General features: G+C 39.6%; 5 protein-coding genes across 8 annotated transcripts; 3 read left to right on the forward strand and 2 right to left on the reverse strand.

Moving 5' to 3' along the window:
• Window positions 1–4,102: 4,102 nt before the first annotated feature.
• LOC129776373 (cell division cycle protein 23 homolog) lies at window positions 4,103–6,286 on the reverse strand. The gene is made up of 2 exons (XM_055781968.1): window positions 5,050–6,286; window positions 4,103–4,992 (listed from the first exon to the last, which is right to left on the reverse strand). Exons 1-2 carry the CDS (start codon window positions 6,161–6,163, stop codon window positions 4,232–4,234), a joined length of 1,875 nt encoding a protein of 624 aa, XP_055637943.1. The 5' UTR covers window positions 6,164–6,286; the 3' UTR covers window positions 4,103–4,231.
• Window positions 6,287–14,257: 7,971 nt separating this feature from the next.
• Window positions 14,258–16,909, forward strand: LOC129776542 (phospholipase A2 group XV-like). The gene is made up of 5 exons (XM_055782251.1): window positions 14,258–14,604; window positions 15,384–15,758; window positions 15,816–16,215; window positions 16,275–16,397; window positions 16,464–16,909. The coding sequence occupies exons 1-5, from the start codon at window positions 14,448–14,450 to the stop codon at window positions 16,684–16,686; spliced, it is 1,278 nt and encodes a 425-aa protein (XP_055638226.1). The 5' UTR covers window positions 14,258–14,447; the 3' UTR covers window positions 16,687–16,909.
• Window positions 16,910–40,705: 23,796 nt separating this feature from the next.
• On the forward strand, window positions 40,706–43,026 carry LOC129777221 (CBY1-interacting BAR domain-containing protein 1-A). 2 transcript variants are annotated; one of them, XM_055783368.1, is made up of 4 exons: window positions 40,706–41,444; window positions 41,739–41,771; window positions 41,842–42,114; window positions 42,180–43,026. In XM_055783368.1, exons 1-4 carry the CDS (start codon window positions 40,779–40,781, stop codon window positions 42,351–42,353), a joined length of 1,146 nt encoding a protein of 381 aa, XP_055639343.1. In that variant the 5' UTR covers window positions 40,706–40,778; the 3' UTR covers window positions 42,354–43,026. The 2 variants fall into 2 exon arrangements, with proteins under 2 accessions (XP_055639343.1, XP_055639344.1); XM_055783369.1 differs by lacking the exon at window positions 41,739–41,771.
• LOC129777222 (heat shock factor-binding protein 1) lies at window positions 42,505–43,461 on the reverse strand. 3 transcript variants are annotated; one of them, XM_055783371.1, is made up of 3 exons: window positions 43,319–43,461; window positions 43,095–43,255; window positions 42,505–43,032 (listed from the first exon to the last, which is right to left on the reverse strand). In XM_055783371.1, exons 2-3 carry the CDS (start codon window positions 43,191–43,193, stop codon window positions 42,877–42,879), a joined length of 255 nt encoding a protein of 84 aa, XP_055639346.1. In that variant the 5' UTR covers window positions 43,194–43,255; window positions 43,319–43,461; the 3' UTR covers window positions 42,505–42,876. The 3 variants fall into 3 exon arrangements, with proteins under 3 accessions (XP_055639346.1, XP_055639345.1, XP_055639347.1); XM_055783370.1 differs by having other exon boundaries at window positions 43,095–43,261; XM_055783372.1 differs by having other exon boundaries at window positions 43,315–43,438.
• A 4,413-nt stretch (window positions 43,462–47,874) lies between these two features.
• Window positions 47,875–49,138, forward strand: LOC129777689 (secretion-regulating guanine nucleotide exchange factor). Its single transcript, XM_055784114.1, has 3 exons — window positions 47,875–47,955; window positions 48,021–48,967; window positions 49,033–49,138. The coding sequence occupies exons 1-3, from the start codon at window positions 47,944–47,946 to the stop codon at window positions 49,118–49,120; spliced, it is 1,047 nt and encodes a 348-aa protein (XP_055640089.1). The 5' UTR covers window positions 47,875–47,943; the 3' UTR covers window positions 49,121–49,138.
• Window positions 49,139–72,089: the final 22,951 nt, after the last annotated feature.

The raw sequence follows: 72,089 nt of genomic DNA on the forward strand, positions 1-72,089 counted from the left end.
AAGTTGTTTAATAGTTTTTATTTTACTGTCTAAAATTTTCAAAAGGATCGGTCTACTGGGCGAATTTCTACAGCGTTTTTTCCGTGATGCAATTTGATGTGACACACCCTTTAGATGCCAATACACAAAGTCGGTTGATACGAAGGAATCAACCTTGCGAATCTGGATTGGCACTTTACAGGGGTGAAGTAAGAAAAAGTGTCGAGTGAATTACCCTTGTTCCTGGAGCAAACTGAATTGACTGCCTTCACACTAATTCCCTACGAAACGAGCCACGAACGGAAGTTAACCAGTGTTATTCCTTTTAACAAATTGAACTGACTGCCTTAGCACTAATTCCGTACGGAACGAGCAACGAACGGGAGTTGATCAATCTATTAAATATCAACTAAGCGGAGGATCAACGAGTACAAGATCTTCACGAACTCCGAGCGCAAATTATACAACTATTGCTGCGGACGTTGGAAAACTTGAATCTGAAGAACTCTCGTCAGTCGAATCAATAGGAGGTTTCGGATTTAATCGTACGACACGATTCCAAAGACTACTTACTATATTCAGAGAACCTTGGGCTTTTATACAATTTTTATCCTATCCTAGCCAAAATTCAAATCTAATGTATGAAGGAAGAAGAAAACTATAAACTTTCTTGCTCCTTTGCATATAAGTCCTTTACCTATCGCTTATCTGTGATTCACCATATGCAACCTGGTTAGAGCTTATCTTTGACTCATAACTGCATTCTAAGGGCAACGAACTTAGCACGATGAGAAATGTGTGCGATCTATTTGGTCCCTTTCCTTTCCATTATTCTATTGCATTGGGTTTTATTGCACCCGCTACCGATAGGTCGTACAAACGGTTCGCTCTTATCGTATAATGTTTTCCTTCTCTCGATCGTTTTACGAAATTAAAATTGAAATGCCTAATTCTTTCGAAATGTGCATATAAAATTGAATAAATGTTCATCTGCATATGAAAGTGAATCGACACGAACTTTCCGGACAACCCAATATGAGCTATCCTGATTTTTATTTATAATCTTCCTGATTTTTTAAAATTATAGTTGGCAACCCTGGTTGTACCAGGTATACAAAGGAGTTGATGTAGTGAAGGTAATACAGCGTGGCAGGCTGCAGTGTTCGCGCGTTTTTGGGGTGTTTGTTAGCGTGTGTGTGCGTGTTTTTTTTGCTGGTGTGCGCGATTTTCTTGTTCGCGGGCATTTAAGGGCGTGTGTGCGCACAACTGCACGTGTTTGTACACGCATGTGCGCGTTTTTTGCGTGCGCGTGTTTGTGAACATGTGTGCGCGTGTGTTCGTACATGTGTGCGAGTGAGCACGCTGAAAATTTCCAGACCTAGTCGAAAATCGCGTAATTTCGTACACAGATCAATTTATTAGCGCAAACGTCAAATGGACTAAAAACGCTTATTACGATGTAATTGTGGAACATTTGGGAGTTCAACTTTTCGATTTTTCTTATTTCCCTTCAGAGATGATTGGTCGAACTGTAGGGTTGGGGAAAAAGAAATGTCGTATTTCTGATCGAAATTTGACGCTTTATTTAACACACTTAAAATTATCCAATTTAAGTCAAATATGCGCCGTTTTGTTTGCAAACTTGTTGCCATTTAGAAGGCAATTCATTACCTTCTTAGGCAATTCATTAGTATGGGTTAGTATGGCTACCTCCTTCAGAGGAGGTAAGTATGTCAAACCACCAAAAAACATTTCTCGTTCTCAAAAACCCTCACATACCAAGTTTGGCTCCATTTGCTCGATAGCTATGCAGAAATTTGTGTCTCCCTTAGAAAGAGGGTGAGGAGTGTCGAACCATCATAGAAATATTTCTTACCCCCTAAAATCCGAGAAATGAATAGTCCGATTTGAGCTGTCCTTCGTTTTATTATATTATATGCATCAAACATGTGATTGAACAATGTTGAATACGGGCCGCGACGATCCGTTTGGGTAAAATAAAACTTACAATTGGAAGCAGCAAGCGTCCTTTAACATGCGAAATGAAAGTAAATATAACCCGTTCAAGAAGGAAGGAAGGTCTTGTATTATAGAGACTTTAAACTTTTGCAGTTCATTCGTCTCTAGCCGTCTTGAGAAAGGTCCTTTGAAAACTCTACTCTACTCTACTTCAGCGCTACCACCTCCGCCCTTTTGACTTGAGATAAGCACTCGATCCCTCGCCGTCCAGCTCGTCCAGCAACGATGTTGTCCAGTCGGTGTCCACCCAAAGAATGTGCCGTTCAAGACGGAAGGAAGGTATTGTATTACAGAGACTTTAAACTTTTGCAGTTCATTCGTCTCTAGCCTTGAGAAAGGCCCTTTGAAAACTCTACTCTACTCTACTTCAGCGCTACCACCTCCGCCCTCTTGCCTTGAGAAAGGCACTCGATCCTTCGCCGTCCAGCCCGTCCAGCAACGATGTTGTCCAGTCGGTGTCCACACAAAGAATGAGTGCCGTTCAAGAATGGTGGTAATGGTAATGAATTAGAGAGACTTTAAACTCTGAGAGTTCATTCGTCTCTAACACCGTTCAAGAAGGAAGGAAGGAAGGTATTGAATTAGAGAGACTTTAAACTCTGAGAGTTCATTCGTCTCTGGAACCGTTCAAGAAGTAAAATCTTCTGCTTTTATACTTGTAAGATAACGAAAGAGGAAAGAAACGAAACAGAAGAATCAATGTTTCAGTATGTGTAGAGAATATTTCGTTTCCACTTCACCCCGATACACTGAAAATAATCCACCGAAAATGACTGTAGTGGAAGTGAGAGGTGTATGTATGAAATTCAGTCTCATTTATTAGCTTCGAAAATAACTAGCCCTGGAAGTGGATATTGATATCAGAGATCGAAATGCTCGCCGATTTGAGACGAAAAACATCCGTTTTCACCCACAGGGAAAAATAGCTGAGAATATAGGAGGCGAGAGAATGTTATACGCTCACTTCGATTCTCGCGAGAAACGCAAAGCCGATTTTTATTTTTCGGTGAGTTATGATTGCCGAAAAATGGTTTCGTTTTCAGTGACTCCTTGATGCCGATAATGGTTTTTCACTTCTTCAGTACAGCTGAAAACATTGCATGAAAATATGCGGCAATATTGGGTTTCATCGTGAAGTGAACATGAGATGGATTAATATTTGTACAATTTAGACGCTGTCCAAATGCAGATCGTTTGGACGCTGTCCTAACAGACTAACGTTGGTAAAGTTAGCTATGATTTTTCGCTCCATATTTTCAGTACCAAATGAGAGACGAAAAACCATTCTCGTTGAACTTCCGAGAACGAGATTTTCCACATCTCTTTCTCTCTGAAAAAGAATTTTCGGTGAAAACGAAGAGACGAAAATATCAACAATACACGGTTCATCGAAAACTAGATTGATTGATTGAATATTTATCGTGCATCCGAGCGAGGATTTCGATCTCTGATTGATATTGTGAAAGTAGCGTTATAAAATTATTTGTTTAAGAATGCCACAAGCGATCGTCGTTTCTAATTGTTGGGTAGGGGTTCTTATTTTTGCTTTTCAATTCCGGGAGGAATCCATTTATTCTCGAGCGTTAATAATCCTGCTCCGGATCAACGATGATTCCAATTGTCGGGGCCCTGGAGATGGGGTATTATTTGCGCTGGGTGTTTCCGAGGAGTAATCGATTCCTCCTTTGAGCGTTAATAATTCTTTCCCGACTTAACGAAGTTGTGTGATAATCATTTTATTCAAAAGATGAAATGTCCAAGAGTTATATGCTTGCTACTTATTGATTGCTAAGCCAACTTTAGTCCTACGTCCACCTTGCGGTTATATCACAGATATAACCCACTTCTAGTTTTTTTTCCTTTGCATTCGCCTTCCAGGTAAGAGTGACCAATAAGGGCCACGCTGAATAATGGGGAGTTTTGACGATTTTAAGAAACTGTATCTATAACGTTTGGTTATGAATATAATTGGTATTGTCAAACTAATTTTACGAATGAGCGGTCAAGTTGTCACTCGAAACATTGAGCGTTCTCTCGTTATCTCTGTTGAAAATAGACGTTCCGCTCTACCACATGATTTCTAATAACTCTTCGTTACTCAACATTATCAACATTATCAACAAGAAAAGCATTTATTCAAATTTTCATTGTGTTTCAGTAACTTTTCGATCGTACATCAACTTATGCTTCATTGAATACGATAATAGTTTAACCAATTATCACCCGCCCCTCTTCATTCATTTGCTTCCGATCCATCCTCTATAATGATGGAAAGGGATGAATTCTCGAGTTCGGCGGCTTGTTCCAGATGGAATTCCGGTTCCTCGTTCTCCACCGGTATTTCGCCCTGCGCCATCATCACCATATCAACTATTCGTCCTATGCTACTCTCGTCCATATCTGTTTCCTCCAGGTCCATGTCGGTTGCTCTGTCCTTGCCAGGCTCAGCCCCAGTTGAAGCGGTACCAACGGCATCACCACCAGCAGCTTTAGCGGCTGCTTGTTGCGCTCGCTTATTTGCTATGGTCTTAAGCAATGCTTCCGCCTCCCGTTTGCTTTCCTCATGATCCAGACATTTATACGCAAAGTGAGATGCCTTGTCGTACTGTTCGTTCTTCTCGTAGAAATTACCCAAGGTCATATAGGCGTAGCAGAGGGAGCTCTTGTCCGCAACTGCTTTCTCATCCGAGCAGTACCTCAGCAACGCTGGAATGGCTTTTTCAATTTCGTCCTGTTTCTCGTACAATCGTGCTAGATTGTACAGCGCGACACCCTCGATATCGCCAACATTGTACGCCTTGAGGTAACATTTAAGAGCACTGGCCGTCTTGTCGAGTTTTTCGTACGTTTCTCCCAATGCGACGAGCATTCGACTGTCATATGGGCGAAGTTGTTGAGCAGCTTTATAATAGTGCAAACTGTAGAATGGCATTTTCAGAATTTCATACGCCTGTCCTAGACCATACCAGGCGCGGAAGTCCCGGCGGTTCACTTCTAGAAAGTAAAATTATAATCAAATTTCATGAAAATTCATTCCACCGAATTTCTTACCAACGGCCTGACGATAGCTTTGGATGGCTGCGTTCGTGTTCTTCATCTCCATAAACTCATGGCCCATCAAGGTCCATGCGGAGAGATACCTTGGATTCAATTTCAGAGCCCGTTGAAAGTAAATCACTGCCTTGTGATGATCCGCTCGAATACTGTAGTAATTGCCCACAACGCAACACGTTTCCGGACTGTACTTATTTATGTCCACAGCTTTGTGTGCTAAATGAGCCATTTCTGTCTTCATGTCTCTCACAAAGAGTAGATTGGAATAGGCGTCCAAATTGTCCAACCGGTAGGGATCAGCTTCGTGTAAATGTTGAAACACTTCGATGGCTTTGTCAACGTCGCGCTTATTGGAAAATGCGACTGCCAGCTGTGTGGGCACAAAAATACATTTCCCCAGACCAGCTGCTTGTAGTCCCTCGAATATTTTGATCCCCTCATCGTTCAGGAACAGTTCAATGTACGTGTAACCGATGAAGATTTGCTTCATCCAGTGATTCGGCAAATCAAGACTCTGTAACATATTTTTATCCGTCACCATAGTGCCCAGTTCGAGCCACGATCCCCACAAAGTGGGCTCGGCGTTAATTGCGGCAACGAAAATCTTTACAGCTGTTTCGTTCAAATCAAGTTTCTTCAGGATGACTCCATACAGATACAAACAATATCCATCTAATTTCTGCTGCCCGTGGTCTGCTTTCATGGAGGTTAGCAAATCGGAGAAATCTTTAACATGACTGGTCGAGTTAACAATCGAGTTATCGCTCATGTTATCGAGCCGTTTCTTTTCTTTCGACATATAGGTTGCATACATATGTAAAAACTTCGGTACCGGCGAGGTGCAGTCCCGTGTGAAATACGCCGATCGGTCGTATTCCCGCATATCGAAATAACTTTTGGACAGTACGTAATCATCGTACTCCTCCTCAGCAATGCCACTATTGAGATTGTCGAATCTACCGTCCACCTTAACGTTGATATCCTTCAAACCGTGATTCAATTCCGAAAGCCATTTTGCATTCTGTACCAGGCCACGTTTGTTGCACTCGATTATTCCCAGTATGATATCTTGTTTTACCTCTTTCAAGTTCATTGAAAACGTTTCGTCCATGATGTCTTTTTATTTATTATTCAAGATTTTTATGGAGTCAATTTAATTGTTAGCATTTCCAACCGAACAAATATGTTTATAAACAAAGACTGTTTGAAATAAGCGACAGTTTCACAACAAAATCGAGGGCGTTACGTTCGCTGCTTCATTCATTGATGCGCAGGGATGCCAGGCAATCTTCACATGGTACGAAATTCTTCGCATATTTTTTTTTTTTTTTTTATCTGTATTATAGTGATTTTCAACTCATTTGGCTGGTTCGTCACTTTTTACTTCCATTTTTGGAAGAATGTCGGGAGTGAGAATTGAACTCGTGACCTTTAGCGTGAGAGGCATGGATGTTACCACTACGCCAGATCGCCTCCACGATTCTTCGCATACCTTTTGGAATGGACTTATCTGTTTTAATCGATTCTCTTAATTGATTTTCTCTTTTTAGGCTAAGCGCAAATTGAGAAGCGTATAGCGCTTGTGAGCTAGCACAAAACGAACAACAAGACTCATGTGTACCACAAACGTAGCGTGGCGGTGCGCATATTGAGTCGCAGTTTGCTGTGGATTACGTGCCACTCGCATACAATTTCTGATTCACACAGAGTTGCGCGATATATTTATTTACTAACACAACTACCCGACCGGCACAACCATACAGTTCCAGACTCACGGCGCTATATGATTGTTCACCACCACAACCATCACAGCCGGCACGACAAGCACGAAAAACTGTGGTTCAGCCACAACGTCACGCGAGTCGTCTCTCACGAGCGCTGCGCCATCTCGGGTCTCCTCGCCAATTTGCGCCGTTCTATCTGTTTTCATTAGCCACAGAAACAAGCACTATATCGCGCCAAATTACTCGCGCTATACGCTTCTCAATTTGCGCCTGGCCTAATGGCCACACATTTTGAACGAGGCTCTCACTCTTGAGGCTACACTCTTGATATACACATATAAGGAAATAATCTTAATGCTGAGTTGAACTGTAAAGTTAAAGCCTCTTAAAACCAAAGAACGAAACAAAACGCAGAGTTATGAAAGAAAGAGAATGGTGATGAAGATAATCGATCTACGCAGATAGAATTGTCACCGTAGATTTCCGCTCCCGACAACCAGACAGATTTTGCGCAATTTTTGCTAGAAAGTTTTGTATGCAAGATTTCTAAATCAAACGAACACATCAAGAAAATACTTTTCTACTGAGTTATTAACGAAAGAAAATGTCGATGGAGAGTATTGATCAAGCCAGATATGTAATATGTAGATATATTGAAAGATATTATAAAAAACAAATTTTATTTGCATGACCTTAACCTTCAGACTTTCAAATTGATTTCTAAAAAAGATAGCCATGCTGTGAAACTCAAACGTTTGCTGAAAAAAAAAATCAGGTTATTAAAATTTTTTCATTATTTTTTTTACGCTATTAGAGATTTAGATGAACTTGAGATTATTTAGATGAATTGAGAAAACAGCCTTGACGATGTAGTCGAAATTGATAAACAGCGGAATAAATAAAGAATTAAAATAATAAAAATGTCTATACAAAAGTATGTTTCTTCACAAAAATTTAAGTCATACTTTCACATCTGGCACATCTGATGATATGCTATATGTTGAACTGACAATTATCCCTACACTCAAAGTATTTTTTTGTTGTTGCGAATATTACGTGTTTTGCTACTTTTTTTTAAAATTCTTCGACAATACGTGAGAGTGAGGCTTTCCAGAATTAGTACTCTGGATGTGTTGTTTCTGTGCTGCTTTTTGAAACTGGTCTTATACGGCGGCTCGACTGCGAAGGAATATATATATATAAAATATTTCCATTTTCAGACAACTCTATGGCTCGATATGTGGCACCCGGATTTGTTAGTGTTCGGTCATTGATGTCCGGGCTCGAGTCCAACTCGAATTATGAAAACATATCCCACAAATGATCATTTCATCGATTCCCGAGGGATGTGACCATTCGGATGAAATGGTTTTGATTCTTCGGACAGGACCTCAACAGAAAACTAAAAACATGTACATTTGCTCGCTTCACTTCAGTCCAGATTGTTTCGTGCATACCGATGGCTTGGAAAAACAATATCGTCGAAAACTGATTATACAAACAAGATTATACAATTAATACACAAAACAGTTTATTTTTAGCTGCTCCTACTGTCAGAAAGGACAACGATTCTCATGCCTCGGGAAATCAAAACCGGGCGGCTCGCTGAAAGATCTTGATTTACATCAAGCAAGAGTTGAATGCAGCAAAAGCATCCGTAAAATTCGCGGAATCAATCCAGCTTTCTAATGGGACTAAACAAGACTATCCCGAGAGGGATATTCCGTCAAAAGAAATCGGGAGCAGCATAAAAATCTCTAATAAAAAAAACCTAGCGATTCGGCCGGTTCTGATGGCTTAATTCAAGCACTGCGGCAGGAGGTATCGAAGAGCTACAGAGAGCTTCAGGAAGCTAAAATCCGAATTACCGAGCCACAATTTTCCCCTATGTTTTGATCAGGTTTTAAATCTAAATAGATTATCTTTACGCTGCAATGAATAAACAAATACATTAAGCTGAAATACAATAGATATAAACTAATTTAGACAAATTTATTATACCGCTCCATGATACTTGCAAAGCTAACACGTCACAGGCTCACTACTATTGATGCACTAGTCAGTCCGGACTACCTTTCCATATACGTGCCCTGAGGTAAACCTATTTTTGTGCGATCGTTTTTTGTGCAATCTGTCATTGGTGTGACCTTTTTTGTAAGATTTTACTATTAACTTGGAACATGAATCACACCAACTAATCGCATAAATAATAAAAGTGGACGACAAATGAGGAATGGTTCGAAAATGGATCGCACAAAAACAGGTTTGCCTGTAATGAGTCGAAAACTCTAACTGCTTCTCGAATAACACTGTTTAATAACATGACACATGTTTTGACGTTGGACTACGTCTTTCATTTCTATACCGGGGTGTGAAATCGAAGTTTCGAAAACGAAAGCGTTACGCCGGAGATCGAGATTTTGAGCGTTAAGAGCTCCTAAACAACCGAACGAAATGGTATGATAAACACTTCATTCGAAAAATAAAATGTCTACGCGTTATTGGCTGAAACTTCGGAGCACTTAGAGCCCTTGCAGACTGCAGACTTTTTATGGGCCGAAAGTTTAGTCGGGTTGGAATGCTATTGCGCACACCGAGCCAACTAAATAGTCGAGATGCCTTAGTTTAAGGACAATCGGGAAGTTATTTCCCAGCAAACATTAAATCGCATAACAAGTGTATATATAACATCATATGCCCTAAAATTTGGTTGGCATATAATGCGCCTAATTGGCATATGCATGCAAAAGTGGAGGCCATATACATACATGACAAATGCTTACCGAATTAGTTTGGATGAATATGCAACTTTGACCGGCTATAATAGCGATTATGTTGAAATTGAATTGCGATCTAAAATGAATATATTCATGAATTGCCAAAGCACCAAATACGACTTTTGCCATACTCATACACGATTTATTACAGACATAGAAAAAAACAAATGGCGCAAAATATTTTCGTGAAATGTTTATTATAGCCTCACGGATCGCCATTTTTATATATGAGTATTTATGTTTGTGGAAATAATAATTGTTTGATTGACTTGTGTTGGGAGTGGAATATGAATGTTTAAAATGGCACAGATTGATGTTTGGTGAAAACTGCTCCGATGTGGGTTCGAACTCCGGACGTCTGGATTATCATCCACCAGCTATCTCGCGCGGCTATCTGAAATTTAATTCAACAGCGGTTAAAACTTTTGAGTGCATCAGCATTTCATTGACATTTCAATATGATGTAATATGTTCTTTATTAGGATCTAATATGATTTACTGTTTCATGATTTTCTGCAGCATGCAATACGATTTACTACAGTACTGAATCGATTTAAATTATACGCTTATATGACACACAAACTGCATCAGCGTAATATACGCATATGATGCGGATTAAATATATTTTACGACAATGTACATCATAAAATTGATGTTTATTATACCGAATTGCGACTTGATTTGATAATGGTATATAAAATTTTTACATTTAATGCGATTTCAAATATACACGATACATACTTTGATTGATATTATATGCGATTATGATTTATTCGGATTTCTTGTAAGACTTGGCATGTGCAAAATTATACGATTTAATGTTTGCTGGGTTACTGTATCAATGCAGAGTATTGATTCAGTGAGTGATGCGGGTTCTTGGAAAGACTGTTCTGATGCCTAGGAGGTATAGTCTGCAGAACCAAAAAAAATAGAAGGGTCTGAGCCTAGGGCACGGACGGAAGTTTGACGTAGAATTGTGATTGTTCAGAACATTTGGTTATTTTAAATGTATTTCTTTTCATTATTCAGAAATCTGTTAGTTTAACTTTTTTGAAACTCTAAATAGTAGCCCTGAAATGGGCCGTTTGTTGTGTGTACTTATAACCCTTAAACGGTTTGTAACGAACAAAGAATGACAATAAGCTTCTGGTAGGATGTTAAATTGTCTAACTGAAAATGATTAATGGATATCAGTGGGACACATAACACGGTGGAATGGTAGATGAAGTATATGTGAATCGGTAAACAAATAGTGGGTTATATCTATGATATAACCGCAAGGTTCACGTGGAACTACCTTAGCTTAGCAATCATTCGTTTGTATTGATTAAATTCTTGATTGAATGAAACAGTTTCCAAATTCAATTGAGTTCAATATATTTGCTCTGTGAGTGAAAAAAATGAACAAATGCCGTGTAAAGTCAATTCATTTATTGTGATTGATTGTTCTTCGTTACAAGTAAATTTAATGACGGACCTTTTACGTTTGGTATGATGACTAGAACAAAATATATGTACGGAAGAATTATCAAACGTTTGATGAACCAGCCTAAGGCTGAAAATCTTTCCAATAAAGACAAAAAAAAAATTATCAAACGATTATTTTATTTTACATTTCCCTCTGAAGTTTACATCCCAAAAGTGTACATACTTCTCGAATCTCGAATTTGCTTGAAACTGGGAAGTTCATTCGCTTCTAGTGTCTGCACGATTTTCCCAGGTTCCTAAGTTTAGAAGATCATGTTAGGACAGACATATTCCACTCTGCACAAAGGCAAGCGAGGACAAAAGTACTCGCAGTTTGCATTTATTTGCAGAGCCGATTTCCCCAGAAACCTCGGTTTTGAAGTCTGTGTTAGGGAAACACATTCCAATCGGAACAAAAATACCCCCGATTTGTATGAATTTGCAATGCCGATTTCCCCTAGGCTGCTTGGTTTTGATGGCTGTGTTAGGGAAACCGTAAATCGGGCCAATCAAAACGATGCAGTTAGGGCGTTTAGATAACGCCTAATATTTTACAGTTATTCAATTGTTTATCTAATGAAAAACAACATTTTGTTAGTTGCGATAGATGCGTAGAAATAATCCCTATCAAGTGATGCAAACATCTCTCCTATCCAGTACGAAATGTTCGAGCTATAATCATTCGAAATCTTTCATTTTTTCTTGCATGTTCTGTGTTTAGGTTTTCATTTTACCCTCCATATATTCCGGTTAGACGTAGTCCCACGTCAAAAAATATATCGTCATTGATTACATTGAATATGAAATTTATGGGGAAGAAATGAAAAAACATGTTGAAAGTACTCACGATTTCATGCTATTTTGAGGTAAAATACACTGAAATCATCAAGTTGCTTTATTTTTAATGGAAAGCTATGCCATTGTGATTTCCATTGTCTTATTCTTATAATTTTTTTTCGGTGAAATAATGTTCGTTTGCAGCTATCACAATCATGCCGTATTGGTTCTACTGCTTAATCTACCATAGAAGGAATTGAGTCGTTGAGAATTATGAATATGAGTCATGAAGAATATTAATATTTCATTTCGTTTAATTTTTATGATGCGATATAATGCCGATCTCAATAAGTCTTCGCATGATAATCGCTGCCTCCTCCTAATTAATGAACGATCACTGTATGGGTGACACTTTCCTCGTTGCTTTGATGAAATCTTGCATGAATTTCGAGTGATTCATGTAATCTTGCATCTAATTACTTTAAGATCTTGCTAATTTGTTAAATAGAACGAATTACGCACGCAATTTTGTGTTACATACAACACTCATGGGAACGAAGTTGGAAGAAAGAATGCATAATACATTCTTTACCTTCGCATCCGCTCGCAAAACATATTTGTTTGTTGTTGATGTCTCAGGTGAAAAAAATGTTCGATAAATTTGCCGTCTAATGGTATATATTATAACATATATCGTAAGAACGATTCTGCGTAATATGCATTTGAAAACTCTTAATAAACGTTACATTTTCCGTGGAGTGAACCCCCTATATAGAAATCAAAGTCGTAGTCCTACGTCAAAAGGTAAGGAACCTCATGAAGAATATATCTACTTTTGAGGTATAATATTAAAAGAATAATGAAGATTTTGAAGACGGCCTACTCACAGTGGACAGTTGTGAACGTGGCTGAATGGTTAATGCTGAATACTACGTACAACAAATAATTAACTTGAATTGAGTTTTGCGTGAGAAATAACCAGAGCATTCCAACAGATGAATTTTACGCGTTAGCTTTATTTAGCTATCATGGAAATCAAGCGAATCATTCCGTATCCATCACATCGAATAATTCATTAATAATTTTCACTCTAAAATTCGTTTTTCCTTCTCAAAAAACGTCGTAATACATGCTTCACAAATACAAGCTGTTTCTTCAGTTTCAGAGATGCCAGTTCTTTTTTGGTTTTCGAAAATATATGAAAATTATATATAATTTATAGCTTATATTCTCCCTATACTTGAATTAACGCATGATGTTTTTCCGCCTGTTATTTTCCCATTCTCCAAATTTATGCACAGAGCGAAATATGAAGAAACACACAACTTAGTCTAATGTGGCCAGTGCAAAAGAAATGACCGAATTCAGAACGTTAGAAAACTCATAAAACGCTATTCTGTTTCATTAAATCTTTCAAAATCACATTTCCGGTTCACTTTGAGGTGATTTGTGTAGCGAAAGTACCATATTTTGCTGTTTAAAGTTTTTATTTCAGCTTCCAAAACCTAATGCTTTCAATTATGCCTAGAATTTCAGAAGTTTAATAAGTTGCAATCGCAAAAAAAGACTAACAAAAATGAAATGTTCGCAAATTTACAGACACGCTTGCAAATCTGGCAATTTAGTTTCGAAGTTTATGCGGTAAAACGTCAACATCGTGCATTCATATGAATTGTCAAGATGTTGATGCACTAAAATCAGAAAATTCGGATTTCTTTACCAATATCGGGCGTCGGCTGTGTTCAGTTGTCATTTGGTCTCAAATTTAATCACATTGACAATAATATTGACTGTGTAAGGTGCGCTTTATGGATTGCTTGCTGCATCTCTCATTTCAAAAGCATTCTAATTATTCGACATTCGAGCATCAGCATCGGTTAGATCAGAATCAATCGATTAGTGATCGATATTGGGATCGCTCGATGGGAATTGCATAATACATATCAGGACACGACCTCAAATCTCATCTCACGACAATCTTTAGTCACGTCATCCACCTTCGGAGATACTGTGACATAAGCCATCTCACGTCACTCGCCGCGAAGAATCGAGGGGATTGCGTCTCGATAATGCTTTATCACACAAAACGGCTAAGAAAACTGTTGGGGTGTTTTGTTAGGAAATACTTTTGCATTTCTTAGTGCAAAATAAAAACCAATGGCTAATTGGCAATGAAATGTCTGTATTTTCTACGCCATTTTTTTATATTTGTGGAAAATATTGTTTCTTTCAACTTGTTATAAATTTGAACTTTAAATGGTTGAGAATCGATCTGTGTTAATTCGAAATTGTATAAATTTTCACCATCGAGCAATTTTCCCTTACAATGTCTCACAGCCTTATTCTTATTATATCGATCGATGAACAACAATCGTTGTAAATCAATCAAGATGACAGTTCGAAGCAGCTGTTTGTTCTGCAAACGTCAATAATGCCGATTGTTGTTGTTTGTCGGCAGATCCCCTTGCTTATGTTCTGTTTTTTTTTCATTCACCGCTCAGCTGATAAAGCGAATTGTACTAGAGACTGAATTCTTACGACACTCAATCAATAATCAGTTTGCGTTTGTCTTGTTCTCGATTTGGACGTGAATGTTCTATTTACATTAGTTCTTTCGATTTGGCTTTCGTTCGGATCCGGGCAGATTAAAATGAGATACGTTTTCGTGTTTTTGTTATTTATGTTATTTTACTCCGTTCATGGAACACTTTTTGGACAAGGACTCAAATTTATCAAGGACCTCAAGAGTAAACTGGGACGAAATCGCGACTCAACGTATGAACGAAAGATTTCGCCCGTTATCTTTGGTGGGTTGATTTTTGTTGATTTTTTAAAATTTAGAGCATGGTAAAAAGCGAAGTAATCAATAGCAATTGAATATAATTACCGTAGTCTATGATTCATCGGATGTTTAGTATATGTATTGTCTTTTCTCATTAACTTGCTTATTTAATGCGCACAAATAATTTAAACTGAGCTAATCAAAAATTATTCGAGAACGAGAACATACGAGACAAACCAAAATGATAAGTGCTGTTTATTGTAGATTAAGGAAATGCTGACGATATTTCATTCAGGGCAATATTTACGTTAATCGTTGTGCTCCCGTGGCCGAGTGGTTAGCGTAATAACTAACATGCCGGGTGTTCGGGTTCGATTCCCGTTCTGGTCGGGGGAATTTTTCGTCAAAGAAATTTCCTCCGACTTGCACTGTGATCACGCGTATTCTAGAGCTTGCCACTCAGAATGCATTCAAGGCATGTTATTTGGCATAGAAATCTCAACTAAGTACTAATAAAAATGACGCAAGTAATACTACGTTGAGACAGTGAAGTTCCTCTAGGAACGTTAATGCCATTGAAGAAGAAGAAGAAGATTTACGTTAATCGCTGTAGTATAAGTACGCTTGAATGTTTGCGATTGACCTCCTTATTATTATGCCTGCATGATTCATCTTTGTCCAATATTTGATATGCGAGTTTATTTATTCAAAAAATGTGCTATATGTTAAACAGCGTTACTGTATTGTTTGACCTTTTGTATGTAACGAATGCTAAATTCTATATCATATACGCTATTGTTTCAGTTCCTGGAGATGGCGGAAGCCAAATGGATGCGATTATCAACAAGCCTGATACAGTTCACTTTTATTGTCAGAAAACAACTAGTACATACTTCAATCTGTGGCTCAACAAGGAGTTACTTGTGCCATTCGTTATCGATTGCTGGATAGACAACATACGATTGGTGTACAACAATGTTACACGTAAGACGCAAAATGCACCCGGCGTTGAGACCCGAATTCCCGGTTTCGGCTCGTCTGAGACAGTGGAGTGGATCGACCCATCTCACGCCAGTGTTGGGGCATATTTTGTAAACATCGCCAACTCGCTCGTCCTGAACGGATACAAGCGGGACGTTTCGATTCGAGGAGCCCCTTATGATTTCCGAAAAGCGCCGAGTAAGATTTTCCGCTTCGATAAACGTTTCTGACTAATCAACGATATTTATCTCGTAGATGAAAACAAGGACTGGTTTATCAAAGTTAAACATTTAGTCGAGGAGACATACACTTTGAATGGTGACGTTCCAATAACGTTCATTGTGCATAGCATGGGAGCTCCTATGACGCTTCTCTTCCTGCAAATGCAAAGTCAGCAATGGAAAGACAAACACATCCGACGAGTTATTTCCCTGGCCGGTGCATGGGGTGGAAGCGTTAAAGCCATAAAATGTTATGCTATTGGAGATGATCTAGGAGCGTTCGCACTTAGCGGGAAAGTACTTCGAACAGAGCAGATTACCAACCCTTCCTTGGCTTGGCTCATGCCAAATCCTCTGCTGTGGAAACCCAATGAAGTGATGGTTCAAACACTGTCCAGATCTTACACTTTGGAACAGATGGAGGATTTCTTCAAGTAAGATGATCGATAACTAGTTTTCATGAGCTGAATTTTGAACAAACTTTCTACCACAGAGACATCAATTTTATGGATGGTTGGGAAATGAGAAAAGATACCATTCCGTATTCGCTCAATTTTACGGCTCCTGGAGTCGAGTTGCACTGTTTGTATGGAGTCGGAACTCCCACAGTCGAGATGTAAGTCAAGCTTCGTTCCGTTCACTGAAAATAAAATTATTGTCAAAACCATTTCTTTTCTATCAGGCTCAACTACGAAAAATCGTACGATTTGACGGGGAAACCAACATTGGTGAATGGTGACGGTGACGGTACGGTTAACAAGCGTTCACTGGAGGCTTGCAAACACTGGAGTGCAAAGCAGAAGCAACCGATTTTTGTGCAAGAGTTCCAGGGTACAGATCACATGGCTATTTTGGCGAATTTGAATGTGTTGGATAGTATTGTTAAGGTACTGGTGCATGATTAGGCTGATGTTTGAGCAGAGATATGAAATTAGTTGTGAAGCATGCATCACCTGCGTTACCTGACGAGAGTATGAGACTAATGATCGGTAGAACGTTGATTGGCTCTATGAGACTATCTTATTTTTTCCGTAGAAAGTTTTCAATTATAGAAACATCTAGCAACGTAAAAAATTGTTCGCGGTAAATGATAGTTAAATGATAATAAATGAAATCCTCTCTTGCAAATTGTGGTTCAAATTGAGTCGGATTGGAGACACGAATGTTCCATCCAATGCTGAAAAATATCGGAAAGGTGTTTAAACGATGACAATTTGGTAGTGGCATTATTTCTGCTTCCTTCATTCCTTCACGTCTTTATTGCTCGAAGTTTAGATACAGAGTGAAAATAAAATGGATGCCATGAGAGGCACGAGAGAATATGCAGGAGAAATACACGTTACACTACTGAATGATATTATGCAAATTATACCTTAATCGTGTTTTCATTGCTTCAACTCTTTATAAGCTCGTTACAACTATATTGGCACTTGCGAAACATATTTTTTTCGCTGCACTTGGAATATTATTTCAATATTTTTATGCTTAACTAAAAACTTCTAAAGGTATCTGGTCATACTCTAATTTTTTTGGGCTGCTAAAAATGTCCGACATTAATTTGGGAGTCATTTTTATGTAACAAACCCGCATTTCAGAGCACCGGCAGACTTTTCTGTTTAAATTCGTTGGAATGCAACAAGTTAAAACAATTTTGCTCGTTAGCCCTATTTTACTATTATATATATACAGGGGAATTCGGTATAACGTATCCTCGATAGAACGTACACATTTTCAAAGTCCAAAGGAAAAAATTTTAAACTATTTATGACGTAGGACTTCGTCTTTTATTTCTATACCGGGGTGTAAAATCAAAGTTTCGAAAACGAAAGCGTTACGCCGGAGACCGAGATTTTGAGTGTTAATAGCCCCTAAACAACTGAACGAAATGGTATAATAAACACTTCATTCGAAAGATAAAATGTCTACGCTTTATATACTTGTTACTTTTACATCCAAAAACTTGCTTCAATAGCCTTAAAATTGCTTTCAAAACAGGCTATTGAAATCGCCAATCGGTATATAAGCGAGCGCCGCTCGGAAATCCACTCAGTTATAATTGAACAACGATTGGAGCATGTTGTCGCTGTTGTGGTGAAGCTCTCCGTTTATCATGAAAGCGCGGATGAACGCTGTCACCAAGAGCCTGTTTGTGCACCTTAGGCCAGAAGGGAATCCATCAGGAGGAGAGTGATGTCACAAACGGTTCCCCGGGAAGACATCGGAGCAGCCGCCACACACACACACACATACACGCGCGGAACTCTTCGTTTGGATGCCATTCAGCATCGAGAAAATTTCGGAAAGATCTAATCGTTGCTGAAAAATAATCTGCCAGTTCCCCTGGAAATTGAAAAATACATTCATGCGAAAGGGTTTATTTTAATGTTTTTTAACCATATAACACAGCGACCAAATACATTTGATTTTGTAATTTTTCAATCAGCAACTCTTTTCGTTTGCTGGTCAACAGGTGGTTATCGAGTTAGCATTAACATTAAGTGCACTTCGAGAAGAATCGAGAAGTATTCGGAAAGATGTTATCGTTGCTGAAAAATAATCTGCCAGTTCCCCTGGAAATTGAAAAACACATTCATGCGAAAGGGTTTATTTTAATGTTTTCTATCCATGTAACACTGTGACCAAACATTTTTCAATCAAGTGCTATTAACAGGTGGTTATCGAGATAGCATTAACCACTGGTAGGCTTCGAGTATCGAGGAAAATCTGGAAAAATCTTCTCGTTGCTGAAAAATAATCTGCCAGTTCCCCTGGGAATTGAAAAATACATTCATGCGAAAGGGTTTATTTTAATGTTTTCTAACCATATAACACAGCGACCAAATACATTTGATTTTGTATTTTTTCAATCAAGTATAATAAGCGCAACTCTTTTCGTTTGCTGGTTATCGAGAAGAAACTTGGAAAGAAGTGATCGTTACTGAAAAATAATCTGCCAGTTCCCCTTGGAATTGAAAACTACATTCAAGCGAAAGAGTTTATTTTAATGTTTTCTATTCATATAATGCTGCGACCAAATACAATTGGTTTTGTGATTTTTCAATCAAGTGCAATCAACAGGTGGTTATCGAATTAGCATTAACATTAAGTGCACTTCGAGAAGAATCGAGAAGTATTCGGAAAGATGTCATCGTTGCTGCAAAATAATCTGCCAGTTCACCTTGGAATTGAAAATTACATTCAAGCGAAAGAGTTTATTTTAATGTTTTGTTTTCTATCCATATAATACTGCGACCACATACATTAGGTTTTGTGATTTGTCACTCAAGTGCAGTTAGCAAGAAAAGCTTCTGAAGATTATTCTTCAGAACAAGGTTTTTTGTATCCAATATTGGATGCATAAAACCTTGTGCCTCCAACGTAACGCTCTCGTTTTCGAAGTCCCCCAAATATTCATTTATTCATTCATTCAGAATGGATTTAGATTCAACTTCAAACAAATGATCTCTAAATCAACGATAGTCCTACGTCACCCTTGCGGTTATGCCATAGATATAACCTACATCCTGTTTTTTGACGTGGGATCAAATTGATAAGAAAAATATCTACGCGTCTATCACAATAGATAAAATATTATTTTCCATGAGATAAACAGTTGAATAACTGTAAAATGTCAAGCGTTATCTAAACGCCCTAACTGTCAAGTTTTGATTGGCCCGCCTTACCGTTTCCCCAACACAGACTCCAAAATCAATGTACCTGTGGGAATCCGCTTTGCAAATATACGTGCAAGTAGGGGGTATTTTTATTTCCACCGAGCTGTGTTTCCCTAACACGGACTTCAAAATCAATGTGCCTGGAATATAAGCTGCATTGAGAGAAATAGATGTATACATTGTCCGTTCTGTGGTTCAAATTGTTAGTATCAATAACAACTCCACAGCCAGTCCGCTTGCAACTAGTTGCTGGTGGCGGCTATGGTGCCTATCATCATTAGCATCGAGATATTTCCGTCGAATGAAAAGTGGAGGAAAGGAATGAGAATGTCCCACGTCTCTCCGGGTATGTCAACGACATAACCCACTCGCCTTTTTCTAAAAGAAAAATGAATTAACTGTTTTTTTTATATCAAAGCTTGTTTTGTACCTTTAACCAAACCCGAAGTACAACTGTTTTATGATTCCGGATTCTGAATGAAATCATGGGAAAGGTTGGCTTCGTGTTCTAGTTGAATTTATTCATTAACCATACTCAAAGAGCAACACAATAAAGTAATATGCTGCCCTTGTTTGTATAGGAGACGTAAGCGACAAAATGAACAAAATTGGCTTTTCGTCGTTATGTATTCTACGCAATGTAATACGTTTGCTTAACATGCAAACAAACATTTTTTGTTCGAAAACATTTGAGCAATTTTGGAAAAACCTTGCCGAAAAATCACTGTTTGTCCGCATAACAGACGTAGTTCCATACAGCTTTCATACATCGTTCGAAAATCAACAGTTATCAGTATTATGTGCTATAAGCTAAATCTACATTTGAATCACATTATTTGTAGAGTCCAAACCTGCCTGTCACGATAGTGTCTTATAACGTATTATAATACACTGCACTGCGACGAACACAAGTAATTGTGTTTTTTAATGTTATAATTACCTATATTTCTGTATTTGAATCTTCAAGTAGATAATGAAACAACAAGATCAGTAGTAAAATTAAAATAATATTGGTTCTTAGCATTATAACTCCTCGAATTATTCCACATACTCAGTATTTACTCATACCGTTGGTGTAAGTCACTCTACCATCTTTATGCGATTGATCGTGATATCGGTAAATCATGTTGCTAAAACTACCAACCTTGCAGATTGCCTTTACAAATTCAATTGATTGAAAAAGTCACAGGAGGGTTGTGTCCGAGACACGACCGCATAGTTGACGTAGGATTCCGTTAGGTTATCTGTTGATTTTGGATATGTTTGAAGCATTACATCGTTGAACTCTTTGATAATGATTTGGTGACCAAACGACCCGTTCTCGAGCGGGAACACACCTTGGTTTTTATTAATGAAAATTGAAATAAATCGTTTCATATATCAAGTAATTTTCAACACAACTGCTATCATTTATTTTACACTTACACTTGTGATAAATTTTTCACAATACACGATCAGTCATTGATATGCAATTCCACGAAGCAACATTTCGGTTGGAGCAAAAGCTCCCCCTACTATCATGTATTTGCAAAGCCGATTTCCCCCAGGCAGCTTGGTTTTGATGTCTCTGTTAGGGACCCGCCACACGTGTCGTAAATTTCGACCAATCAGATGTGGTTATTTCCGTTAGGATAAGGGTTGAAATTTTTCAATAGTTCGATGGTTAGTTTCATGACATATATTATTATCTTCAATATAAAAAATTGTTTTGGAGTGGCGAAATCGATTGACGCAAAAATTTCATCAATCCATCATGAAATGACTGAGCAATATGCGTTTAAAATTGGACAATTTTCACGATGTGCTCGATTTTCGATTTTCAATTTATATCCCAACATGTTCCCGAAAGACGTAATCCTGTTTTATAGAATTCCTTCATGCATTTGTCTGATACGGACTGTGTATCGTTCGTTCTTGTTTTTGAAGGGACTTTAACCCAAAGGTCATTCGTCCCTAACGGGCTGTGTATGACTGGAGCGTTCCGTTATATACATGCATGCATATGTCCTACGCTTCTTTTGCCAAATCCAGTAAAAGGTGGTTGATGAAACGTATGTTTTTGACGTGATACGTCCCATGTTAGTTGTTAGTAGAAAATGTAAAAATAAACAGTATTTTTGATCGGTTTTATGTAGTTTTTGTGGTAAGTGGAAAACAGTAAAATAAACTCTTTTGTTTCAAAACAAATTGATAGTCCTGAGAAGGACTGGAATGGTTTAATGGGTTGTACGGAATCTGCTGCGTTTCAGTCGGATGTAGCAGTTTAGTTTTGGGAGCGGTAGCTTTTACGGATTCGCTGATGCTTGCCTTGACTTTGGCGCCATCGGCTTCTGTGCGTCGATTTGCGAGGGTTTGATTGTCAGTGACGTCACCACCACGACGAGCTAAACGACGGATAGCGGGTGTGATACGATGCGATGCAATGAACTTCGCTCCTCTGCCTCCTTTGCCGCATCCAATTGTTGATGTGAAGAGGAGCGCACCAGCAATGCACACTAGATTTAATTCGATGCTCTGCTGCTTCCTCTTCTTTGCTCCCTTTGCCGCACTGCATCCATCGTTGGTTGTCGATGGCTTCCTCTCCTTTGCCGCACCGTATGGTGTTGGTTGATTTGTAGAGCACTGCACACTAGAAGCCCAGATGTTTGCCGATCTGAGCGTTGAACGAGAATGAGAAATCCGAGAGAACGAAAAAAGCGAAGCAGGCGAAAAAGAAATGACGTCAATTTTAATCAGTACCGTTTGGATAGGGGTTGAGATTTTTCAATTGTTCGATAGTTAATTACATGATATAAATTATTTTATTCAAGGTGAAAAATTGTTATAGAGTGCCGCAATGTTTTGATGTAAAAATCTCATCAATCCGTCATGAACTGACTGAGCAATATGCGTTTGAAATTGGACATTTTTCACGATGCGATCGATATTCGTTTTTCAATTTGTACCCCAATATGTTCCCGAAAGACGCAATCCTACGTCAAAAAAATGAGTGAGTTATATCTATGATATAACCGCAAGGTTGACGTGGGACTACCTTAGCTTAGCAATTGTTTGTTTGTATTGATTAAATTCTTGATTGAATTCCCGAACAATTTCCGAATTCAATTGAATTCAATATATTTGCTTTGTGAGTAAAAAGATTGAACAAATGCCATGTAACGTCAATTCATGCAATGTGACAGATTATGCTCTTCGTTACAAGTAAATTTAATGACAGTCCTATTACGTTTGGTATTATGCCTAGAACAAAATATGTGAACGGAAGAATTATCGATTATTTTATTTTACATTTCCCTCTGAAGTTTGATGCAATTGATGCAAACATCTTTCCGATCCAGTAAGAAATGTTCGAGTTGTAAGCATTCGAAATCTTCCATTTTTTCCTGTATATTCTGTGTTTAGGTTTTCATTTTACCTCCCATATATTCCGGTTAGACGTAGTCCCACGTCAAACACCTGCTTTTCTTATCATATCCCAGAGTATCCAGGAAAAAAGTACTATCATAGACTCGCAACAAATCCAGAGCACCTTTTCCAGACATTTCACTAAATTTTCTCCAAACCTTTTGACGTAGAACTACGTCTTTCAGGAAGGGTGCCAAATCAGAAAACAGGTCACGTTTTTATGAAATAAAGTTAACGGTAATAACTATTTTCATTGTGAACGAATTCTCATGATTTGCATACCAATCGAATCAGAAATTGTCTAAGATTTGTTTGATATGCTACATTACAATTCGCTAATCTCTAAACGGTTTAAATTCATGGAAACTGGAAGAATTTCCTTTTTTCCCATACATTTGTTCTGCCGATTTGTGTGTTAACCCTACCCGTATTTCGAATGCTTATAACTCGAACATTTCTTAACAGATCGGAAAGATGTTTGCATCAATTGATAGGAAATATTTCTACGCGTCTATAAAATATATTTTTTAAATAAAATATTATTTTTTCATGAGAAGAACAATTGAATAACTGTAAAATGTCAAGCATTATCTAAACGCCCTAACTGCCAAGTTTTGATTGGCCCGATTAACGGTTTCCCCAACACAGACTTCAAAATCGATGTACCTGTGGAAATCCGCTCCGCAAATATACATTCGAGTAGGGGGTATTTTTGTTCCCACCGAGCTGTGTTTCCCTAACACGGACTTCTAAATGAATGTGCCTGGGGGAGTCCGCTTTGCAAATACATGCAAGTCGGGAGTATTTTTTGGTGTTGAGTACTTTTGTACTCGCTTGTCGTTGTGCAGACCTGAATATGTTTCCCTAAAACGTACTTTTAAACCGAGAAGCCTGGGAAAATCGTCATTTCAGATACTAGGGGTGAATGAACTTTCGCGGTTCGAGAACTACGTAAACATGAGATGTGCAATATATTCAGAGGGAAATGTAAAATACAGCATAATATCAAACGTAAAAGGACGTTCATCAAATTTATTTGTAACGAAGATTACAAAAGTTTCGATATATTCTAAAATAATATTCGGAGTGGTAAAAAAGTGGATTGCATAATGTAATTGCGTAGTTCTACGTCGAAAATATGCGGTCGTGTCCTAGATACAACCCCTTACAATTTTTTTATTGTACCTGATAACTAAAACTACCGAAGGAGACGTTTTGACTAATATCGGAAATGTAAATACTAATGCTACAGACAGAGCAACCTGGTGATTACATCTAGCTATGCGAACAAATATTCATTGGAACGATTGATTGTCCGCATAAATAGACGCAAACGTTTTCCAAATGGAAAAAATATGTTTTAATCCGCAAAATCTCCTAGGCCCTCTTTTTGATTTTTGCTGTATGTTTAGATTCGTCCCCGTTTTAGAAGTCCGTGTAGGGGAAACATATTCCGATCTGCACAAATGCAAGCGAGTAGTAAAGTACCTGTATTTGCAATGCCGATTTTCCCATACACCAAACGTCATCATTTATCAGTCATCCCAAACGAAATTACAGTCGAGATAACTGGACTGGACTGAGAAATATCAGCATTGATCATTTTCTGGATTCCTCGGTAGAGATGGACCGGGCGCTGGAATCTTTGTTTCATCAAGCGGTTGTCCTCGCCCGTAACAGAACAGTCCCGCTAGACCAAAATAGGTTTGATTTAATACCGAAGACAAAACCAGCAAACTAGGGTAGGTTATCCAGGTCAAAAAATTAGAACCTAGGAATAAAAATTTTCAACAAAAACCTCGCCAGATCCATCCCCATCCCAAACCAAGTTAAAGTGTTTCAAAAAACCCTATTCCAATTCCTCTGTTGGTCTTGTATGGGGATTCTGTTGAAAGTAATTTTTTTATCACATCTATTGACAATTTGTGTTGTCACAACATTAAGGTTTGATATCACCAACTCTCAGGAGCCTCAATCAACAACAATGCTCATCACAATTGTTTGTAATAAACGGGAAACCACTCTTTCATAACGGGTCAGTATTAGGTTTTTGCGTGAGATTTAGGGCGCGTTTTCTTAAACATCTACTTTATTTGTTAATTCATAGCGATGATCCAATGATTATTTATTACTCGGGTCGATTCATTCTACAATGTTTTCTTCTGACGTTGCACTACGTAATGGACATATAATTTAAGCGGTTAATTAGCTCACAAACATTTTTTTTTAGTTTGATTGTAGCAGAACGCCAATTTGAAAGCATGACCTTTCTATTGTAAAATAACTCACATTAAATATTTGCTTGTTGAATCTTTTGCCCATTCAGTTAGTTTTTGCAGCCGTCATGCTGGTCAGAAAATTATGTTACATTCCGTCTGCTGCTTCATTCCATTGCATCTTTATTCTAAATTGTTTAAACATACTTTCTTCAAAAATGTGAAAATGAAGAACATTGTCCTCAATGTTAAAGTATTTCGTTCATGAGAAAGTTTTATCCATTTTTAGATTTTGCTCATGAAGACTGTAACTGCTATTACGAGATAACATCCAAAATAGTACAGAGTTTCGCCAATAAGCCAGCCGACGGCTGTTGTTACGTAGCTCAAGAAGTTTTCTCAAGTTTTGTAAAGTCCCCGTCGAATTAATTTATTGGTTTGATGAAAAAAAAATTATTCTTTCGCATCGAAAGTGTCAAAACAGGCGTTTTGTAATGTTTTATAAAATCATCTGTAATTTTGTAAATACTGCGGTAAGTTCAAATGTATTCAGGCAAATTTTTAGCCTAATGTATCCCCAAAACATCTGTGAGCGTTTCATACCGATACGTTCAGCCGTTTTCTTTAGCCGATTTCTCAAAGTTTGGAGTAAATTAGAGGAACACTTAATCGCAAATCGTACCAGAAGTACAAAATGCTATGCGACTCTCAGAATGGACGATTCGTAACTTTTGTCTTCATTCGTTTGTAGATACAATGATTTCAAAGAGTGAAAAATTTCAATAAAATATTGGGAGTACAAATAAGTTTCCAGCGTTTTTTTTTGACGTAGGACTACGTCTTTCATTTCTATACCGGGGTGTAAAATCAAAGTTTCGAAAACGAAAGCGTTACGCCGGAGACCGAGATTTTGAGCGTTAATAGCTCCTAAACAACTGAACGAAATGGAATGATAAACACTTCATTCGAAAGATAAAATGTCTACGCGTTCTATACTTGTTACTTTCTGATCCAAAAACTTGTTTCAATAGTCTTAAAATTGCTTTCAAAACAGGCTATTGAAATCACCAATTGGTATATAAGCGAGCGCCGCTCGGAAATCCACTCAGTTCAAATTGAACAGCGATTGGAGCATGTTGTCGCTGTTGTGGTGAAGCTCTTCGTTTATCATGAAAGCGCGGATGAACGGTGTCACCAAGAGCCTGTTTGTCTGCCTTAGGCCAGAAGGGAATCCATCAGGAGGAGAGTGATGCCACAAACGGTTCCCCGGGAAGATCTCGAAGCAGCCGCTACACACACACACACACACACACATACACGCGCGGAATTCTTTCCGTTTGGATGCCATTCAGCATCGAGAAAGATCCGGAAAATAATCTATGTTTTCTATCCATGTAACACTGTGACCAAATATGTTTCAATCAAGTGCTACTAACAGATGGTTATCGAATTAGCATTAACCACTGGTGGGCTTCCAGTATCGAGGAAAATGTGGAAATATCTATTCGTTACTGAAAATAATCTGCCAGTTCCTCTGGGAATTTAAAATTACATTCATGTGAAAAACTTTATTTTAATGTTTTCTATCCATGTAACACTGTGACCAAATACATTTGGTTTTGTGATTTTTCAATCAATCGCAATTAACAGGATAGCTTTTGAAGATTATTCTTCCCCATCAGTAGGATATTTCCGTATCCAATATTGGATGCATAAAACCTTGTGCCTCCAACGTAACGCTCTCATTTTCGAAGTCCCCCAAATATTCATTTATTCAGAATGAATTCAGATTCAACTTCAAACAAATGATCTCTAAATCAACGATAGTCCTACGTCACCCTTGCGGTTATACCATAGATATAACCCACTTCCTGTTTTTTGAAAAGTTAAACGTTTTATTATAAAAAATGGTTGGGTTATGTCTTTTATATAACCGCAAGGTTGACGTGGGACTACGTTAGGTTAGTAATCGTTTGTTTGTATTGATTCAATTTTTGATTAAATGAAACAATCTCCGAATTCAATTTAATTCATTATATTCGCTTTGTGAGTAAAGAGATTGAATAAATGCCATGTAAGGTCAATTCATGCATTGCAGTAGATTATGTCCTTCATTACAAGTAAATTGCAGCATTTTGCCTAATCATCAAATGGTATACGTAGAAATTCAGTGAGCAGAAGATATGGAAGCATATCCTTCAATGCAATCTTGGATAACCGAGCCAAAGCGTTGTGTTCGTACCCGCTTTTGTAATCCGTGTTAGGAAAACACTTTTCGGAGTGCCAAAAAACGGGTGCAGAAGTATCCCCGGCTTGCATGAATCAGCAACTTCAACTTCTACTTTTCATACTATAGAAAATATTTTCATATCATCAGCAAATGAAAGATGAAGGCCCTCTAGGACGAAATTTACACCATTGAAACAGATAAGAAATATCAGAGGGCCGAGATAACTCCCCTGAGGTATTCCTGATGTAGCAGGGGATTCTACGGAAAAACAGCCTATTTTAATCGCGAGGAAGCGTCCGATCAAATACAATGTAAGCCGATGTAGAACATTGCCGCTGAAGCCAAGCTTGTCCAATTTACGCACTGTAATATCATGGTTGATTTTGTCAAAGGGGGCGGACAGGTCAGTGTAAATCGTTTGGGACGCACCACTGTACATTTCGTCAGCAATATATGTCCTATGTTTCATTTGCTTGATTAATTCTCGAGTAATGCAGAAATTTGTGTTTCGTATGTATGGTAGCCTCCCCTTAGAGAGGAGGGAGGAGTGTCTATCTACCATAGAAACGTTTCTTCCCCCTAGAACCTTCACATGCCAAATCCGGCTCCATTTGCTTGATTAGTTTTTGATTTATGCAGAAATTTGTGTTTCATCTGTATGGCAGCCCCCCTCAGAGAGGGAGGAGAAGTGTCGATTCACCATAGAAACGTTTCGTGCCCCCTAAAACCTCCATATGCCTGATTTGGTTTTATTTACTAAATTAATTCTCGAGTAATGCAGAAATTAGTATTTCGTATGTAGGGCAGCTCCCCCTTAGAGAGGGGGGGTGGAATATCTAACCACCATAGAATCATTCATTGCACCCTAAAACCTTCATATGCCTAATTTGGTTTTATTTGCTTGATTAATTCTCGAGTAATGCAGAAATTTGTTTTTCATTCGTATGGCAGACCACCCCCTCCTAAGAGAAGGGGAGGAATATCAAACCACCATAGACTCAGTTATTGCACCCTAAAACCTCCATATTCCAAATTTGGTTTCATATGCTTGATTGATTCTCGAGTAATGCAGAAATTTATGTTTCATTTGTATGGCAACCCCCCACCTTTGAGAGGGGGAGGAGTCTCTAACTATCATAAGAACCTTCTTCGACCCCAAAAACCCTTGCATACCAATTTCCATGTCGATCGGTTTAGTAGTTTCCGAGTCCATAAGAATCAGACAGACATAAAGACAGAAAGACCGAAAGACAGACAGACATCACTCCATTTATATATGTATATATATATATATATATATATATATATATATATATATATATATATATATATATATATATATTTATATATATATATATATATATATATATATATATATATATATATATATATATATATATATATATATATATATATATATATACATATATAAATATATATATGCGAGTAGTTTTGTACTCACTGCCTTTTTCAAAACCGGGATGTGTTTTCCCAACACAGATTCCGAAACCAATAAGTTGGGAAAATCGGCATTGCACATCTCGGCAGTACTCTACCATAATGCATGAATTGACCTAAATTTTTTTGTTTGCAATTGAATTTGTAATATGTTTCATTCATTCACCAGTTTAATCAATAATTTAATCAATACATACAAAAGATAGGCCTTCAATAACCGAGTTGGGATACTTTTTCATTCACTATTGCTTCGAACCAGTGTTTGCCAAATGATCCACTCATTGAAAGAATCGCTTTCGTTCGTTCAAATATGATCTTTCAGGAAACATTTCCCCCAGCGGTATTCTTTTGTTGTTATGTGTTGCAAATCACGACACAAAAGAGAACGAGACAACTCTGCATCGGCTCGCACTTCATTGCACACCAGCATGCAAGCAAAGCTATCATATACGCTTTTGTTCAGAAAGCTTATTTTCTTCTTTGCCTCTAACATATGCATATCGACCTCTCCATGCATCATGAAACAGCAGGATCGTACGGACTACGCAAAGTGAAAGATTCATATTCAGCTAATGTAGCAGATCTTGATTTTTAAGTCTCAGAGAGTGCAAACTATATTATTATTTAGCTCGATAGAGGCTAAGGGAAGGGTAGTCAGATTATATTTTCCATTTTTAACGCCGCTATCCCTTGAAATATGTATATTCGCATAGACCGCATAGTTTTACTTGCAACACCGCTCCAGTGAGAAGCAAAAACTCTCGCGTTTTATCTCTTTTCCCATTCGTTGCTCTCCGCAAATGGTGACTGAATGTCATTACGTCATATTTTTCTTGTATCATTTATTGCTTTGCACTTGTCTGTGCAGTGGGTTTCGCTATAATAGAACGGGACGATATATGCGGTTCAAACTTGTACGCAGGCTTCGAAAATAGTGTGCCATGTTTGATACAGCTCGAATATGCAAACAACAGTCTTCGTTCCTCTCTTAGTTTAATCACTAAATGTTACACAAGTGATTACTGACATTCATACAAGTATCTGAATGATCCTCTCATATTTGGTTATATGTTCGTGAATGCAAGTAAACTGCATGACACATTATTTTTTTTTTTTTTTATTAATTCGTTTATTTTTACAGGCTCAGTTACTTAAGTTTAAAGGAGCCGAATTCTTAAATATATTTTTAAAACTATATATATATAAACAATTTTCTTACATCTATGGTTAGTAAGGTGGAAAACCGATTACTCGCGGTGTACTCGAGTTTAGAAGGGTGACATATTTTTAGGAGAAGGATGGGATATAAGGAAATTGTAACAATGTTGATGAGCACTCAATTCTTAAATCTATTCGTATATCTATAGTTTATTTACATTTCAACTTATTCTACTATTTATAGCAAGGGGACGAATTACCCGCAAAGGAAGGAAAGGAGGGTATAAGGATGTAGGGACAATCACACACGAAGATCTATAGCTTTAAGGAAAACATATATATGGGACATGTAATCAAGGTCTAACCGAGCCAACACATCTCTCACCGGCACATTGGGCTGTCTTCCTCGGGCCCGAAGGGAGTTTTCTAAATTCGATCTGGCGACCAGATACACCTCGCACGACCAAACAACGTGCTCAATGTCGTGATAACCTTGGCCACAAACGCAGAGATTGCTGCTGGCAAGATTGAAACGGAAGAGTAGTGCATCTAACGAACAGTGATTGGACATGAGTCGGGAGAAGGTGCGAATAAAGTCCCGACTCAAATCCAGACTTTTGAACCACGGTTTGAGGCTAACCTTAGGGATAATCGAGTGAAACCACCGGCCCAATTCATCTTCATTCCACTTGAGTTGCCAGTTAGCGATGGTATTTTTGCGAACTAAAGAATAAAATTCATTGAAGGCGATTTGACGCTGATATATATCGCCTTCAATTGCACCTACCTTTGCCAATGAGTCAGCCCTCTCATTACCCGGAATTGAGCAATATGAAGGGACCCAGACAAAGGTAATGACATAACAGCGTCTTGATAAAGCACTCAAAATTTTTCCTATTCTCTCAAGGAAGTACGGCGAGTGCTTCTCCGGCCTCACTGAACGGATAGCTTCGACAGAGCTAAGACTATCCGTTACAATGTAATAGTGTTCAACAGGTCGTGAGGCGACGCTGTCCAGCGCCCAGTATATCGCTGCCAATTCAGCAATATATACCGAGCAAGGATTCTGAAGACTGTGTGAGGTGCTAAAAAATACGTTGAACACTCCAAATCCTGTGGACTCATTCATAGAGGACCCATCAGTAAAGTACATATTATCACAATTGACACGCCCATACTTTGCATTGAAGATTGTAGGAACGAACCCCAATCTAAGATAATCTGGATTTTCATGGATTTTCTCCTTCATGAACAGATCGAAATGTACAGAGGAATTGATGTAGTCAGGAAAACAAACACGGTTGGGAATATACGAAGAAGGAACAACCTGCATAGAGGTGAATTCATGATATGAACTCATGAATCTAGAATGAAAATTTAGCTCGATCAATTGCTCAAAATTTCCGATCACCAATGGATTCATAACCTTACACCGGATGAGGAACCGAAGAGATAATAAATTGAAGCGATCTTTTAGTGGGAGTACGCCTGCCAAAACCTCGAGACTCATGGTATGCGTTGAGGGCATACATCCCAACGCAATACGGAGACAAAGATACTGAATTCGCTCGAGTTTAATGAGGTGTGTTTTGGCAGCTGATTGAAAACAGAAACTGCCATACTCCATCACTGAGAGAATAGTTGTTCGATACAACATAATAAGATCTTCGGGATGGGCTCCCCACCAGGTGCCGGTAATTGTACGGAGAAAGTTTATTCTTTGTTGACATTTTTTACTCAGATACCTAATATGGGCCCCCCAAGTACATTTGGAGTCGAACCAGACCCCAAGATACTTGAATGACATAGCATGAGTGATCGGTTTACCCAAAAGTTGAAGCTTTGGTTTTGCTGGTCTATGCTTCCTAGAAAAAACCACCATCTCTGTTTTCTCCGTGGAAAATTCGATCCCTAGCCCAATGGCCCAGGTTGAAAAATTGTTCAAAGTATCTTGTAAGGGTCCTTGCAGGTCGGATTCGTTTGATCCTACGACAGACACCACTCCATCATCTGCAAGTTGTCTTAGGCTGCAATTTTGTGTAAGGCAATTGTCGATGTCGCTTACATAGAAGTTGTACAAAAGGGGGCTTAAACATGAGCCCTGGGGGAGGCCCATGTAAGAGACCCGACTTACTGCCGAATCTCCGTGAGAAAAGTTCAAATGTTTCTCACAAAGCAAGTTATATAACATATTATTCAATAGAGGCGGCAGACCCCGAGAGTGTAATTTGTCTGACAAAACCTCTATTGAAACAGAATCAAAGGCCCCCTTTATGTCCAAGAATACTGAAGCCATTTGTTTTTTTTCGGCGTAAGCCATTTGAATTTCTGAAGAAAGCAACGCAAGACAATCATTCGTCCCCTTGCCCCTGCGGAACCCATATTGTGTATCTGAGAGTAAGCCATTCGTTTCAACCCAACGATCAAGGCGAAACAAGATCATTTTCTCCAACAATTTCCGTATACAAGACAGCATTGCTATTGGGCGGTACGAATTGAAGTCGGACGCGGGTTTTCCGGGTTTTTGAATAGCTATAACTCGTACTTGTCTCCAATCATCTGGAACAATATTATTCTCCAGAAACCGATTGAATAAATTCAACAAGCGATGTTTCGCCACATCAGGGAGGTTTTTCAGCAAGTTGAACTTAATTCTATCCGATCCCGGAGCAGAATTGTTACATGAAAGGAGAGCAAGAGAGAATTCTACCATCGAAAACTCGGAATCAAGATCGCACCTATCTTGTGGTATATCTCGAACAATTTTTTGCACAGGAGCGGAATCAGGACAAACCTTCCGTGCAAAATTAAAAATCCATCGATGTGAATATTCTTCGCTTTCATTCGTTGAAGAGCGATTTCTCATGTTTCGAGCCACTTTCCATAATTTTTTCATTGACGTTTCTCGTGACAAACCTCCCACGAAATTTCGCCAATAAGCACTTTTTTCCCTTTGATCAAGTTTTTAAATTGATTTTCAAGGTCCAAATACGTCTGAAAATTTTCAGGGGTTCCACGTTTCCGAAAAGCTTTAAATGCATTCGATTTTTCTACATAAAGCTTGGAACATATGCTATCCCACCATGGATTGGGAGGCCTTCGACGAATAGTGGAGCCTGGGATGGGTTTCGTTTGAGCGCGAACCGCGCTGTCATAGATCAAACGAGAAAGGAAGTTATACTCCTCCAATGGAGGTAAACCATCTCTGGAATTGATGGCTAGAGCAATCGCGTCCGAATATTTTTTCCAGTCAATGTGTCTTGTGAGGTCATATGCCATGTTTATAGATTCTGAAGAATTCGACCCAATGGTGATGGAAATTTTGATTGGCAAGTGATCACTACCGTTGGGGTCCTGGATTACATTCCACTTGCAATCTAACGATAGTGAATTCGAGCAAAGCGAGAGGTCAAGAGCACTTGGGTTAGCAGGAGGTTTAGGCACACGTGTTGTTTCCCCAGTGTTCAAAACGGTCATATTGAAGTTGTTACAAAGGTCATATATCAACAATGAACGATTGTCGTCGTACTGTTCCTCCCAGGCAGTTCCGTGAGAGTTGAAGTCTCCCAAGATCAATCGTGGCTCAGGAAGAAGTGAGCACATGTCATCAAGTTGTTTGCGGCTAACCGCAGCTCTCGGAGGCCAATACAAGCAGACAATACAGAGGTCTTTACCTCTGATGTTTGCATGACAAGCAACAGCTTCGATCCCTCCAATAGGTGGAAGGTCAATTCGAAAAAACAGAAAGTGGGTTATATCTATGGTATAACCGCAATGGTGACGTAGGACTATCGTTGATTCAGTGATCCTTTGTTTGAAGTTGAATCTGAATCCATTCTGAATGAATGAATAAATGAATATTTAGGGGACTTCGAAAACGAGAGCGTTACGTTGGAGGTACAAGGTTTTATGCATCCAATATTGGATACGAAAATATCCTACTGATGGGGAAGAATAATCTTCAAAAGCTATCCTGTTAATTGCGATTAATTGAAAAATCACAAAACTAAATGTATTTGGTCATAGTGCTATACCAGGGACAGACATACATCTGTAATTGCGTTGTACGTGTACAGCGTTGTACAGGTACCATCGTACCATGACAGACATACTTTGGTTGTACATTGTACCGTATGTCAAACTGACAATCAGATATTTTTCCAATTTTCACCACATATTTCAATGAAAAAGGTTTTTATTTAGTGTCTAAACTATCCAACACAACAAAAAAGTTTCCAATCTGAGTTATTAACTTAAAATAAAGTCAATGAAAAGAACGTTTATCAAGTGATTTGATTCTGCTTGTTCATGCTACCCACCACTAACCGTCTATGGCGCTGCGCACAGTACAACTGTAGCCATGTACAGCGGTACAGGTACAGCGATTGTACCGAGTTGCTTGCATGGTTCTAGCGCTGTACATGGTGACAGACATACAATTTTCGAAGTACAACGCAAGTACAGCTGTATGTCTGTCATAAGTATTACATGGATAGAAAACATTCAAATAAACTCTTTCACATGAATGTATTTTTAAATTCCCAGAGGAACTGACAGATTATTTTCAGTAACGATTAGATATTTGCACATTTTCCTCGATACTGGGAGCCCACCAGTGGTTAATGCTAATTCGATAACCACCTGTTAATAGCACTTGATTGAAAAATATTTGGTCACAGTGTTACATGAATAGAAAACATCAAAATAAACTCTTTCACATGAGTGTAATTTTAAATTCCCAGAGGAACTGAAGTGCAAGACAATCACATTTACAAGGCGCCAATCGTTTCTGTCCCATGACAACCGATTATGTGTTCTGCTGTTATCGATCGCGTTACCTCCATTCGAGATCTCGGGGTAATTCTCGACATCAAACTAAAGTTTACCGAACACATCAACAACGTCATCGCAAAAGGATACGCTGTTCTAGGGTTAATCCGGCGGAACACGCAGTCCTTCCGTGACCCGTACACGCTGAAGGCTCTGTACAGCTCAATGGTTCGAAGTGTCCTTGAATACGCAGCATGCGTGTGGGCTCCTTATCATACAACGCACATCATCAGGATCGAAAAAGTGCAACGCTGTTTTATTCGCTACGCCTTAAGACAACTGCCATGGAATGATCCCGCTCATCTTCCTGATTACGAAAGTCGCTGCATGCTTATTGACATAGAAACGCTTTCGGCGAGGCGGAAGAAAATTCAACGTCTGTTTGTCTTCGATTTACTGTCCGGAAACATCGACTGTGCGGAGTTAATCAGCGAGATACGGTTTTACGCTCCCACCAGACAGCTCCGCGAAAGACAGCTATTGGCGATACGGCCGCATACTACGTCGTACGGGCAAAACTGTCCTTTGTCCAGCTGCTTCCGTGCGTTTAATGAAGTTCAATGTCACTTCGATTTTAATGTATCTAAATGTGTTTTTAAACGTAGAATTAGGAATATTAGGTAGTATTTAAGATTTGTCAGTCTGTGAGATGTTTTTTTTTTAAATCTAAGACGAAGTGAAATAAATAAATAAATAAATTATTTTCCGGATCTTTCTCGATGCTGAATGGCATCCAAACGGAAAGAATTCCGTGCGTGTATGTGTGTGTGTAGCGGCTGCTTCGATGGTCACCTTCTCTTCTCCTGAAGGATCGGCTTCTCTGTGCTCCCTCACAGTTTCAAACAAACTGCTTGCGTTTCAGGGCAGATCTCGATCCTTCGCCGTCCAGCATCCTCAGCAACAATGTTGTCTTGTCGATGTCCTCACGAAAAATGAATGCGTCTCACCACCAGAATATCGCTTAAGCATGCTTTTTGTGCGTGATTGAATCGAAAGAAGGCGTGGTTTACGATGGCAATTTGGAAGGCAAACTAGAGGGGAATGAACTCTCTGAGCTCGGAACTTTCGGCGACTGAGCAATAATCGATTGCGGGCGCATACAATATTGGATATGGAAATATCCTACTGATGGGGAAGAATAATCTTCAGAAGCTATCCTGTTAATTGCGATTGATTTAAAAATCACAAAACAAAACGTATTTGGTCATAGTGTTACATGGATAGAAAACATACAAATAAACTCTTTCACATGAATGTAATTTTAAATTCCCAGAGGAACTGGCAGATTATTTTCAGTAAAGATTAGATATTTCCACATTTTCCTCGATACTGGAAGCCCACCAGTGGTTAATGCTAACTCGATAACCATCTGTTAATAGCACTTGATTGAAACATATTTGGTTACAGTGTTACATGGATAGAAAACATTCAAATAAACTCTTTCACATGAATGTATTTTTAAATTCCCAGAGGAACTGGCAGATTATTTTCCGGATCTTTCTCGATGCTGAATGGCATCCAAACGGAAAGAATTCCGCGTGTGTATGTGTGTGTGTGTGTGTGTAGCGGCTGCTTCGAGATCTTCTCGGGGAACCGTTTGTGGCATCACTCTCCTCCTGATGGATTCCCTTCTGGCCTACGGTGTACAAACAGGCTCTTGGTGACACCGTTCATTCGCGCTTTCATGATAAACGAAGAGCTTCACCACAACAGCGACAACATGCTCCAATCACTGTTCAATTAGAACTGAGTGGATTTCCGAGCGGCGCTCGCTTATATACCGATTGGTGATTTCAATAGCCTGTTTTGAAAGCAATTTTAAGACTATTGAAACAAGTTTTTGGATCAGAAAGTAACAAGTATAGAACGCGTAGATATTTTATCTTTCGAATGAAGTGTTTATCATACCATTTCGTTCAGTTGTTTAGGAGCTATTAACGCTCAAAATCTCGGTCTCCGGCGTAACGCTTTCGTTTTCGAAACTTTGATTTTACACCCCGGTATAGAAATGAAAGACGTAGTCCTACGTCAAAATGAGTGGCACTTATTGATCCCCAATAGTACCCCTCCGTATCTGTCATCGCGGTCCAAGCGTATAATATTAAAATCGTGGAAAGAGATATCATCTCGCGGAGAAAGCCAAGTTTTGGACAGAGCAAAAACATCACAATTGAAGTTATGAATTAAAAATTTGAATGTATCCAATTTAGGGATAAGACTACGACAATTCCACTGAAAAACAGTGATATCTCCGACCTCTCTATCTAAATTAGACATCAAGAGAGATAATCATTGCAAGGAGGGGCCATGTTTGCATCAATTGCTGTAAAATTGTCTTTAATACTGGAAGCATTGAGATGACAAGGGTTCTGATGGAGTCGGAAACATTAAAACACTTGAAGATTTGATCCAAAAGGTCAGACAACTTTATAAATCCCGATTGGGAAGTTGAGCTGGACGGAAAAACAGGGACAGTTGGGGTTTTTGATGTCCCCTGGAGTGCTGGGTCGCTCGAAGGTGAACTATTCCCACGGAAGCCAGGAGGAACCTGATTTTGCTTGTCCGCTGCACTCGATTTTTTAGGCAAGCTAACTGGGGGTATCACCGGGGGGACTTGTTCTTGAACTTTGGGAGTGGTCACATTTTTGCGCCGGGGATTCCCTTTGAAAATAAACGGTGTGCCCCCGCTAGCTGTGTCCGCTTCCATTTCATCAACTGGCAACGTGGAAAAGCTATTGTGTGTTGAGATTGGTTGTTGTTGTTGTTGGGCCAGTGGAGAAGCGCCCTTTAAAATTTCCGCAAAAGTGCATTTCGAGCGTTCCTTTAAAGAGCGCTTCTGTTTCTCCCAGCGACTCTTGTAAGTTTCACAAGCTGAGAGCGCGTGTGGGGATCCTCCGCAGTATGGACACTTATGCTCAGTCGCACTGCAGGATTTCCCCTCATGTTGCTCTCCGCAAGTGGCACAGCGCTCCTTGTTGGCACAATAATCTGAAGTGTGACCAACTGACTTGCATTTGTTGCAAGTCATGGGCTTTGGCACGAAGAGTCGCACAGGTAGTCTCAATTTGTCCACCATAACGTAGTCAGGGAGGGCGGCACCAGCAAAGGTGACTCGAAACGAGTCTGACGGCGTAAATTTAGTTTGGTCCCCATCATGGGAGAGTTTCCCGAGTTGGCGACAGTCCAAGATCTTTACTTCCATTGAGGGAAGCTTCTTGAACTTGCCTTTTCCTTCTTTTTTTATTTGTTCGCTCGTCAGACCCGTTTCAGTTATCACCCCCTCAATTTCTACGTTATGGGAGGGTATAAATGTTCTATATTCGAGAGTGAAGTGTTGGTCAGCAACAATCTCGTTTGCGTGTTTCCGTTCATTCACGACAACCCGCAATTTGTTCGGTCTAACCCTGCGAATTTCAGATACAGAAGTGTATCTGGCCAGATCTTTCATGATCTGAATCACGTTAAGGCTTTTTCCTTTTGGTTTTGGCCGGAGGAAAACAACCCACGGGCCAGTTCCAGGTGCATCTTCTGGATAAACTCTGACACGTGGAGCGGAAACAACAGAGGGAGAAGACGAGGACGAGGACGAGGACGAGGATTGGGTTGGATCTGAAACATCAGAAGGGTGAAGCGAAATCGATGATGGGAGAGGGGGAGTGGAAGTAACAGTCGGTTCAGAAGGGAGGCTTGCTATTTTCTTAGAGGGGGGCTTGGAAGGATGAGCAGATTCGTCCCCAGAAGAATTATCTTCTTTTTGAGGGACTCGTTTATGTTTTTTCCCAGATCTTAAATGGGATTCATTATCGGAGATCTCCATCTCTGGAGATCCTCCACTATCCTCCATCTTACAAAAATTTCTGTCTTATTTCTAATATATTATTGATTTTAACAATAAACTCGAAAAAAAAATTACAAAACAAAAATAAATTATGATAATAATATTAAACAATGAACAAATGAGTTGAATAATAATATTAATATTAAATATGTGTACCTTAAAATAAAAGTTGTTCCGATACTGCGCTCTACTGCCCTAACCAGGGAGAGACAGAGGCTACGCGCTATGGATCAACACAATAGCGCAAGAATAGCTCACACGGTCACGTGATGATAATTCCCGTTAACGACAGCCACACGATGGCGATCCCGTTATGCCGATGTTCAACAGCCGCCAAGGGCTGCAAGCTGCAAGAGCGCTGCTTCCTTTGTTCCACTTCACAAAAGGTCAATTCGAAAGCGGACAGCAATGACCTTCATTCGTACACTATACCAATCGCACAATAGTAAAAGTGGCAACGCACAATAACAACACTGAACTTTACTCGTCAAGAGTTGGATAGCGAATGAACATGACACATTATGTATCATTCGATTTTGATCGAAATCCAAACACTGCTTCGAACAGATTAGGAATGCAAGAGATAATGGCAATTCCACGATAATTAAGTACGTCAGATTTAGTCTTTTCATTTTCGTTTTCGTAGTCGTTTCGTTCCAGTAAAAATGAAAAGTAGTCCCGATCGCGATTTTCTTCGGAAAATGTGGTATATACTTCCTGAAAGAAATTTGCAGAGATTACAAATTTCGTTCGAAGAATTTCCTACATCCTCATCGAGACGCATCTGCGATGGAAAGTTATTGCTTTTGAGCTATACGTAATTGAAAAAAATTGACTTCATTTTCAACCTTTCTAGTGTACTCTTCGTGTGTACTTTTAATGGCAAAATTTAGTTCTTGAGAAATATTCTGATCTTCCAACAAATTTTGATTACTTTTGTCTATTTTGCATTTACTTTTGTGTGTTTCTGATTTCTATTCTTGAAATTTCTTATTTGAGTATTATCCCAAATAGGATATTTGCTGTAGAGACGAATGAACTCCCAGAGTTTAAAGTCTCTCTAATTCAACATCGTCATCAGGATATTTGCTGGTTTAATTTCTTTGTCTTCTTTTCTTCGGCTCAAATTCTGATATTATGTTATTCAGAATTTCGCGAAGAATATGTACGAATAAGTTGACATCTCATTCGCTGTTTAATAAAGTATGCCATTCTATGACTTGTAGGCTACATTTGATTGCTTCAAAGTTCTTCTTGTTGTATTCCAGCACCTCTTCGTACTCCCAGTCGATGGGCAATTGTCTGTTATGTATAAAGATTAAGTATTCAATTGCTGTGTGAAATTTTTCATTTTTCCAAAGTGGAGTCATGGACTCATTCACACAAAAATCGTCGGTGATGTTAGTAAATAATAGGTCTAAATAATAATTTTGGGAATGTTTTACTTGATTTATTTGGTTAAGATCGAGATGTGCAATTTCGTCAAATATAGATGTAGGGTTTCATTTTCCCCAACGACTGGAAGTAGAATGCATTCATTATCGTTATCGAGAATGAATTCTACTTTATTTTGATTGATGTGGTCATAGATATGCAATTTCTCTTCTGGTTCTAGTTTTTCTGTAATTCGATTTGCCGTTTGAAGCCGTTCATACGACTTTTTATTTGCATGTTCGGGTGGGAAATAAACGGTAGCAAATATGTGTACTTTGCCAGCTATAGATAATTTTGCCCAAACATGCTCAAATTCTTTATGTTTTTCGGTTAAAAGTTCTTCAGAAGAGAAATTTGCATTAATGGCAATCAGGACATGAATCAGTTACGATCCATCCGATATCGACTCCATACGGTCAAAAATAGATAGCTGAACTGAATCAGTTACAGTTATTCAGTAAAGTTCAGTTTAAGGTATGACATTTTTTTTTTAAATTTAACTTCATTTTAAAAAGGAACCCAATACAAAATGTTTTCCATTTTCTATGTTCCATGATAGGTACCTATATTGATATTTAAGCATAAATAGAACATTCAGTCTGTGTCTATCTAGGCGTATCCCTTGGCAACGATCTAAAATAAACAAAAAGGAAAACAGCATATCGAAGTCACCGTTGAATTCTGTAGTCTTCCAACAATTACATTCTAGTTGGCATTCTTATTGTTAAAAACAAGTTATTTAAAAAAAAGAATTATGTTGCGGAGCGCCAACACCGGCACGATTCTGTGCGAAGAACAATCAAGATTCATCTTGGAGCGCATAGATTCGGTCGAAAAACACTTCAGCGAACTGTGCGGAGCCTTCGCCGATTTCACACGGAAATGCGCCCGCCTGCGGGAGAAATCCGACGAGCTAGCCCATGTGGCCCAGGAATATTCCGCCGTGGAGAACTACAACAAGTCGCTCTCGAACGGAATGTCAAGCTTGTCCAAGGCACTCACACTGATTGGAGACTTTCAGGATCTGGAAGTGAAGCGGTTAGAAAGTAGGATAGTATCTGAGCTGTCCCAGTATGAACTTGTTTGCAAGCACTGCAAGGACAGTGTGAAGGATGCTATTCTCACGCGGGATAAAGAGTTAGCTAAGCGCAAGCAGCTGGACCAGGCTAGGGCAAGAAATGTACGAGGTAAAAAATCAGCAAAAGATGCTGAGCTGATTAAATCTAACTTGGACGTTTCTAAAAGTATGAAGGCGATGGAGGAGATTGTGGGAAGGTTTGAGAAGCAGAAGCTAGTTGATTTGAAAAGTATGCTGATGGATTTCGTTATGATCGAGTTGAAATTTCATACGAACGCGGTGGAAGTGTTGTCGGCTACTTATCAAGATATATCAGACATAGACGAAAATAAGGACTATCAGGTAATACTCAGAAAATAAGCATGTAGGTTAATTTATTTATAGAACATAACTCTTCAATATATATATATATATATATATATATATATATATATATATATATATATATATATATATATATATATATATATATATATATATATATATATATATTAAACACATTATATGATTATAATTTTATATAATTATAATTAAATATAATTATAACACATTATATAAATATAACACCACATTATAAACAATATATTCCTCTTATAAATAAAAATTACCTTCTTCATCTCTATGCCTTCAAACAAGGGAGTTCACAAAGAGATCAAAAGACAGAACAGGGTAACTCGTAGGCATAAAGAATGCGAGCGAGCAAAGTGTAACTAACCAGGAAATCATTATATAATTGCAGCAATTCAAGAAATATCTGCAGCAAGATGAGCACTCGGATCGGTACTTCCTCCAAAGAATTAAATCACAATCGATGGGAGCTTTGAGTTCGATGTTTGCCGCTACTTCTGCCGGTGGTCGCAAAAATAAAAGTTCAAGTTCAAACTCTTTGAATTCATCTCAGGAACAGGAGCAACATGAAACCAGCGCAGTTGTTCAGGATCCACTGCGCATACTGACTGCCAATCGTAAAGGAAACTCTGAGGCAACATTGCAAAGATCTTCAGAATTTTTGGTAATAGATACAGTTGCGTATTCTTGTTTATCCTCTCGTTTAATCCAGCTCTCCAACTCGTATAGGACTCGAAGAAACACGATCTCTCCGATGACTCGAAGGAGTCTACTGATGAAAGCGATAGCGATGAAGACTCCGACTCGGCAACGGATTCCGATGACGTTGAACCGAAGCAACAACCACAACCAACGAAGGTTGATCCAAACTTTACCATTATTAAGCTTAAAGATTATAACTGACTTCAATAATCAACAAGTGCTTCATACAAATTTCCTAGATTACTGAAGAACACCTCAAAGAATTATATGTTAAACCGTTTCCTCCGACAACTTATGTTGTTAAATCGATCAATGGAATCGTTCGGAACCTCAAGATATAACGCAAATAAAATGAATTATTGTGCTTTATATTTAAATTTGTATGTCCTTTTTTTTGGTTTACTTCGCTTATGATAGTGATGGTTTTACATATGTTGTTTTGTTTCCAAGGAAATACTAATAAAAATGTGTTGTATCTTCAATGCTGCGTTAATTATATTTATACCTAGTCGTACCGAGATATATATAATTTTCGCTTTTGTAAAGAAATGTGTGAATATCCATGAGAGTCACATTTCCTCAATATATTTGTTTAAATCAAATCACTAATGTGTACCGTTAAACGTAAGTGCGTATAAGCATTACATATTTTGCTTCCACCCATGAGTTGGGCTGATTGGGAATATGACTTACTTCCTGCTGCTGCAATGATTTTAATGGCCTTCTACTTCTCGGAACCTTCTACGCCCGCCTGCTGCATCAGATCTGCAATACTCTTTTCAAGATCGTCTATCCTGGAACCCATGTCATCGATGCGTGTTATGATTTGATCCGACATCGTCTGGAACTTGTCCTGGACATTCTGCAGCAAACTTTGAACCTGCGGAAGAATTATATTCGAAAACGATATTTTTGATTTTTAGTGAGCTGATGTTCACTTACGTAGATCGTCAGTTCCTGCATATTCTTCGGATCGACATTGCTACCAAGAGAATAGTTCTGTTCTCCGTCGCTGTCGATTTCAGATTTCATCTCAGCCATCTCAAAAATTTAATACGCCTCACTGCCGGAATCCTTAATATCGAACCTTTGTCGTCCGCGAACTGTATCTGAATGATTTCCCTACAATATTCCACTTGGACCCTTGCGAAGAAAACGTTACCTACCTATTTTCTTGTAGATATGTGTGTTCGATGAATAGTATCCCAGTTTATTCCTAAACACAATAATCCTTTGTTGCTTAGGAGATTTTTGCAAACTGTTTTGTTGGGAGGAGAACTGTCTGGCTTGATTCTGATTTTTGAGTTGTAGATGGATTCTGCAGAGACAGAGGAACAGTTGTACCAGGACACTGACATGTGTGATTTGAACCCATACAGTTTGAAGTACAATGATACAAACTCGAATTCGTACGCCACCATGCAGATCCCTACCCTTCTTTTGGAAAACAAGCTTTCGGAACATTCTATTTAGATGAAGTCATGAAAGTCAAAAGGTTTGCTGTCAGTTTTCAGAATAATAGTTTTTATTTCTCGAACAAAGGCGAATGTATGAAAGTTGACTCACACTCATATTTGCACGGTAATTGAAATGATTTGAATTCAATTCCAAAAGTGTCGATCGATTTTATGATTTAATATTTTTCATGTTAAACTTTTTTCAACTCCTTCCAGACCTACGAGATTTTTGGTATATTCGGGAGGAATGTTCATCATTTCATCCATCAAGTGGTTTTCGAGCAATTAACGGATCCCTTTGCGGAAATAATCGGCAGGTCTGTCGGCTAACCACGAATCGATCCAATTTTTGACTTCATCAAAATTGGAGAAGTGCTGACCATGGCCAGGCCATGTTGCATCGACCAAAGAAGGTAGTAATCGGACGGAGCAATGTCTGGAGAATACGGAAGGTGAGATAGGATTTCCCATTTCAGCGTTTCCAAGTATGTTTTGACCGATTGCGAGACATGCAGTCGAGAATCGTCGTGCTGCAAAATAACTTTATCAATTGTCATCGGGAGAGGTCCCCCGTAATGGTTTCATTCGGTTTTAGCAGGTCTTAATACACCACACTCAACTGGTCCCACCAAATAGACAGCATATAATCGCGACAAAACCCTTTCTTTTATGCCATTGGAGTAGTTGTTCACACGTGAAAACGATCGGATATGGTTTGCTGAGCTATTCCAAGTGTATCTGCAAGTTTTTGTTGTGTTTGTGACGAGTCTTAATCGTGTAAAGCCTCCAATTTTTCATCTTCAAACTTTTTTGGCGATCCGGAACGTTCTTCGTCTTCCAAGTCCAAATTACCACTTTTAAACACGTCTGACACATTCGCTCAGTAGGAGCATGGTCACCATAAACTTCCACCAAAATTCGATGACTTCCCGCAGCATTTTTCTTCATTTTGAAGTAATGAAGTAACACTCCCCGCAAAAACACTTTCGTTGGTACGAAATTCGACATATTCGAAGTGGCAAAAACCTATGTTGTTTACGCTTTAACTTTTTGACATATACTGAAAAAGACGCGCAATGACAGTAGAATTCCAACGATTTTCTGGAGATTTGATTCACTGGAATAATAATCAAGTTACGCAATCTGTTGTAAAACCGAAGAAACTTACCGGTAAACCTAATAATTAAATCTAAAACATATCCTAAAGATACTTACATTCTAGCTTACTACTACCAGGAAAACCTAAAGATAACCTAATTTCTACTCTAGTATATATATGGAGAAAACGATTTGTTCCTGCTCTTGAAATTAGAAGTAATTAAAAAACGGACTAAACGTGAGTAAAAATTTGAAGAAAAACAAAAACATACAAAATTATTGATAATGAACTTAAAGCTAGAACTTATAAATAATTGTTTCTTTCATGCAACTTCATGCAATTGTGTAACTAATATTATAAACAAATGTAAAATTCACAGGAACATTATAATTTACTCTACGAACTTTAAAAACATCGAGTTCTGCAATTTTATCTACGGAAGAGAACTCCCTTTTGTTGTTACCATTTGTAACATGTATTGATCAAATATATTCGGCAATAACATTCCAAGCAAATATTCAATTTTTCGATGCCTAAAATGTTTTTTCGGCCTGTTTATTAAACCTGTCGCAGACCTTGAAAGCAGCCACCATAAAAAAGGGCAAGCAATGAATAATGAACAAGGAAATTCGAACCGGAACAATCGACATGGACTCACGCGACGAAAACGGACTATGGATTGGGACTCGGGACGTTTAACTGCCGATCTCGCATCTTCCAAGGAATCACTCGAGTGATCTCTGGCGTATTGAAAAGCCGCAAGTTCGACGTCGTAGCGCTGCAGGAAATGTGCTGGAAGGGCTCAACGGAACGTACGTTTAGGGATAGTCACACCATCTGCTAGAGCTGCGACAACACACACGAGCTGGACACAGCTTTCATAGTTATGGGCAAGATGCGAATGCGGGTGATTGGGTCGCTTTAGATCGCGTGTTTTTTGATGTTTCATTCCACTCCTTTCTACATGTAAACATCACAGCACAAGGATGCCAGACATGATAAGGGGCTGTCCACATACCACGTGGACAACTTTAGGGGGGGTAGGGGTTACGAAAATGTTAATTTAATAATTATATATAAAATCGCGTTTTTACATTTTATGCGATTTCAAATATACACGATACATACTTTGATTGATATTATATGCGATTATGATTTATTCTGATTTCTTGTAAGACTTAGTACGTGCCCAATTATACGATTTAATGTTTGCTGGGTATTCATGAATATACCCAGCAAACATTAAATCGTATAATTTTGCACGTGCCAAGTCTTACAAGAAATCCGAATAAATCATGATCGCATATAATATCAATCAAATTATGTATCATGTATATTTGAAATCGCATAAAATGTAAAAACTCGATTTTATATACCATTATCAAATTAAGTCGCATATCGGTATAATAAACATCAATTTTATGATGTACATTGTCGTAAAATATATTTAATCCGCATCATATGCGTATATTACGCTGATGCAGTTTGTGTGTCGTATAAGCGTATAATTTAAATCGATTCAGTACTGTAGTAATTCGTGTTGCATGCTGAAGAAAATCATGAAACAGTAAATCATATTAGATCCTAATAAAGAACATATTACATCATATTGAAATGTCAATGAAATGCTGATGCACGCGGAAGTTTTAACCGCTGTTGAATTAAATTTCAGATAGCCGCGCGAGATAGCTGGTGGATGATAATCCAGACGACCGGAGTTCGAACCCACATCGGAGCAGTTTTCACCAAACATCAATCTGTGTCATTTTGAACATTCATATTCCACGCCCAACATAAGTCAATCAATCAATTAGTATTTCTACGAACATAAATACTCATATATAAAAATGGCGATTCGTGAGGTTATAATAAACATTTAACGAAAATATTTTGCGCCATTTGTTTTGTTTCTATGTCTGTAATAAATCGTATATGAGTATGGCAAAAGTCGTATTTGGTGCTTTGACAATTCATGAATATATTCATATTAGATCGCAATTCAATTTCAACATAATCGCTATTATAGCCGGTCAAAGTTGCATATTCATCCAAACAAATTCGGTAAGCATTTGCTATGTATGTATATGGCCTCCACTTTTGCATGCATATGCCAGTTAGGCGCATTATATGCCAACCAAATTTTAGGGCATATGATGATATATATACGCTTGTTGTGCGATTTAATGTTTGCTGGGAAATCACCTTATGAGATTCGAACCGAAGTACCTCTGCAACATGGGTGTCTCTCTATTGTGCCTTTGCTATCTGGACCACTGTTGATATAGATAAATTAATTAAAAATAGTGCTGTTTCAACAACCGTTCAGATACCTTACAAGGTTTTTTTTCGGTGATTTATGATCTTCTTATGTATCACCGAAAAAAACCTTGTTTTGTAAGTAACTTGTTAAGTAACTGGTCTGGAAGCATATTTTTCGCCTAAAATTTCCACTTTTTAAAGTTTTTTTTTTCAACTCTGTTGATCATCCATGTTACGTTTATTTTGAAACAAACACTTGCAGCCAGATATCCAACGCTCAATGTTTGTTTTGTTTTATCCTAATGCTTGTAAACATTATATGGTAGCACTAAATGTGCATATAGCACTTTCGTTAATGTTAATATGCATTAATAATGTTGATATAAGGCCTATAAGCATCGAAAAAGCAGATATACTGCCATTTGGCATTAGAGATGCTGAATTAGTGCTACTAAACGTTAATACTTATGGTTACTTGAGTTTACAGGTCTGTCCAACTGGATACACCGCCGACCCGCCGTCGGAAGCGGCGGTGTCTCGCACGCAAACCTGGGATCCACTGATTGCCCGGTTAGTTTGAAACATAGGATACGATCCTTTAGCAATGTCCGATCGAGCTCTAGCGAGCGTCAGACGGTATACGTCTGCCCGGGGCGTTACGTTTGCCCAGGGCGATACGTTTGCCCGGTTAATTCTTGTTTTGAAATACAATACCGCGCCACAATATTTATAGCCTACTACACTTTTTATGAGTGGTGGTTTCTGTTGCAGTCGTTTTCTCCTGCGCTTTATTCCGGGAATCACTGGATAGATGCCGAATTAGAGGTGACTTACTGTACTACATTGATTCAAATTATCCCTCAAGCCCTCAATTCAACCCTGTAAATTTGAAATATTTCCAACAAGCCTTTTTGTTTACAATAACAAAATAAATTATTTCAAGGCATGGTAAACAGAATTGCGTCATTTTTGTGATATGTACTGCTGGGTAATAGTTTATATTTCCGTTTTAAAAATATATTTAAATTACACTTTTTTTTTCTTCTATTCAAGGGCGCAAACAGCCATGGACAGCTGGGCTTGGGCTTCTGTTCGGAGATGTGCGCAAAGCCGCAACAGGTAGAATGTTTACCGTTTGAGCTGCACACTGTTCGGACCGTCAGTGGGGGAGGCGGTCACACGTTGGTTAGCACCAATAATGGTGATCTGTTCGGTTGCGGATGGAACAACCGAGGCCAGCTTGGACTGGGGCACACCGAAGATGTTCATCGCTTCGCTCTGGTTGGAAGTTACAATTTTGACAACGTCACATGTGGCTGGGACGTTTCCGGTGCGTTAACCGTCGATGGAGACGTATATTTGTGGGGATCGAATGTGTGGCAGCAAGTAGCAGACAAAAGCTTAAAGTATGTTTCGAGGCCTGCAAAGTTCGAGTTGCCTGGCCAGATGAAAGCGAAAACGATTCACTTCGGATTGAGGCACACTTGTATTCTATCCGACAATGGAACCATATTTCTTTTCGGCAGGGCCAAATGGTTAGCGAAAGATAATTTCCAAAGCATCTTGCATGGGGGAATTGAAATGTATTACCTGATGTATCCAGAGGGAATAGTTGACGTTGTGAGTGGAGAAAATCATTTAGTAATTAAGTTGGAACAAAACATAATTATGTGCATAGGGGACAATAAATTTGGGCAGAGTCCAAGCGGGCTTGACCTGAATCCTAACAAATTAGAGGTAGTTCAACTGAAATCGGGTTGGGCTCATTCCGGATATTCCACCAGTAATGGCAGTGTGTATCTGTGGGGACGTAATAATCACGGGCAACTGGGCGTTCCGCTTGCAGAAAGGCCTAATGAGGTGATATTGTTGAAGTTGAACGGCAGGGTTATGAAATTTTGCCTAGGTTCTCAGCACGGAATAGCTTTAGCCACGGATGGTGTGTACACGTGGGGTTGGAATGAGCATGGAAACTGCGGAACAGGAGGCGATGAGAATGTGTAGGTTTTTCGAAATGTTGAAATCGTACCGTAGATTAAATAATTGTGAATTGTTTCCTTTTCAGCTTGATCCCAACTAGGGTGGATGGAATAGGGAAGATTGATGAGATTGCGGCTGGAGCTGGCTTTTGCATTGTTTTACGAAAAATGTAATAAAAATGTTATGCTACAGCCTTGTGTTTGGATAAACGACTTATTAATGAACTATATGCTCCTTTATAAAGAAGTGGAAATTTTCCGAACGAAATTTGTAAATGTCTTCGATGAAGTCTGTGCTCTGTTTCGATAGAATATACCGTCAATCGCAAAATAGAATGTACACATGCTACTTCACGATACACTCCCTTTATTCCGTGCGGAATTATATGTTTATACTAGCTGTACCCTGCCACGCTTTGCTGTGGCACATTGTGGTAAAGGGTGTGTCATATCAAATTGCATCACGGAAAAAACGCTGTAGAAATTCGCCCAGTAGACCGATCCTTTTGAAAATTTTAGACAGTAAAATAAAAACTATTAAACAACTTTTGGCATTTTCTTTTTATTCATACTTCGAGCCCAAGCCCGTATGCTCGCACCTTCCTCTTTACCCCGTCCATAAGGTTCTGTACAACGTCAGGTTGTAGTTTTTTTTGAACAGAAATCCATTTTCTCTTGAAGTCCGCCTCCGATTTGACAACTTTTGGGTTCTTCCGGAGGGCCTGCTTCATAATCGCCCAATATTTCTCTATTGGGCGAAGCTCCGGCGCGGGTTCATTTCCTTTGGCACGAAGCTGACCCTGTTGGCTTCGTACCACTCCAACACGTCCTTTGAATAGTGGCACGGAGCGAGATCCGGCCAGAAGATGGTCGGGCCCTCGTGCTGCTTCAATAGTGGTAGTAAGCGCTTCTGTAGGCACTCCTTAAGGTAAACCTGCCCGTTTACCGTGCCGGTCATCACGAAGGGGGCGCTCCGCTTTCCGCAAGAGCAGATCGTATGTACTTTTTGGCAAACTTGGATAGTTTCTGCTTGCGAATCTCCTCCGGAACGCTGAATTTGTCCTCTGCGGAGAAGAACAACAGGTCCGGCAGCTGACGAAAGCCCGCTTTGACGTAGGTTTCGTCGTCCATTACCAGGCTCACGTCTAAACTGCTTAACTACGCGCTTGTGATCTTTTTCACTGACGGAGCATCAATTTTTGCCGTTCTTCACCTTCCGGTCGATGGTTAGGTTCTCGAAGTATCGTTTTAGTACTCTGCTGTCCGTGGATTGGGCGATTCCCAGCATCTTACCGATGTCCCGATGTGACAACTCCGGATTCTCGAAATGAGTGCGCAGGATTAATTCACGACGCTCTTTTTCGTTCGACGACATTTTTCCAAATTTACGAAAAATTTACAGTGAAGCATGGCCAACGTGATCTATACACTCTTATCTGATTATAAGCGAAAGCTGAAGATATATTTCCTAAAAATTAAATTTCTACAGCGTTTTATCCGTGATGCAATTTGATGTGACACACCCTTTAGCATGGTTTAGTTGAATTTTTATTTTTTTTTATGTTGTAACAACAATCCTAGATATGTTTGTTTGTTTTGTATATTGTGAATTTTGAGCTCAATCGGTTCCGTACTTTTCGAGTTTTTGACGCGCACACAATCGAACAGAAAATTTTTATATGCAAATGAAACAAAAATTTCTGCATAACTTGAAAATTAATCAATCAAATGAAGCCAAATTTGGCATGTGAAGGTTTTTGAATACGAGAAATGTTTCTATGATGGTATGACACCACTCCCTCTTCTGAAATGGAGAGGGGGTCCCGTAAAAATAATACACATATTTCAACCAAACAATTAAAAATTTTTGGAAAATTCAGAAGGAAAATGGGAAAATTCGGAAAATTAAATTCGCATATGTTCTACAGTTACATATTGACAAGCGTTGTTAGTTCATTTGATGTTTGCGCTAACGAAATTGATTTTTGTTCGAAAGTGGAAATTGATATTAATGTGATAAAACGCACTCATATGTTTCCTTCTATCTATATAATTAAAAATGGATAACCGAATGTGTTGATAAAAGCAAAACTCGAAAAAGGAATTGTCCGGTTTAGGGCTATCTTTATTCTATCATATTTTCTGTATCAAACATTTATTCCATGTAACGGAGAAACATGTTATTTGCAAGTGGTAGAAAAATCTTGAACGATAAATTTGTCTGAAAATAATCTGATGTTATAATGACGAGTTTTGGTAGAAGTACTAGGACTTTTATAGTAAAACATAAATTTAAAGGGTAGAATAGAAAATCAATTAATGAACAGTTCTGCGATTGGACCCATGAACGTGCGCTTAGTAAGAAAACTCGGATGTGATAACGAAAAATAAATTTTGGGCGGGATGAAGTTTGCCGGGTCAGCCAGTGTTGTATAAAGAAGTGGAACCTGCGAAGAAGTTGATTGAAATGACGAAGCGCCAAAAAACTTGAGGAAAAAAAGGAAAATTGAGTTGAAACGTGAAGAAAACGAAATCCAAACATTAGCTAAGCTGTAAAAGCAGGAAGAACGGATGGAGCAGAAAGAAAAACTTGAAGAACTGAAAAAGACTAAAAAAATCTGCAAATTCAATAATTAAGAAAGCGAAACTGGTACAAAAGGATTATGACAAAGTAGATGTAACTATGTAGCAAAAATTAAGAATCAAGATTCATGCTCTGATGCATTCCATTATTTTTTTCACTTTGAACAACAAATAACCTGAATTCAAATATATAATAATCATTGAAGCAATATAAGTCTTACGGTTTTTCAACTCTTTGTGGGCGTTTGTCTGCTCTCAGCCACCACAGCAAGAAACCATGCTAATTGTTATTTATAATTTATAATTTGTTATTTACTCAAACAAGTACCAGTTTATGCTTTTCCTAAAAGAAGCTTGATGTCTAAAAAACCTGTTCACGAATCAATACGGTGCTCCTATGAGTAATAGATAACGGTACTCAGTATCAAACATAGTGGTCACCCACACAAGATAACGCACAATGCGTTGAATGCATAATGGGACAAAATGAATGTGGGACAAAAAATCATAACAGCAGAATTTACCCATTGTAACACTCTGGTGTGATGGAAAAGATTGTTTATAAATGTCAGAACTATTGTTTGCATAAATGTCTCATGTTATTTGAATAATCGTATGGATGTCTCAAGCGACAACATTTTTGTTCATCTAAAGTGAAAAGTTCTGACCATTTCGGATACGCTGAAAGCATTATTTTGAGTAACTGCTGGTTTGAATTATGTTGAAGTAGTTGTTTTTAAAGAGCAGAATAATTGTTTGCATAAGTGTCTTATGTCATTTAAACAATCTGCAAAAAAATCTTTGTTAAAATTTAAAAGTGCTGATCTTTTCGGATACACATAGGGATTGTTAACCGGTTTTACCGGTAATACCGGGTCATTTTCCATTACCGAATCACCGGTAATTTTACAATCAATAACCGGTAATTTCGGTATTTTTTTTACGCCATAAATGATATTTGCCTTTATGCCGCTTTGAAATATTACTCGAGCTTCAAATAAGATCTATGACTTCCGACCTACGACCTCCGAACTTCAGTTCAAAAAATCGTTGTTCGATCTGAACACGAAACACAAGATAAGCTTCCACGATGAAGAACTGACAGCGATAAAGGTATTGGTTGATGCCATCGAACCAGATCTGGTCGCTGTTGAACTGCTATTGCGGAAGAAATGCACCCTTTATGAAGCTGATGTCAGATTACAAGTTAAGCTAGAATAGGTATCGGAGCAATCATCGGAAATTTCGAAGAGGCTGCTTGAAGCCCTGATTGGAAGGGTTGCAGAAAGACGTTTCGTATATGCAGATTTGTTCCCGCATATGAGTAATCATTCTGATCGTGATCGTGAAACAATTAATTATGACTTTGGTGTCTTTCATCATACGCCACGAACTGCAACGTCCAGCCCAAGCTCAACGTCTATAAACGGATTGATGAAAAGCTTCGGACAAGAGCTTTCGTACAGAGGGCATCAGAGGTAAATTCATGACGATGGTATTCGATACTCTTCGTATTGTATTGTCCAACTCATCGCCGTCGATCGTTATACTACTATCTCATCGGGTCCTGTCGTGCTCGGATCCGGGAGCCAGCATGTATTTGGTTTAAGACGCATTGATTTTCAGCCCAATTTTCTCTGCTTCGTGATTAAGTCTGGTGTAATGTTCAGCTATCATCTCAAATGTTCTGCCGATAATGTCTACGTCAACAGCGAAGCAGATGAATTGACTGGATCTATTGAAAATCGTACCACGCAAGTTAAGCGCCGCTCGTCTCATAACACCCTCTAGCGCAATGTTGAACAGTAGGCAAGAGAGACCATTACGAAGCCCCCTGCGGGACTCGAATGAATCAGATAATCCACCCGAATGCACTCGAAAGTTTCAACCGCTGTTGAATAGATAGCCGCGCGAGATAGCTGGTGGATGATAATCCAGACGACCGGAGTTCGAACCCACATCGGAGCAGTTTTCACCAAACATCAATGTGTGCCATTTTAAACATTCATATTCCATTCCCAACACAAGTCAATCAAACAATTATTATTTTTACAAACATGAATATATGAATATATAAAAATGGCGATTCGTGAGGCTATAATAATCATTTCACGAAAATATTTTGCGCCATTTTTTTTTCTATGTCTGTAATAAATCGTATATGAGTATGACAAAAGTCGTATTTGGTGCTTTGACAATTCATGAATATATTCATATTAGATCGCAATTCAATTTCAACATAATCGCTATTATAGCCGGTCAAAGTTGCATATTCATCCAAACAAATTCGGTAAGCATTTGCCATGTATCTTTGCCAGTTGATTTATTGTTCTTAACCTGTTTGATAGCATTCCTAACTTCACCTATCGTTGGGGGTGGTACATCTTCATTATTTACTGCACCAACGTAATCGCATCCATCGTCATGTTGGTCCTCTACCTGTACGCCATTCAGATGTTCATCAAACTTTTTTTGTAAACTAATCGTCCTAAATAAAAGCCGCTTCTCTTCTTCTTTTTTCTGGGTATTTTAAAGTATGTTTTTTACCGATAATTTACCGGTTTTACCAGTAATGAAATTTGCATTACCGAATAACCGGTTATTGAAATATTGGCACGGTAATGCAATCCCTAGATACACATTGCTGGCATTGATTATACATTTATTGCATTAATGGTAAAAGTGTCTCATATTCAACGGATAATAAAAATAAAATTATGTATTAATTATACTTCATATGATTTACTTTTGGAGACTATTTCCTAAGATTTCACACGAAGACGAATTAAAAAATATATTTTTATATAAAAACATCACATTAAAATACATTGTTAAGTTAATACATATATATATATATATATATATATATATATATATATATATATATATAGTTCACAAAATACATTTTTTTTAATTTTTCAAAATCTTGCGTGTATCACTGAAAAATAATTCCGACGATACCCATGCCCAAATTAAAAACGACCGCAAAGGGTAAAACCATGAAGCTACAAAGAAACATCAATAGACGAAAAACATTTTGGGGAAAATAGAAAATATCATAAAAGAGGTTGTTGAAAATTATTTCAAGCCAATTATAAAACAATTGGTTAAAACTCTATTACAATTTAACCAGCCATCGATGGTTGTAGACAATTTTTAAGACATTTGTGTTTGCACGGAAGGTTGCAGCACACTTTTAGACAGGCCAAGTCGTTATTTTCGGATGTTTGATCTTTTTATAATGTTGTAATTGTACAGAAATCTAAATTGTGCTTAAAACCACAAGAAATCGTTATGCAAACAGAGTGTCCGAAATTTGAATTCAATCTGTCCGAAATTTGATTTTTTTCATGAATAGTGTCCGCAATTTGATTCTTATTCGCTTCATTTGAAAAGCAGTTTATCCGATGATTTTTTAATGTTTCCAATCAAATAGGTACCAAAGTAGAAAACTTATCCTTTTAAATATTGAACTAATTTATTAAAAATATCAACCAAATAATGCCTGTGCATAAAGTTTAGATCTGTTTTCTGCATCATATGCCCTTAGCGTCCGAAATATGATTCAGAACGGTATAAGACACTTTGAATTATTTATTTTTTAACTCCGAAGAACTCAAAAATAACGAACCAACCAGGTGTGTACGCTCAATTATGCCATTGACTGTATCACCTGTATTTTGAAGAACCTGAATGAAGAACTCATTCCTTTTTTGTGTGTTCAACATTACTTGATTGAATATTTCAATATAAACAGCAACACATTTTTGGTTCAAATTATTTTGAAATATTTCCTTGGAAGAATTTCAAACAAACAATCATTAGCTGTTATTAAACTAGAATAGAGGATTTGATGACAATTAGTTCAGGCATTATTAAGCATAGAGCTGAATAATAAAACCATCATAAAAACGTCTCACTTATGGGGAGTTGTTGGGTTATTTCAGAAGATCTTGAAGCGGGTAGTTATTGAATGAGCCGTTGAGAGTATTGAAAAACTGCGGACAGGTAGGTCGTCTTATACATAAAACAATACCTATAGGAACTCAAATGAGAAAAGAAATTCTTTTGGGTATAAAATTACACCGTTTGGACGTTCCTAGATATTAGTATCTTAGTAGATCGCAAAGCGGCAGTGTTTACGTCTCATCGGTAAAAAATGGCACGCAAGTAGAACGAAGAAGTTGTGGAAGTTTCGAGGCAAATGGAAGTGTACAAGTCGGCGCGAGACCCAGCGGGGCCCATCGGTGATTCGAACATGGAAACGTTGCTTCCAGTCTACCGTGAATCTTGGTATAATGGCGAGGATGATGATTCCAGTGATAACGAGCTCGATAAAAACATACATATGATCAACGCAAACGAATTGGACGAAAATAAGCACATGGTGGATACAATGGATACGGTATCGATTGGCAGATGTTCAACCCCAAGTGAACCACACTGTTTTCATTGCGAACATAATCATCGCCAAATGTGTTGTTTGTATTATGGTGATAATGAGGCGGATATTAATGACTATTCTGTATGGGTGTCTAATTTGAATGTGTCTTTCGAGATGCAAAATGAGTTTCATATTTCCGACGCAGTTTCAGGAAATAGCACACCGCATGGGTTCCCTTTGTTTACTTACACTGAACGAATCAAACCAGCTGAATCACCCATGTTGCACGAGAGATACCTGCAGACACTGAACGAGTTGCAGCAAAAAACATGTGAATATTGGCTAGGAATACCTAAATATGTTAGCGCTCCGAAACCAGACTCTAACCTCCGGCCATTGGAGCAACCAATGAACAGGGAAACCAGAAATCCGTCTCATCAAAACATGAAGACTTATGATCGAGGATTCACTATGCCAAATGTCCAACCGCAATTAATACAATATTCACAACAGACCAGAAAGGGTTTAGAAACACTTCAATATAGCCCTAATACTAATGTGCAGTATGAACGAAAAATATCAACTTCATCACACGACCTTTACATGCGGGTATTGAATGAGATGCAACAGAATAAACCACCAACTGCCTATCATCAAGGTTGGCCCATGGAAAATCAAGCAACACAATGGCAAACGATACATGCAGATGCGAATTTTCCCACTTCTGTAGGGTTAGTAATGACATGTGCTCCACAAGTATACATTCAGACCCCGCAGCAGATCCAGCAAGGGCAGGAAATACCTAACTATTCAGGGTTACCAACGTATGTTCCTCAACCTCAGTACGAGCGTAGAGAGCATTTCGAGAGTCCAGATAAATTGTCCACATACAAATATCATGGGTATCCAATGCAGCGGGGTAAGTTGCGAACAATGCCATATCATGGTTGGCAAATGAAGAGTCAAGACAATCAACAACGAGATTCAACAATAACAATCTCGCACCAACAATTGGGCCACGATGGAAGAATCCCTATATCCAATGCTCAACATCAAAACACTCAGTTCTCGCAGCATATGAGACAAAATCCAGCGCTGGCCGAATCGCAGTATATGATGGATAGAACATCACCGCATGAACTATACTTGCAGATAAAAATAATGATGCAACAGAGTACTGGTGATTGTTGGCAATCAGTACCATCCATAGGTCATCAGCGAGGTTGGCCAATAGAAAAACAAGAATATCAACGTCCGATTTGGCAACCGATGATGGAAGATACATATGTACCAACCTATCGAGACGGCACATTTCCTTACTCGAAGCAGCGCGACAGTCAATACTCACAACAGATGGAACAAGAACACGGAACACCTTACCAGATGGGCTTGAGGAATCCAGACAATTTTTCCACCCCATATACACATCAAAGCTGGCAAGTAACACCGTCCGTTACTTTGCAGCAAGCCCAACAGGGCGGCCGGATGAATCATTGGCCAATGAGGATGGAAGAAACGAGTTCCTCTGTTTATCAAGGCCACACGCAAGCTGCTTCCCATCAACACAGGAGCAATGAAAATAGAATACGCGATGAAACATTCACAATGCCAAGCGATCAACCACAATCCGTTCAGTATTCACATCAGATAAGACCAGAACCAGAAACATCTCACTGTAGTGAAGCACCAGCATTCGATCCTGATGGACAGTATGAACAAATGCTACTAAAAATCAAGCAAGAGCTTAAGGATCGGAAGAATATAACAGTCCATTTGGTTTGAAACGGAATAGATACGAAATGATTCGCAACATGGACGATAATTCTTAATTCTATAATCTGTGATGTAGTGTATGTATAGCCGTCATTCGATTGAGTCAAGAATAACTCAAATGATAAATCAACACAAACCAGTGCCGATAAATCATATACAACGTTATTGATTTAATTATATAATTGCTTCCATTTTATTTATATGAAATGTATATTTATATGAAAGTCAATAAAATTTGATTATTTTCAACTGTCGAAACCGTGTTCGAATTTTTGTATCTAACTGTGACCAGCCTAGCTCAAGCCAAACATGAAAATGAATTGCTTTCCTTGGAGGAATCTATCTCTCTCTCTCTCTCTCTCTCTCTCTCTCTCTTTTTCTCTCTTCTCTCTCCGTGGACAAGCGTGGACATTGACTATAACTACGTGGACATTCTTCCATTTTGTGACAAAAAGATTGAGTAAACAAATCTTTGTAATTTGTTCATCTAAAGTGAGATGTTCTGATCATTTCTGTAGAAGTGCGATATCTTTCCCTCGAGTCTGTGTCGTGGCGAAAGTGTGGCGAGGCGAAAAGAAAAAATGCATACCTTTCAACTGTATGAACTTTGTTTCACATAATATCAGTTACAAACCATACCGTACAAATAAACGACGTGTTTTCTATGTGCTCTGTTTTTTACACCGGCCCACGCGGTATCCGAAAAGTCCCGTCGTTTTGTGCTTGGCCGTCGGAGTGTTGTCCACCTTGCAATCTGTCCGGGAGTGTCGGTTTTGTTTCCCAACAGCCTACAGGTTATGGGCCCAGCTCGGTGGTGAAAAACAGTGAAGTGAAAATTCCATTTGGAAAAATAATTTTCTCGATTGTTCGAGCGAAGCCATTTTGATTCTTCTTGGCGTGCTGTTCGTCGCTGCAAGGCAGCAGCGGATCTCGGGTGGCTGTATTAGTGAGACAGCAAAATTGATTGCCCGGTGTGTGAGCGGAAGCTCGAAGAACATTCTCGAACAACGTTACGTTAAACGGTGTGAATCGATTTCGACGTGTGTGCGCGTGTTTCATTCGGTTGTGTGGCTGTACGGGAACAGTTAGTCCACAGTGAAAGTATTTTCTTGCAGTGCGTTTCAGTGAATAGGAGATGATGGCTGAGAAATACTTGTTCGCCCGGTTGAATAATCAAAATTATTCGATTTGGAAGACGAGAATGGAGATGTTTTTGAAGCGTGAAGAGCGGTGGTATGTGATTGACAGTGCAAAACCTGAGCCAGTCACGGAAGCGTGGAAGAAAGACGATTCGAAGTGTCACGCGATAATTGTTTTATACGTGGAAGACAGCCAACTGAATTTGGTGAAGGATGCTAAATCCGCCAAGGAACTGTGGGACTGTTTGAAGCGATATCATGAGAAAACTACCATGACTTCGCGAGTGTCTTTACTGAAGAAAATTTGCAACTTGAACATGGCTGACGGTGAAGATTTAGAAAAACATTTGTTTGATCTCGAAGAGCTTTTTATTCGTCTCGCGTGTGCGGGCCAGGCGCTCGAAGAACCATTACAGATTGCAATGATATTGCGGAGTCTGCCGGACTCATATGGTGGTTTAGTTACGGCTTTAGAAAGCCGGCCAGAGGCAGATCTGACGATGTCGTTCGTCAAGCAAAAGTTGTTGGACGAATATCAACGGCGAATTGAGCGGAATCCAGAGTCGGGAGAAAAAGCCATGAAGCTGCAACAGAGTGGGCAGAAGAAACGATTGTGTTTTCACTGTCAGAAGCCCGGTCACTTTCGAAAGGATTGCCGGCAGTGGCTGCAACAACAGAAGAAGAGTGACGGGGAACCAGTTAGTGCGAAGGCAGGAAAACAAACAGCGAAGAAAAGTGATGTGAAAGCCAAACTAACGGCTGAAAAGGATGTTCCGATTTGTTTTACGGTCGGGAGTGCTCGTCGAAAGGGATGTTGGTACATTGACAGTGGCTGCTCGAGTCATATGACCAACGATCGCGCTTTCTTTACGAAATTGGATGAAAACAAGCAAGTGCAGGTAGTGCTCGCTGATGGCTCGGTGTCAAAGTCGCGCGGAATCGGGGAAGGATTCATAAAATGCGTGGATAAAGACGGTGATGTGCAAAAAGTTAAATTAACGGAAGTGATTTTCATACCAGCGCTGGACAGTGGATTAATCTCGGTGCGTAAGCTGACGACGAAGGGTTTTCAAGTGAACTTCGTTGGGTCATTATGTTCGGTAGTGAGCACCGCCGGTAAAACTGTGGCGTTGGGAGAACTAAATGGAAAATTGTTTGTGTTGAAAACAGTGGACTATGCGAATATGAGCAAGGAGCAGCATCATTTATCAAACTGCCAACATGTGTGGCATCGGCGGTTCGGACATCGGGATCCGGTAGTGCTGGAGAAACTGAAAGCAGGTAATCTCAGTTTCGGATTCAAGATGGAGGATTGCGGTCTGCGGCAGGTTTGCGAAGACTGTTTGAAAGGGAAGCTCTCACGTACTTCTTTTCCCAAAACATCTGAGAGCAGAGCCACTAGAGTACTCGACTTGATTCATACGGATGTTTGCGGTCCGATGATCAACGTGACCCCAGGAGGATGCAGGTACTTGATGACCCTCATTGACGATTTTAGTCGCTATACCGTTGTATGTTTGTTGCGACGGAAATCAGATGTAGCTGGTTGTATAAAACGTTACGTAGCTCACGTTAAGACGCGATTCGGGAGAGTTCCATGTATAATTAGGTCCGACGGGGGCAGAGAATATGTCAACAACGAACTGAAGACGTTCTACGAGCAGGAAGGTATTCAAGCTCAGTACACTGCTGCCTATAGCCCGCAGCAGAACGGTGTAGCCGAGCGGAAAAACCGTACGTTGCAAGAGATGGCAACATGTATGTTGCTCGACGCAGGACTCGGAAAGCAGTACTGGGGTGAGGCGGTTATGACCGCTGCATACGTACAGAATCGTTTACCTTCGCGTGTGGTTGACAAGACACCATACGAGAAATGGTTTGGAAAGGTTCCAAAGCTAGGTCATTTACGAGTGTTCGGGTGTTCGGCCTATGTACATATTCCGGAAGTTAAAAGAAATAAATTCGACTGCAAAGCGCAAAAATTAACTTTTGTCGGCTATTGCGAGGATCGTAAAGCATTTAGATTCCTTGACCCTGAGACGGACAGAATCACGATCAGTCGTGACGCGCGCTTTATTGAACTGGAGGACAGCCCTCGCATGATAAAGTCAAAATCCCAAGCATCGGGAGAAACTGAAGCTGATTTTGACTGGCCTGAAACTGAAGCGTTGCAGGAGGAGACAGGTCTTCAGGAAGAAAAATGCGTTCAGGAGGAGCATCAGGTTCCAGATCACGATTCGGATGTGGAATTTTATGATTTGGAAGAGCAAGAGCAAACTGATGAACGAGTCGCAGATGGAGCAGAGGTTTTAGCGTCGGACGAGATGCAGAATAGTGACAAACGGTCGACGCGAGGAGTACTTCCGCGAAGACTACACGATTATGTGGCTTTGGTTGTTGAAGGTGAGCCAACCTGTTATGATGAAGCTGTTCAAGGACCTGAGCGGGATTTATGGCAAGCAGCGATGAAAGAAGAGTATGACAATTTGATGCAGAATGATACATGGAAGCTTGTCGAGCTTCCCGCTGGTCGGAAACCGATCGGGAGCAAATGGGTATTCAAGAAAAAGGAAGATAGTGCTGGAAATGTCACCAGATACAAGGCTCGCTTAGTAGCCCAGGGATACTCGCAACAGTTTGGAGTAGACTACGATTCCGTTTTCGCGCCAGTAGCTGCTCAAACTACGTTGAAGGTTTTGTTGACTATAGCTGGTCATAAGCAGATGAAGATCCATCATCTTGACGTTAAAGGTGCATACTTACACGGCCGATTGAAAGAGGAGTTATACATGCAGCAACCAAGAGGTTTCCAGCAATCTGGCGATGAGAGACTGGTCTGTAAGCTACAACGCAGTCTTTACGGATTGAAGCAAGGAGCGCGAGTGTGGAATGAGACGATTCGTGGAATCCTCGAAGAGATGGACTTCGAGCAATCAAGTGCAGATCCTTGTTTGTACACGAAACGAACTCCTGATGGTTTGATGTATTTGCTTATTTACGTGGACGATATTCTGGTAGCCTGTCAGTCGAGGGAAGAAATAACGAAACTGGAGGATGAGCTGAAGAAAAAGTTGACTCTATCGTCACTGGGGGACGTTAGTTACTTCCTGAGTATCAGGATCAGGAAAGATTTAAATGGCTATTACTCGATGGATCAGCAAGGTTATATTATGAGGGTTGCTAACCATTTTAATCTTGACCGTGCTAAAGGATCGAAAATTCCACTAGATACAGGCTACTACCGCAGCAGGGAAGGCAGCAAGGTGATGTCTGATAATAAACAATATCAATGTCTAATCGGTGCGTTGCTTTACGTGGCTGTCAATACAAGACCAGATGTATCAGCAAGCGTTGCGATTTTGAGCAGGAGAGTAAGTGCTCCAACGGAAGCAGATTGGGTGGAGTTGAAAAGAGTGGTTAGGTATCTCGTATCCACCAGCGATTACGTACTTCAACTGATCAGCAAGAGAGAAGAGTCACTTACGTTAATCGGGTACAGTGACGCCGATTGGAGTAGTGATACGGATGATCGCAAGTTTAACACCGGAAACGTGTTCCAGCTTGGGCAAGCGACAATTGGATGGATCAGCCGCAAGCAAACTTCAGTGTCTCTATCGAGTATGGAGGCCGAATATATAGCCTTATCCGAGGCTTGCAGAGAAATTTTGTGGTTACGAAAGCTACTTGCGGATTTCGAGGAAACACAGGAGGGACCGACCACTGTGCTGGAAGATAACATCAGCTGTATCGACTTCGTCGCAATCGACCGTTCTTCAAGACGATCAAAGCACATTGACACTCGTCTACATTTCGCGAAGGATTTGTCGGAGAAAGGCATCGTAGCAGTAGAATATTGTCCGTCGAAATCGATGATCGCCGACATTCTGACCAAGCCATTGGGTTGTGTTAAACAGAAGCAGTTTTCGGAGATGTTGGGCTTAACGAAGTCTGATAACCGCTAAAGATATCGAGGAGGAGTGTAGAAGTGCGATATCTTTCCCTCGAGTCTGTGTCGTGGCGAAAGTGTGGCGAGGCGAAAAGAAAAAATGCATACCTTTCAACTGTATGAACTTTGTTTCACATAATATCAGTTACAAACCATACCGTACAAATAAACGACGTGTTTTCTATGTGCTCTGTTTTTTACACCGGCCCACGCGGTATCCGAAAAGTCCCGTCGTTTTGTGCTTGGCCGTCGGAGTGTTGTCCACCTTGCAATCTGTCCGGGAGTGTCGGTTTTGTTTCCCAACAGCCTACAATTTCGGATACACAGAAATCATTTTTGGAGTAACTATTGGTTTAAATTATGTTTTTTTATCCCATTTATTTATTTAAGGCTCATTAGCATTTTAGCTGTAACATGTGGAAAGTAGGTGTTTAGGACAATGATCTATTTTAGTTATGAGTGTATTTTCAACTGACCTGTCCCCCGATGTGTTTTACTTCGCTGCCAACATTACAAAAACATAATGAGCTATTCTCTGCAGTGGGGTTCGATTATATCTCACACTTCAACTTTGTAACACGGACGAACAAGACGTTATTATATTTCTGTTAAACCAAAACCGCGTGTCTTTTGCTCAATCAGTTGTTCCTTTTTCTCCATCTTTCTCGGCGCTTAATTTCACTGTCGGTACCACAGGTTATGGGCCCAGTAGTGCGGGAAGTGCAGAAAAGTGCGAACTAGGCGAGAAACTGTTGAGAAAATGTTTTTCGGTGAAGTGCAAGGATTTTATTTTTTTTTCGGATATCTCGTGGTCGCGTCAAAATGGCGGAAAGTGCAAAAATTTCGTTCCCTTCTTCTTCTTGAATGGCGTTCACGTTCCTGTGGAACTTTTGCCGTCTCAACGTATGCATTAACTAGCGTCATTTAGTAATACTAAGTTGAGATTTCTTCAGCCAAATAACACGCCTTGAATGTATTCCGAGGGGCAAGCTCTAGAATACGCGTGACCACAGTGCAAGTCGAAGGAAATTTTCTTTGACAAAAAATCCCTCCGACCAGAACGGGAATCGAACCCGAACACCCGGCATGATAATGTGAGACGCTAACCACTCGGCCACGGGTGCACCTCGTTCCCTAAGTTGAACCAATCGAACTGGGGCTCCTGGAAGCAACGAATGGAGTGGTTGCTAGAAAAGGAGGACTTGTGGGATGTAGTGAATTTGGCGAAGCCTGAACCGGTGACCGAAGAGTGGAAAAGTCGCGATCGAAAAGCGCGAGCAAATATCGGACTGGGTTTGGTCGAGAGTCAGTTTAAGCTCGTTAAAGATGCGGAAAGTGCAAGAGGAATGTGGACTGCTCTGAAGGAGTACCACGAAAAAGCTACCATTTCAACGGTTGTGCATTACATAAACATGTTATGTTGTGCGAACATGTCGGAAGGTGGAAATATGGAAATACACCTTACGGGAATGGAAGAGCTTTTCGACAAACTCGCCGCCGCGGGTGAAACATTGAAGGATTCTTTGCAAATTGCGATGATTTTGCGTAGTTTACCGTCGTCGTACAGAAGCTTAGTGCAAAGCTTGCAAAGTCGGGCTGATGCCGACTGGACAGTGACTCTGGTGAAAACGCGGTTGATAGACGAGTACAATCAACGTCGAGAGCGGGACGATTCTCTTTCGAAGGATATGAAAGCCATGAAGTTGAACGCGAGTGGTAGTGGTAGTGCTAAAAACGAAAAAGTGTGCTATTTCTGCCAGCAGGTCGGCCATTTTAAAAAGCATTGCAGGAAATGGCAGGCGCAGAAAGGTGAACGTGTTAGTGGTGGTGCTATCGAGAAGAAGCACGAACACAGAGAAGCAAAAACGAAACTGAAAGCTAAACAGGCTCAAGATACGAGTGATTCGGTTTGTTTCATGGCTGGTGACGGGATTTCAACGTGCTGGGTAATTGATAGCGGTGCGACAAGGCACATGACGTGTGATCGGTCGTTTTTCGCGGAACTGCGTACGGACGTAGAATCGAAAGTGACTCTAGTTGACGGAAATAAAACGAAAGTGTGTGGTATTGGTGCCGGCGTTTTGACGTAGGACTACGTCTTTCATTTCTATACCGGGGTGTAAAACCAAAGTTTCGAGAACGAAAGCGTTACGCTGGAGACCGAGATTTTGAGCGTTAATAGCTCTTAAACAACTGAACGAAATGGTATGATAAACACTTCATTTGAAAGATAAAATGTCTACGCGTCATATACTTGTTACTTTTTCATCCAAAAACTTGTTTCAATAGTCTTAAAATTGCTTTCAAAACAGGCTATTGAAATCAAAAATCGGTATATAAGCGAGCGCCGCTCGTAAACCCACTCAGTTATGATTGAACAGCGATTGGAGCATGTTGTCGCTGTTGTTGTGAAGCTAATTTCGTTTATCATGAATGCGCTGATGAACGGTGTCACCAAGAGCCTGTTTGTGCACCTAAGGCCAAAAGGGAATCCATCAGGAGGAGAGTGATGCCACGGTTCCGCTTGAAACATCGGAGCAGCCGCCACACACACACACACACATACACGCGCGGAATTCTCGTTGCTATCATCGTTGCTGAAAAATAATCTGCCAGTTCCCCTGGGAATTGAAAAATACATTCATGCGAAATAGTTTATTTTAATGTTTTCTATCCATATAACACTGCAACCAAATACATTTGGTTTTGTTATTTTTCAATCAATCGCAATTAACAGGAAAGCTTCTGAATATTTTTTCCCCATCAGTGGAAATTTTCGTATCCAATATTGGATGCATAACATGAAAAACAGAAAATGTTTCACATCGCGAAAATCAAGTCATTTTCGAGCGATTATTTGCTTTCTACTCATATAATGCTTCGACCAAATACATTTCGTTTTGAATTTTTTCAATCAAGTGCGATCAACGTAAGACCACGTCTTTCGGCAATTTATTAGAGGTGCAATGAATCTTTAGGAATTCCCGCTTTACGCGCACTGGCAAACAATGTTTACTCAACAATTTCTCAAACTAGAAATGGGTGTTGTGAGAGAGGATTAGCGAACGCGAAAACGGCAAACGGGAGAAAGATACGTTTGGAAGTTGAAGGAAATTGGCAGAAAACTTCTTCATTCTATCATTCAAATAATGTGATTCATACCACATCGTTTTGCCAGAAAGAGATTATTAATGCTCAAAGGAGGAATCGAGTCCTCCGAGGAAATTACCCAGCGCAAATTAGAGTCGACTATCGATTGCGGCATTCGTACACAAATAATTTTATAATGCAGTTTCACCAAAGTGATTACTTCGGATATATTCACTACATCATGTCATGTATTTCATATTCTTCATAAGGAAATCCATATCCATGGCACCTATCGGTAACGAATTATTATCGAAACCACGATTTTCGCTAAATGCTCCTTTCAGTTCGGCCTGTAAAAAACTTTTCTGAACTCTAATCCATCAAATTTGGAGCCCTGAAAAGGGCTGTTGATTATATGCTAAGCTAATATAGCACGCTCTCCTCGGATACGATGGGCCAGCTGGATGTCCTTGGGCATGATGTGACGCGTTTTGCATGGATAGCACACAAATTGGTATCTTCTAATAAGCCTCCTGCAGCGTCATAACCGCGGAACTTTGGAAGCGCAAGTCGGTTTTGAAGTCCTGAGCAATTCCACGAACCAAATGCTGCAAAGGTAGCTTGCGGATCAGCAATTCGGTCGATATCTGATAGCGACGAATTTCATGCGAAGTTCCCGGTCGATAGCGATGTGGCTTCTTCACCTATCCTGCTACTGGTGCGCTTATCCGAGCTGACTTCGTGTGCCTTACCACCGAATGACTAACGAGCTGTCTGCGAAAGACTAACGAGCTCGAGTCCTCACGGTGCGAGAGTAGAGTAAGAAATGAACGAAAGCAAAGGAAGCGTCATTTTATAGACCATAAAAGTATAGAATCTAAATCCCACCCTTATTATATTCGTGAGTATACAGTAAGCTTATACAATAAAGAGGGTGGGGTTTACATTCGATTCTTTTATGTTTTATAAAATGATACTTCCCTTGCTTTCGTTCATTTCTTACTCTACTCTCGCACCGTGAGGACTCGTTTCATCGGGACTAAGCAGACAGCTCGTTAGTCTTTCGGTGGTAAGGCACCACGAAAGCAGCTCGGATAAGCGCATCAGCCGCAGGAAGCGTGAAGAAGCCACATCGCTATCGACCGGTAACTTCGCATGAAATTCGTCGCTATCAGAAGTCGACCGAATTGCTGATCCGCAAGCTACCTTTGCAGCATTTGGTTCGTGGAATTGCTCAGGACTTCAAAACCGACTTGCGCTTCCAAAGTTCCGCGGTTATGACGCTGCAGGAGGCTTATTAGAAGATACCAATTTGTGTGCTATCCATGCAAAACGCGTCACATCATGCCCAAGGACATCCAGCTGGCCCATCGTATCCGAGGAGAGCGTGCTATATTAGCTTAGCATATAATCAACAGCCCTTTTCAGGGCTCCAAATTTGATGGATTAGAGTTCAGAAAAGTTTTTTACAGGCCGAACTGAAAGGAGCATTTAGCGAAAATCGTGGTGTCGATGATAATTCGATACCGATAGGTGCCATGGATATGGATTTCATAATGAAAAATATGAAATATATGACATGATGTAGTGAATATATCCCCATATCGAAGAAATCACTTTGATGAAACTGTTTACCGTTTGTCGTTTTTAATTGTTGGTAAAGGGCATTATTTCTGCTGACTAAATTCCAAGAAAAAATCCATTCCTTCTTTAAGCGTGATTCATTCTGCTTCGGATCAACGGAACAGTATGATAATCATTTCATACAAAAGATAAAATGTCCAAGAGTTATATGATTGCTATTTATTGAGTCGAAAAATTGTTTCAATAGCTTAATGATAGCTTCGAAAACAGGTTATTGAAATCATTCGTATCCGTATGTAGCGCGCCCACTTGGAAACCCATTAATCTTATTGGAATGTGACATGGGGAAGCTCATACTTACGTCTATGCATTATGCTGTACACTACAGACTTTTTTTCTCCGTACTGATTAAGAAGCCGACCGAACTATCGGTCGACAAGTCAGTCTGCAGTCGGCGGGGGCTCTTAATTTCGTTTTTGCAGGCCGAACCGAAAAAAATTCAGTCGAGTTAACTCAGTAATGCTTTTGAATCCGGACACTTTGCATTACATTCAATATCATACCACAGCCATAACATTTTTTTCATGTTGAATTTATGCGATTAATAGTTGCTAATATAGTTACTGATAGTTTCTTGATAGTTACTTATCAATCGCATTAATTCAACATGCAGAAAATGTTGTGGCTGCGGTATGGTATTAAATGTAACGCAAAGTGTCCGGATTCAAATACATTACTGTAAACTTACTTCGATGTTATTCGTTTCTCTCTCAGGGTAAGCAACGAATATAATAAGGGTGGGGTTTAGATTCTATACTTTTATGGTTTATAAAATGACGCTTCCTTTGCTTTCGTTCATTTCTTACTCTACTCTCGCACCGTGACGACTCGTTTGTTTGGGACCAAGCAGATAGATAGTTAGTCTTTCAGTGGTAAGGCACACGAAAGCAGCTCGGATAAGCGCACCAGCCGCAGGATAGGTGAAGAAGCCACATCGCTATCGACCGGGAACTTTGCGTGAAATTCATCGCTATCGGAAGTCGACCGAATTGCTGATCCGCAAGCTACCTTTGCAGCTTTTGGATCGTGGAATTGCTCAGGACTTCAAAACCGACTTGTGCTTCCAAAGTTCCGCGGTTATGACGCTGCAGGAGGCTTATTCGAAGATACAAATTTGTGTGCTATCCACGCAAAACGCGTCACATCATGCCCAAGGACATTCAGCTGGCCCATAGAATCCAAGGAGAGGGTGCTATATTAGCTTAGCATATAATCATCGGCCCTTTTCAGGGCTCCAAATTTGATGGATTAGAGTTTAGAAAAGTTTTTTGCAGGCCAAACTGAAACGAGAATTTTCGTTTGGATGCCATACAGCATCGAGAAAATTCTGGAAAGATCTAATCGTTGCTGAAAAATAATCTGCCAGTTCCCTGGGAATTGAAGAATACATCCATGCGAAAGAGTTTATTTTAATGTTTTCTAATTATATGGCGAACAGGGCGACCAAATACATTTGATTTCGTAATTTTTCAATCAAGTGTAATTAGCTGGAAAGTTTCTGAAGATTATTCTTTCCCATCAGTAGGATATTTTCGTATCCAATATTGGATGCATAACATGAAAAACGGAAAATGTTTCGTATCGCGAAAATTATATAATTTTCAATCGATTATTGCTCAGTCGCCGAAATTTTCATACTCAGAGAGTTCATTCTCCTCTAGTTTGCCTTCCAAATTGCCATCGTAAACCACACCTTCTCTCGATTCAATCACGCACGAAAAGCATACTGAAATGATATTCTGGTGGTGAAACCGATTCATTTTTCGTGAGGCGTCGTGCACAAATTACGTAACGCGATAAGGGGGGAGGGGGTAGATGTTGCGTTACTTTCTGTTTATTAGAGATAGGAAATTGCGTTACGAAAGGGGGGGGGAGAGGTGGTTCAAAATTCGGATTTTTAGCGTTACGTAATTTGTGCACGACGCCTGAGGACATCGACAAGACAACATCGTTACTGAACGAGCTGAACGGCGAGGGATCGAGGGATTCATTACCTGGCCTGACCTGACCTGAAATGCAATCAGTTTGTTTTAACTGTGAGGGAGCGCAGAAAAGCCGATGCTGATACTCTCGTGACCAAGAGAGTATCAGCATCGAAATACGGTTCCTCGGGAAGACATAGAAGCAGCCGCCACACACACACATACACGCGCGCAACTCTTTTCGTTTGCTGGTTATCGAGAGGAAACCTGGAAAAAAATGATCGTTGCTGAAAAATAATCTGCCAGTTCCCCTTGGAATTGAAAATTACATTCAAGCGAGTTTATTTTAATGTTTTCTATCCATATAATACTGCGACCACATACATTTGGTTTTGTGATTTGTCAATCAAGTGCAGTTAGCAGGAAAGCTTCTGAAGATTATTCTTCAGAACAAGGTTTTTTGTATCCAATATTGGATGCATAAAACCTTGAGTCTCCAACGTAACACTCTCGTTTTTGAAGTCACCCAAATATTTATTTATTCATTCATTCAGGATGGATTTAGATTCAACTTCAAACAAATGATCTCTAAATCAACGATAGTCCTACGTCACCCTTGCGGTTATACCATAGATATAACCCACTTCCTGTTTTATTCGGTGAAAACGGATCTGGTGAAAAAGTGGAAATTACATTGAAGAATGTTTTATACGTACCAGAACTTGATGGTGGACTAATTTCAGTGAGTCAACTAGCTGCGAAAGGTTTCGTGGTGAAGTTTAGCAATACACGATGCAATATTTCGAACGCGTGTGGACAAATTATTGTGGTTGGAGACAAGATTGGCAACCTGTACCAGCTGAGACATCACGAGCGGTCGCTGAAGGCGAAAGGTAATCACCATGAGCGTTGCCATTACACATGGCATCGACGCGTCGGGCATCGACACCCTGATGTGCTGAAACGATTGGCATCTGGAAATCTGGTAATTTTTGATTTGATTTACATGATTGTGGTGCTCGCTTGATTTGTGAAATTTGTTTGAAAGGCAAGCTTGCACGGTAACCGTTCCCCCCGATAGACGAACGGAAGACTTCGAGACCCCTGGAGATTATCCATACGGATCTTTGTGGACCTATGGAGACTAGAACGCCATCTGGAAATCGCTATTTCATGACGTTAATTGATGATTATAGCAGGTATACTGTAGTTCATCTGTTGAAAAGCAAGGATGAAGCGGCTGAGAAGATAAAGTAGTATGTAAGACGGGTTGAGAATATTTTTCAGAGAAAGCCACAAATCATTCGCTCTGATGGGGGTGGTGAGTTTATCAATCGGGAGTTACGTGAGTTTTACGAGGAAGATGGAATCAAAGCACAGTTTACGACCCCTTATACTCCGCAACAGAACGGGGTTGCAGAACGTAAGAACAGATCGCTCCAAGAAATGGATGTTTGTATGTTAGCCGACGCAGATATGGAGAAGCTTTATTGGGGAGAGGCCATCATGACAGCGTCGTACCTTCAGAATAGGCTTCCTTCGCGTGTTGCGAGTAAGACTCCATACGAGCTTTGGAACAATCGCAAGCCGAACATTTCTCACTTAAAAGTTTTCGGTTGCGAGGCGTATGTTCAGATACCTGCAGTAAAACGGTCGAAGCTAGATCAGAAATCCGTAAAGCTCACTTTTGTCGGATATTCTGAGAACCACAAGGGTTATCGTTTCGTTGATCGTTCTACAAATTACCTGACGATCAGTCGCGATGCCAGATTCATTGAGCTGGACTGATAGACCAAGCGTTCCAGGTCGGGCTGAATCAACGGAGGAGGAGATCGAGATTCCTCTGACTTCAGCAAGTAACGTGGCACCGCCGTTGCCAGAAGCGGAGGGACTGTCGGAAGCATCGAGCGAGGAATTTGAAGGATGGGATGATGCAGACGATTTAGCGAGCGAGGAGCAGCAGGCTGAGGAGGAGCCTGATTCACGGCGAAATGACAGGCAAACCAGAGGAGTTTTGCCGACTCGTCTCAATGATTACGTCGTTGGGATAGCTAAGCTAGCTGCAGTGGAACCAGTAAATTACCGTGAAGCGTTGCAGATACCGAACTGGAAGCAGGCGATGGACACAGAGATGGAGGCCCATGATAAGAATGGTACGTGGAAGTTAATGTCATTGCCGGAAGGGAAGAAAGCCATCGGCTCACGATGGGTCTTCAAACTGAAGCGCAACGAAGTCGGTGAAGCAGTGAAGTGTAAAGCACGGTTGGTAGCGCAAGGCTTCAACCAACGTTATGGTGAAGACTATTTCGACGTGTTTGCACCGGTAACGCGTCAAGAGACACTTCGTGCATTACTGGCGGTGGCTGGTAAGAATGACATGAAATTGCAACATTTTGACGTCCGAACTGCGTACTTGCATGGCACAGTAGAGGAGGAGATCTACATGCGGCAGCCACCTGGCTATGAGTCATCAGAGAGCAAGGGGCTTGTGTGTAAACTTGTCAAGAGCATTTACGGTTTAAAGCAGTCAGCGCGCTGCTGGAACCGGGCCCTACATGCAGTGTTGGTTAACCTGAATTTCTGCCAATGCCAGAGTGATCCGTGTTTGTATGTTAGAAGATATTCGCGTGGCTCAGTTTTCTTACTCGTCTACGTTGACGAT

This window comes from Toxorhynchites rutilus, chromosome 3 (assembly GCF_029784135.1).
Source record: "Toxorhynchites rutilus septentrionalis strain SRP chromosome 3, ASM2978413v1, whole genome shotgun sequence".
In the NCBI taxonomy this organism is placed as follows: domain Eukaryota; kingdom Metazoa; phylum Arthropoda; class Insecta; order Diptera; family Culicidae; genus Toxorhynchites; species Toxorhynchites rutilus.

What these genes read in the sequence shown, in the direction of transcription:
- LOC129776542 (XM_055782251.1), top strand. Translation starts at nt 14,448, where the DNA reads ATGAGATACGTTTTCGTGTTTTTGTTATTTATGTTATTTTACTCCGTT. An exon ending in TGATTTCCGAAAAGCGCCGA is followed by an intron (nt 15,759 to 15,815) that starts GTAAGATTTTCC and finishes TTTATCTCGTAG; the next exon opens with ATGAAAACAAGGACTGGTTT. An exon ending in GGAACTCCCACAGTCGAGAT is followed by an intron (nt 16,398 to 16,463) that starts GTAAGTCAAGCT and finishes CTTTTCTATCAG; the next exon opens with GCTCAACTACGAAAAATCGT.
- LOC129776373 (XM_055781968.1), bottom strand. Translation starts at nt 6,163, where the DNA reads ATGGACGAAACGTTTTCAATGAACTTGAAAGAGGTAAAACAAGATATC. An exon ending in AAGCTATCGTCAGGCCGTTG is followed by an intron (nt 4,993 to 5,049) that starts GTAAGAAATTCG and finishes TTTACTTTCTAG; the next exon opens with AAGTGAACCGCCGGGACTTC.
- LOC129777222 (XM_055783371.1), bottom strand. Translation starts at nt 43,193, where the DNA reads ATGGCTGAGATGAAATCTGAAATCGACAGCGACGGAGAACAGAACTAT. An exon ending in TGCAGGAACTGACGATCTAC is followed by an intron (nt 43,033 to 43,094) that starts GTAAGTGAACAT and finishes ATTCTTCCGCAG; the next exon opens with GTTCAAAGTTTGCTGCAGAA.
- LOC129777689 (XM_055784114.1), top strand. An exon ending in ACAGGAGGCGATGAGAATGT is followed by an intron (nt 48,968 to 49,032) that starts GTAGGTTTTTCG and finishes TTTCCTTTTCAG; the next exon opens with CTTGATCCCAACTAGGGTGG.
- LOC129777221 (XM_055783368.1), top strand. Translation starts at nt 40,779, where the DNA reads ATGTTGCGGAGCGCCAACACCGGCACGATTCTGTGCGAAGAACAATCA. An exon ending in ACGAAAATAAGGACTATCAG is followed by an intron (nt 41,445 to 41,738) that starts GTAATACTCAGA and finishes CCTTCAAACAAG; the next exon opens with GGAGTTCACAAAGAGATCAA. An exon ending in AGATCAAAAGACAGAACAGG is followed by an intron (nt 41,772 to 41,841) that starts GTAACTCGTAGG and finishes ATATAATTGCAG; the next exon opens with CAATTCAAGAAATATCTGCA.